This window comes from Porites lutea, chromosome 13 (genome assembly GCF_958299795.1).
Source record: "Porites lutea chromosome 13, jaPorLute2.1, whole genome shotgun sequence".
In the NCBI taxonomy this organism is placed as follows: domain Eukaryota; kingdom Metazoa; phylum Cnidaria; class Anthozoa; order Scleractinia; family Poritidae; genus Porites; species Porites lutea.
The window spans coordinates 2,106,874-2,177,943 of record NC_133213.1 but is presented as its reverse complement, the minus strand read 5'-3'; the positions used below and the strand labels follow the sequence as shown (position 1 = coordinate 2,177,943).

The 71,070-nt window shown below is 39.0% G+C and overlaps 8 protein-coding genes and 1 long non-coding RNA gene across 9 annotated transcripts; 5 read left to right on the top strand and 4 right to left on the bottom strand.

The window, feature by feature from the left end:
- Positions 1-8,798: 8,798 nt before the first annotated feature.
- On the bottom strand, positions 8,799-11,184 carry LOC140923111 (uncharacterized). The gene is made up of 2 exons (XR_012164127.1): positions 10,230-11,184; positions 8,799-9,825 (listed from the first exon to the last, which is right to left on the bottom strand). It is a non-coding gene; the product is annotated as an uncharacterized lncRNA (long non-coding RNA).
- Positions 11,185-29,361: 18,177 nt separating this feature from the next.
- Positions 29,362-32,101, top strand: LOC140923505 (neuropeptide FF receptor 2-like). The gene has a single exon (XM_073373588.1). The coding sequence runs from the start codon at positions 29,611-29,613 to the stop codon at positions 30,745-30,747; it is 1,137 nt and encodes a 378-aa protein (XP_073229689.1). The 5' UTR covers positions 29,362-29,610; the 3' UTR covers positions 30,748-32,101.
- A 4,113-nt stretch (positions 32,102-36,214) lies between these two features.
- LOC140923160 (uncharacterized) lies at positions 36,215-38,790 on the bottom strand. The gene has a single exon (XM_073373235.1). The coding sequence runs from the start codon at positions 38,407-38,409 to the stop codon at positions 36,439-36,441; it is 1,971 nt and encodes a 656-aa protein (XP_073229336.1). The 5' UTR covers positions 38,410-38,790; the 3' UTR covers positions 36,215-36,438.
- Positions 38,791-42,680: 3,890 nt separating this feature from the next.
- On the top strand, positions 42,681-45,400 carry LOC140922971 (neuropeptide FF receptor 1-like). The gene has a single exon (XM_073373018.1). The coding sequence runs from the start codon at positions 43,049-43,051 to the stop codon at positions 44,291-44,293; it is 1,245 nt and encodes a 414-aa protein (XP_073229119.1). The 5' UTR covers positions 42,681-43,048; the 3' UTR covers positions 44,294-45,400.
- Positions 45,401-47,001: 1,601 nt separating this feature from the next.
- On the top strand, positions 47,002-48,833 carry LOC140923178 (galanin receptor type 1-like). Its single transcript, XM_073373257.1, has one exon. It carries the CDS (start codon positions 47,061-47,063, stop codon positions 48,531-48,533), a length of 1,473 nt encoding a protein of 490 aa, XP_073229358.1. The 5' UTR covers positions 47,002-47,060; the 3' UTR covers positions 48,534-48,833.
- Positions 48,834-50,232: 1,399 nt separating this feature from the next.
- On the top strand, positions 50,233-53,223 carry LOC140923159 (neuropeptide Y receptor type 2-like). The gene is made up of 2 exons (XM_073373234.1): positions 50,233-51,968; positions 52,960-53,223. The coding sequence occupies exons 1-2, from the start codon at positions 50,426-50,428 to the stop codon at positions 53,040-53,042; spliced, it is 1,626 nt and encodes a 541-aa protein (XP_073229335.1). The 5' UTR covers positions 50,233-50,425; the 3' UTR covers positions 53,043-53,223.
- A 2,739-nt stretch (positions 53,224-55,962) lies between these two features.
- LOC140923208 (galanin receptor type 1-like) lies at positions 55,963-57,997 on the bottom strand. Its single transcript, XM_073373288.1, has one exon. The coding sequence runs from the start codon at positions 57,554-57,556 to the stop codon at positions 56,057-56,059; it is 1,500 nt and encodes a 499-aa protein (XP_073229389.1). The 5' UTR covers positions 57,557-57,997; the 3' UTR covers positions 55,963-56,056.
- A 1,665-nt stretch (positions 57,998-59,662) lies between these two features.
- Positions 59,663-61,912, bottom strand: LOC140923302 (galanin receptor type 1-like). The gene has a single exon (XM_073373396.1). It carries the CDS (start codon positions 61,724-61,726, stop codon positions 60,419-60,421), a length of 1,308 nt encoding a protein of 435 aa, XP_073229497.1. The 5' UTR covers positions 61,727-61,912; the 3' UTR covers positions 59,663-60,418.
- Positions 61,913-66,270: 4,358 nt separating this feature from the next.
- LOC140923168 (galanin receptor type 1-like) lies at positions 66,271-69,398 on the top strand. The gene has a single exon (XM_073373249.1). The coding sequence runs from the start codon at positions 66,395-66,397 to the stop codon at positions 67,700-67,702; it is 1,308 nt and encodes a 435-aa protein (XP_073229350.1). The 5' UTR covers positions 66,271-66,394; the 3' UTR covers positions 67,703-69,398.
- Positions 69,399-71,070: the final 1,672 nt, after the last annotated feature.

The window sequence follows — 71,070 nt, the reverse complement described above, 5'->3', positions numbered from 1 at the left end:
TACTGCGTTCTGTACTGAGTCCGCTTTTTTTGTTTGTCTAGTTTATTTTTTCTTTTCTTTCTTTTTCTTGTCCTTTTTTTACTAGCCAATGTTGTTGGTACATCTAGTTTGGAACTCCCAGAATGTGCGTATAAAATTATCAATTAGTTGCTTTTGTCGTTCAAAGTTATCGTGTAAATTCACAAGGCTAATATAAACAGGTTCATTTTGGAAAGGCTAAGAAAGAAACACAGATAGAAGATAATAAAGATATGGACTGAGATCGGAGATTGCGAAATATATGATACATTTATTTGACCATTTAAGTTTGGATATGCGGATAGCCATCTCATTTGCTCGCTAGCAATCTTTTTATTGGTTTTAAGCTCAGAAACAATAAAAAAAAATCCCAACGATTAAATGCGACAGACCTATTTAAAAATCCAAAAATAGAAATTAAAGTCAAAAATAATCTTTAATACGTTATAAATAGCTTGCTTTCGACATTGAGTGCTCTTACTACACTTGACTGACTTGAGTGTGACTTTAGTAGTAATGTTGGACGTAGAGTTTTTAGTAACATCTTTCTTGTAGCAGAATGCAACGATTAAACATGCACGTAGCTGTCACTGATGATTTTTCCTGAAAGTTCTCTACATTTTAACAAAGTAGTAGTAAACGACTTAAATGGCTTTATGATCATAGTTGATAAGTTTTATTTTCGTTTATATTTCATGTTTTCGTGATTAGTTATATCAAGCAGTTAATCATTAAATCAGTTAATGATGTCGATTGCAAAATAACACAATAAATCAGTCAATCAATCATTCAATCAGACTGTTAATTGTTTGATAGATCGATCGATCGATCAGAAGCAAAGAAAAAGGTCATTAGTCGTACTTGGCTCTAAGACATGGAAAAATGAAACATGAAGGATTATTTATTCAGCCCGCATGAATAAATGGGCCGGAACCTCGTTGCGATTTTATTATTATTATTATTATTATTATTATTATTATTATTATTATTATTATCATTATTATTATTATTATTATTATTATTATTATTATTATTATTATTATTATTATTATTATTATTATTATTATTTCTTAAAGCCTTGGAGCCAAAACAAAACAAAAACTAAAAAGCAACGAGCCAAGTATTTATTTTTCTGTGATTTTAATACATCGAACTTCAGGTTTTATTTAATTGGCAGCGACCAACGAAGTTAATTCTATCAAAAACTGACAGAATTCAAGGAAATTTCACATTTCTTTTTTGAAACACTGACAAACAAAAAGTCATTTTAGTACATGAAAGGCTGCAATTAGTCTTACTAAAGAAGGGGCGCCTTTAGAGATTCAAAAGTGAAAAGAAACCACACTGAAGTGTGCACCTAACATCCAAAGGCTTCAGAAAAAGCTTTCAACTTTTCATGGCCATTTTAGGGAAGGAAGACCAAGGGTTTTACGCAGAACGTGGTCGAAGAGATTTCCTGTCAAAACAACAGTATATCCTGACATAACAACTCCAGCTTGATGACTGGTACTTAGGACAAAATTGACATATTGGACTACGAAGCGTTTTTTGCTTTTAAAAAGGGTTCAGTGAACTGGGTCTGAATTGAATCCATTTTGTGAAAATTACAAACGCCATATATTTTCTGGTTTTGAATTAATCCTTTGGAGGAGGGAGCTTATGGAAAATGTTGGATCAGTGCGTTAGTAGTGACTGAAGAAACTTGCATCTTTTATTAAGACTTTTGTATTTTAGATCAATAGCACAACACGGAAAAAAAGACTGTGAGATGGTAACAAATCGCACGCGTTCCAATTTTGAACGGTTGTGACTTCACTTCCTCCTCGTCGTTAATAATCGATTTCGTGCATACCTCCAAGCGCGCCTGCAAAACTTCCTTCGGTTTCACGCAAATTTACGTGACGCGCTTAGCAAACTACGGTCACGCTACAGTGACAGACAAGTCTGAGCGTGTCTGTGACGCACCGATTATTTTTCGCGCCAAAACTTTTAATAGCGGAAGGTAACAAAATGGGGGGAACTATTATATCAAAGACGATATTCGAGATCCTTGGTTTGAAAATATAAATAATTGCCTCAAAATTTTAAGAAGACTGGGAATTATTCGGATATGACATTAACTTAGTAAATAGAAAAACAATGGACAGCTAATGGAAACTACGAAAAGTTAAATGTGGTTTTCAAGATTTGAAACGATTGACATAGGCCATGCCCGAAAATTTGGAATAAATTCACTGTGACTTTAAATAGCTCCTTTAAGTCACGTTCCTATCTTTTATTTGACCTTGTTGAATTTTTCTTAATTCTTGATTAAAGGAAGCAGATTACGTGAATACCTTTTTTGTTCTTTGCCTTGGTGAAAACGTTTGGTGGAACCCATGCTGGGATTATTTCATGATTTGTTTACGTAAGATTTACCTAGGGACGAAAATCGTGCGAGTTCAGGTTTTGTCTTTTTGTTTCAGTTTCCCGAGAAAATGAAATCTTAATATAAAGTAGTTCTCGATATTGTTTTATCTTAAAACCACGTTAAAGAAAACACCGTTTTATAAAACAAGAATTAATTATCATTTAATATGTTAAGGGTTCGTGTTCGGCCAAGGGCAGAATAATTGATATGCTGTGTGCGTTTGTTTGACAGTACGTGCAGGTGATAGCAGGTGAGGGCCTAAGAAAATTGAATTTGAGCAGCCGTGTTTGTTTTTCATTTTTGTATTCTTTATGAAAAAATGGCTTAGTTTCAATTTCCTGCCTTAGCCGATTCGGAGACAGTCTGGAATTCCCTAGGCATATTTCTGACCTTGGCATTTATTGGACTTGTCATAACATCACGTATTAGGCTACCCCTCTGAGGAAACGAACATCATTGTTGTGAATTTTGTTTTCTTGTTCGTAAAAATTGCTAACATTCAATTTCCTTCCTTATCCTTATCAGAACGTTAGTGTTATTACGAACCTTTAGTTTCCTTAGTTTAACTTCCCAGTAATTAGTAACGCGATTTCCCTTCTTTATATAGGATGTCCATGAGCTCCACAACGAAGCGTGCCCAGTTTGTTTTAGTGTTCTGTTAAACAAATTTTCGTCTGTTTGTTTGTGCTGTAGTTTTTTTTTTTTTTAAATCGGTATTTGGTTGAGGGAAAGCGTGCTTTTCTCGGGCGAGGTGTTTTATACTGAAGCGTACCCCCTCCTCTAGCCGAAAACTAACACTTTTATTTTCGACCATTGTTTTCTCGGTAAAAAAACAAAAACAAAAATATCAACGAAGAGTCTATCACTCTGAAGCTTTTTGTTCATTGCATTTCAGTTAGCATCTGTAAGAACATACCCCACTTTCGTAGTAGTTTTCGGAAAAGACTATAGACTTGATTAAACGCTATGTAGAGTCAAGTTCCACAGCAAATTTCTGCACCGGCAACTAAATTTAGTGGAGCACCTGTTTCCGTCATTTCCGCAATAAACACATCAGGGGCACGTACAGCCGCACCGTCACGTGACTGAAGGATTTTAGACGTGGTCGTTTTTCCCCATATCAAACTGAAAGGAAAAGAGATGAGAGGTTCTTCTAAAGAAGACGCCGGGGAAACTATACTGATTTGAATCATCAAAACTTATGGAGCATTCAAGATAAGGGTAAAACCCAACTTTTCTTCAGTGAGTCCTTTCACCTTCCTTCCTGGAGATACTAAGGTCAACTTGTTATATAATGTCAACTCATTGTTTCAGAAATTTTCAACTTTGCACCGTTAATACTATTTAATACGTGACTGTTTTTTACCACTTCCGATGACCAGTCGTTTCTGTTGATATTAACGGCTGTTATAACGGAAGTCCTTAGGCACAATGAAAATTATCATAAAGCTCAAAGTTTGCTTAATTGTTTGTCAGATTAAAACTTGCAGAGATACTAGTGATTTCTTGACATTAATAAAGAGGTTTTTTAACTACAGTTAGGTAGTGCGGTCTTTCCAATGGCCTAAGCAGTCCAAATTCGACTAATTCAGTGAAAAAATGCCGCTTGTTGGGTTTTTCAAACATAGTATCCATCTCAGGAATCGCTATGAAGGAGTTTCATTTTAATGGTAGTCAGTTAGTGTTTGGGGGGCCAGGCAGCCATCTCAAGATAAGCAATAAACAACAGTGAAAGAATGCACTGCTTTGTAGCTTTTATTTACTTGTATGGATTTCCTCTACAGACTCAACAAAGCTAGAACCACCTTCTATAATGACATGATGATCACTTCGGTCTGCGCCGGAATAAGGATGACAACAAATTATTGAATTATATACGAGACACTAAGCACTGCAGCAAATTACTGTCGGTTCATTAGCTTTCATTTGTTTTGTCTCACTGGATAGCTTTTCCTTGCCTTCTCTGGATCAAGAGTTCTAGTGGAAGGCATACTACGTACCAAAATCTCCGGCCTGATTGACTGATTCTTATACAAAGCAACGATTGTTTCAGTTCTGAAACGCCAGAAGCATTTATTAAACTTAATGGTAGACCGCTGTTGTGTAATTCAAGAAAAGAATGATTTTGTATAACTGGGAAAAGTCAATATTACCATGTGAAAGTACTGCTGAAGAGGTTTCATATGAATGGTCACACGAAAGGATTTCATACACGGACTCAAAAGTTAGAGCTTCTAGTAACACAGAAAAGTACGACTCAGGAGGTTTTCCTGATTCTGACTCCTTGCTAGACTGAAATTAAGGTTTGAACCCGGGGTTTAAAACAGTTTTCCCCTCCTATATTTCCTTCTAGTCATATTTTGTATTAAAACTCAGTCTAGACTACAAGAAAGTTTTAAGCAGTTCTGTTCTTTTCCCTATACCAAGCTCAATTTTCGTGACTGATGCCAAATGGACTATCGGTCTAAGTAAACTATATGATTTTTTACACAACCATGTGAAATGAAATCGGTGTGGCTCCATTCCAAAATTTCTCTAGTTTATAAGTCCAAGTAACTTCCGTTAGAGTGGCTGATCAAAAGATCCTTTATCCCGGCCAGTCACAGAAACAGGTATTTTTTGCTAAAAAGGAGGATTAATATTTCGGAAAAGTCTAACTGCTATTTTTAGTATTTATTCCCCCTTTTAAATGTTCTGCACGGGCAAAAAATTTATTATTTGCATTTTCTAGTTCCCTTGACCTTTAAGCTAAAACTTGCCAAATATAACGAAACTGTTGTGTTATGGGACAATTTTGTTTTTTTTTTAAAGCACGTATTGCCGAACTCAATAAGATTTTCTCACGCTCAACTTCAATGAGATATTAAGTTCAGATCAGAAGCAAAGCTAAATGAGCTCACTTTCAAGTTAAAGTCTCTAGAGAGCTTAAGTAAAAGAAAAACAAAAGCTTTTTTCCACGATAAAAATAGACATTTGTTAACTCACATGGTCAATTTAAGAAGGAATATCATTTTACGACTTGATCTTATTTATACAACGGATCAGTCTTAAACAGCAAAGTCCCTTAATACGAAGATGTGGGATGTAGTTTGGAGTCCACTGTAGGTGAAATCTTGTCAAAATTTAGTGATCATTCAAATATAGTTCTTGTCCATGGTACTTCTTGCTTGGCAGTATTTTTTAAGATGAAATTCGGAATTTTATTTCTGGCCCTAAATTGAGATTCTCTTGAGAGTTTGAAAGGATAAGTTCGGCTTTGCGTCTTATATTTAACCTTGTTACCCTTAAGAACGTGGGAAAATTCTAAGGTCCACTTTGCAAAACAGGAGGAAACGATGATCACTCCTTAAGAAAGAAAAAAAAAATCTTTTAGGCAGCTTGTAACATGCACATTTTATCTGAATTTTCACATCTGTGGGTTATTATTAATCCTTTCCTTTTTGGAGTTTATATATAAAGTTTCTTTTAACCATCTAGTGATTTAAAAGGGAACCCGGAAATACAAGAAAGCTTTGTTTAAGGGCTTTTGTTTCAATCTGTCGCACTTGAGGATTTCTTAAGTAAAACACAGAAAATTTCATCCGTGGACTGCCTTCTAGTAGAAAAGCGCATACTTATGCTATGAGTAGCTTTCGCTTGAAAGATATCTCTCTCAGCTTTTAAAAAATGGTATTACGCCGTGGGGGTTCAGTTGCGTGAAATGATGTTGTACACTGTAGTTACTGGTCAAAAGGTTTTCATGAAATAATTCTGCAAGCTAATTCTGTGTACGATGATTTTCTGGTTTAGGCAGTTCAGAGGATCATTTTCGGCCAAGCTGATTGATTTTATGCCCCCGGTTTATGAAAATCTGCGGGAAGTTTGTTGAGGCTTGTTCAAGAGCAAATCAAGTCATTCCAGCATTTAGGACAGTTTAATTTTCGATTTCGGTATTTCAACGAAAGAAGATCTCAAGTCAATGTTTAGTCGGCAGTTCAGCGTTTGCGCTGTTGCCATGAGTTTAAACGTTTGCTGCCTCTTTTACAATTCGACTACTACGCTTTTGCGTGAATACAGATGACTAGCGATTCGTTTTCCTTCTATTTCCTCACGATCAATCGACCAAAGGTTGGTTGAATGTGTCTTAAGCACTACTAAAAATGAATGTATTGAAATAAAAATACTCGATCTTCTTTTTCTTGTAGTGTATGTTTAGTATATAGTTTTAAGTTCTCTTGGCCTCAGTTTTTACCCTTGGCCGAATTGAGGGCTGGAGTCAAATCGATAACAAAACACGTTTTAATATACTCTTATTGATCTGACAATTGGCTGCCAGGTAAGCCGCAAATCCAATACTATCAAACCCAAACAACAGCGTAGCATCGCAAAGCTAAACGAATACAGAGTTATTTTAAAATCATTTTCAATTGACTTTTTTTGACTACTTCATCGATTTCGCTGGTGTAAACGCATGTTTCGTCATGTATTCATGTATCATCCTTCGCAGATACAATTGTTTTTAACGAAAAACAGGTTTTCATGCATATCGATATCGGACATTCGTGTCATTATCCACATATAGAGAACAATATAGCACCCGCTTAGGAAGGATATTATTTGATTTCACTAGGTCGTGTTCGGACAAGTTACACTAAATGCAAACGCAGTTATATCGGCCGGAAAACTAACATGTCGACAGTTCTCCGACCGGCAAGTTAGTTGTAGTTCCTGAATACTTCGCCTTTAATTGACTTCTCTTATTCCCTCATTTGTATAGAAGAAATTCTTTTCCTACAAACCTACATATGTCCAGCTATCGTTTGTTAATAAACTTGGGAAATCTTTAGTATACCTCTTTTTCTTACCGGATAGCGGCAGCCTAATACGAGCTCCTTATCTATCGACAAATGCTTTCCTTTCTGATTCTTTGTTCTTGTCACCCTTCCTTTTTCACAGTGACCGAAGAAAAAAAATTGATTTTATTTTCGTAAAATCAGAAGAAATAAATAGCACCATGTAAAAGTACTGCTGAGGAGATTTTATTTGAATGGTAACTAACACCAAAGGACTTCGTCCACAAAAACATTGGTGAAAAATAATTTGCTAAGCATAACTAGGAGTGAACGGGTTAAAACCTGTTTCTGGTTCTCCCTTCCCTTATTTTTGAAACGAACCACTACTTTTACCTATAAATAGACACTGAAACAGCAATTGGTGATAAATTGTGCCCCTGAAGGCCGAATTAAGTTGCCACTTCAGAGGCATGTCGTCTCTGTTCGAAAGTCGTGTTAAGTTACTGGGGGTAAACTCTGAAATTTAACTGAAAAGAATGAAAATGCCATTTCGTTTTGGGACTTCAAAATATTTTTTTCCCAATGTTGGATGAAACCGCGAAACCCACGGGGTCAGTTTGACCGGTTTAACTTCGCCAATGGAGCAGTTCTTGCTAACAATAACCATTGTTCTTCCCAATCCAATCGGGACAAAACGAAGGAAGTCAGGCTAAATTGCTGACAGAGCACATTGATTTCAAATTAATCAAACCGGGAACCTGATCAAAGCTTGCAAGCTTGCTTAACTATCAATTTACTTGATAACAGAACTCTAGAATATATAATCTGTGTCTCTTAACGGTTGTTTCTTTAACGGGTAGATTTAAAAATGACCTTTTATTCTTCCTTCAGTACACCTACGCTTTTGTAGAAAAAAATGTAAAAAAAATGTCAGTGTTAAAAGGTCTTACTTTTACCCGGTTTTAAAATTTTGGACACCGTTGATAGGATAACCATTGAGTGCTTCTTAATATCAATTGTTATTTTTGGATCGTGCGGAGGTTGTGTTTAAGACAAATTACATCCTGTGAAAGACAGGAGAAATCGGAAAGAAAACAATGAACAATTATCCTTCAAGAGAGCGCTGAAAAATAAAACGTGTGACTCAAAATAAACTCAGAGGGAAAACGTGAAGAGAGGTAACTTATTCCTCCCATATTTTCATAACAATGGACCACATACAGTATTATGCTTGTTTTTACAGGGCAACCAAGCTCTATAATAGAAAATTCAATGAATATCACACACAAAACATGTCAGAAATTGATTTAAGCTCTTTTATTATAAATATAAAAGACTTCTGTTCAAATGCCCGTTCGTCGAATTGATGCAATTGATACAGACGGACATGTAAATAGTGTACCCCAAGGGCAAAATTGTTACTTTACAAAACTGTCGCTACTTTAGCGAATAGAAATATAAAATAGCTATGTACACATTTACAAATGGCTCTTTGTGTCTATTTACGAGAATGATATTTACAAAGGTTTACTAAATATTGCTTCATTTCGATCACATTATAAATTAAACGGGGGCGTGATGCATTTAGGTTGCGTATGTTTTTGAGTTTTTTTTTTATGTACATGCGAATTTGTAGTTTTTCGTAGTTTCGTATAGCAGACGCGAAAACCCCCACTTGGAGTTTCGCGGTTTCGTGATCACATTCAGCTGAGTTCACATTGCGGGAACCCAACGAAGTGCTCCTAATAAAATAAGCCTCTATTTTTCTCTCTAACAATACAAGTTATTATAACCGCTGTAGAATTTGCATTTGAATGGCTACGGTCATAGAGAACGTGAGATGTTTATGTTTTGTCACGACATAGATTTATAGGTTTTGTCCGAAGAAAGCGGTGCGGAGAAGTTCGCCCGCGAATTAGGTCCGCCGCATCTTCAAGCAAACCTATTTTGGATTTTGTCCAATGATTGGAAGTCAAGGTCGTCTGATTACTCCCCACATGACAAGCTCGTGTCTTTCAAAGATTTGAAGATAGCTCAATATTAATAAAGACTTTACAATTTACAGTTCATCAATTATCTAATCAACTTCGCTGTTGCTGATAACAACGCAGCGATAGGTGGCAGGCGACAGAGTGCCTCTCTTATAGAGCTAAGCAATATAGTACAGTCAGCAAACATTTGAGCTCCAACGCCAGTATTTCAGTTTGTAAACTCGCTGTCTCCGAACGAGTGGATTCTTGTGTGACAACAGGTGATTTTGATAATAAAATCAGAGTTTGTTTTCCTCTTCTTAAACGAAGTTCTTAATCTTGGCAAGCAACGCGTGAACGGCTCTCGACGACCATTGGATGTCTTTTCAACGGTTGAGTTCAGCTTATGTCCCATTAGAAAAAACGATTTGTCGCTCCAGTGTAACTTCCTGCCAATAACACAAACGTTTTAGCCTCTTAGTGGCGTTAATCCTTGTATTTGTCAACAAAAAGCGATGAAACATGAGCCTTACAACAAATCGTGGTTTCAGCCAAGAAACACAGACCAATGACAGGTTGCGTAGTAGAATAATATATATTTTTGTCAGCATCTAGGATCCATTTGCAGCGACGGTGAGCTAATACCTCGTTAGACCTTTAAAAAAAAGCAAAACATGCGTTAATATGACAATTAACTCCGAGTAGAAATAGCGTTATGTGGTAGATATAAACCCAGCGCGCGCCGGTTCATGGTCAGACATGAAATCTTGTTCCGACTTTTTAACGTCGGTTGCTAAAATTTCAGTGGTGTGACTATTCAAATAAACTCTTTGTCAGTGCTTTCGCGTGGTGCTGTTTGTTTTTAAGTATTTTAAAACATAAAATTCGTGTTTTTTTCTTTGATTTAGTCTTCTAGAATGGTTGGACCGCGGAAAAGCGCGCCATAAGGCGCTAAACAGAGAGGTGACGATACCGATAGCAGATATGTATATATAAGGGCTGCTAATGTTATGAAATCTCTTAATGTAACGGCAGTTATCAACGCTGCACAAAGCTCACCTCTTAGCTTGTCCATCTAAACTAAACAGCTTAATTGCTTATATGCTTCCAAATGGCCCGGCCAACAAATACTACTCCAACAAGGCAACATACAGTGAAGAGAGCTCTCTTTTGTGGTTTGACAGTCCCAAGTTTTGCTACCTCGTAACTCGCCTCTAGATCGTCGGCAATTTTTCGTAGCTCCCTTCCTACGATCATGCAAGCTCTCCGTCTTGTTGGAGATTCATCTGGCGGTATTAACATCAACACAGGGGCCATGATAAATCGACAGCCTTGAAAAAAACTCATTTTTTGAAGCCGAAGCTGTTAGCAGTTTACGAACGGAAATGCGTTTGATCTTTGTTGTGCGAAGTTCTGTTTTGGTTTTAGCAGGCACGAGTCGGACACACGTCTTTTTATAACTTTATTTTTGTGCGTGACGTTTGATTGACAGTTGTCAGTGGGGCGTGATAAGCTGTGATTGGCTGGTGTCAATGGATTTTTGCCAGCCTAGAATGAAAAACCCCCGATTGCTAAATCCGTCAATTAACTCAGATGGCTGTCTTTATGGCCAGTGTGACAAAACTTTGCGTCCGACCTTGGGGGTTGCACGCCTCAACACAGAACCATAAGAACACGTCTGCTCAGAGCTAAACAAACATCTTCGAATGGTGTGATTGACAAAAATAAACTCACCAACGCCGTTTGTGACATGAAAATTAAATTTCTATGCAACACAACATTAATACGTACCATAGAGAAGAAATGGTTAAAAACGTACATGACCTTGTATATGGACAATTGGGCATGACCTAAACTAACGCACGTCGAATCCATTAGTGTTTCGTCGTCGGTGTTTGCGTTTTCTCAGACAAAAACTGATCTCGGACCGAATAGATTTTCAAGAGTTCTTTAGTAGGATTAACTTTGTCTAGGGCAATATTACGGGCAGCAACCACTTGTTTGTCTCGAAGTTTTTTTTCAAATCCAAAGACAACGGGCACTAAACAAACACAACCTTGAAGAGAAAGCGAAAGGTGAATAAAGAATCACACTGCGTGGTGTGACCATGATATTTTCACACTCTCTTGGTTCTAAAGAAAGAAGGTCATAATCTCTTAAGGGTTTTTCAATGCTTGACCACTGGTAACGTTTCTTACTTTCTATTTCAGTTTTTAACAAGCGATTCATTAACCAAAACATAATCTTTTCTTTCAAGGTGAGTTGTTTAGCCAATGTCATGGTTACATTATTTATTGCGTGCTGATAATGGTGGCATGTTTCCAATTTTTCATCGTGAATCGATTTTTCTATCCATACGATTCCTCAAAGATTGTTTTTGTTGTTACATAATCCTCGGAGAACGTGCATATGTACGTGTCTAATGGAACATAAAAGGGATTTGTGAAGCTTTCACTTAAAATAAGACATGAAAATTCCAACACCTTTTTTTTCGGCGAACACCTTGGCGCGCGCAAAAATCCTGATGCGTGACACTGTAAAACACCTGTGAGCTGGGTAATAACCGGAGTTATCACCTGTCGTGGCAAGTAATATAAAACTTTGCAGACTCAACAGCGGTGAATTATGAGACACTAGCATTTTATAGCCGAGAATAACATGCACAATAGTATACCATCTTGACCTTATTTCAGTTTATGACGCGTAAAATTGCTGAGTCGTTGTATGTCTAGGCCTTCAGGCAAAGGGGATTAAATAAGACTGGTGAAATAGTATTATCTATTTATATAATTTTTTTCCACCTGAATTCATTTCTAGAATTAACCCTTTCTTTAGCGAGTATCGAGGAAGTCCCCTTTGACTATCCATATCAACGTTTTTCCACGGCTTGGAGACTGATAATTTTTCATTGCGCTGTGGAGACCGAAGATGCTTACAATCACCTTATTGTGCAAATGAAAGTTATTATATGGTACATTTCCCCCCTCTCTAGTGTTGCTGTTGTCGTTGTATTATTATTATTGTTGTTTTTTTTTTTCCTCGTTCATATTTTTGTCATTGTACGTTTTTTACTTTTTTAGCATGGTAGAGTTTGGCTAGGAATTGATCGCTAATTGACCTGGCTGCAGCCTGGACACCGGATTAGTTCACGGTCTTGGGACGCATTGAACTTTTATTACGGAAGTGTCCCGGATTTTAAAACCTTTCCCACTTATAACCAGCGATGATGCTGTTGTTTTCGAAAAAAGACAACAGTTTAAGTCTGCATAAGGGCCGGGATTTTGTAAACGCCCCGATTGAATCGTGTTATTCAGACATTTACTTGGCCCAATATAAGCTTTCGTGGTCAAAAACGTCTGAATTATTTGACTTGTTTGAGTTTACTTAATTTTCTAGGTTTTCTTACAGAACACTAACACATGACAACTGATCTTGCCTGTAGTTAAACAGATACGCCATGTAATGTTAATTTTGTGCATGAACCAGAAGCTCAAAAATTAGAGCATAGTAATTGAATTTATATCCCGCTGCGAAGACAAAGAGTGAGAGCCATTTCGCGCAGCGTAATAAACACTACCACAGTTGAGTACTGCTCGGTAGTCATTTGAATGCGGGTCACACTTTAGGATACTCATAAAGTTAAACAGTAGCGTAGCAAATATCTGCTGGATAATTTTGCAAGGTCTGTGAAAAACGAATTAGAGCAGCGGTTATTAGCCCATATTTTTAGACTTCGCGTGGTAACTTATTTTCCTCAGCTCAAGGATAGTAGAGCGAGGGATACATGCGACCAGACGTGCACGTTCTCGTATTGCCCTCTCTCTAATATTCCACTGTGGAAAGAATAGGAGATGATTCGAAGTCTAATTTCTTGGTAACAACTTCCTCTTAACCCGGAAAAACATGGTCATAATCATTATGGTTTCTTTACATTCAGACACGCGCGTGCCTTGTGGTTTAGTTACAAGCGTTTTCAATTGCAGCTAATTGCGTCATGATTTATAAGCGATGAAGTCATCAAACTTGAGTTCGTGCTATAAAGAAACCTGAACCCAAGGGCTATAAAAGTGGGAAAACTGAAAAGGTGTGGATTTCGTGTTAACAGAAAACTTTCATTTTATTTTAACTTGTTAGGTGATTTCATCTTCCGTGTCGGCATTTTGGGCACAGGCTTGAGGTTTTTGCGTTTGAAGTATGTTTTCGTACACAAATCCCCGACGAAGTTGTTTAGTACACAGAAACCACTAAAAATCGAGTTGTTAATTGCACCCTTGATTATGTTTGCTTAGAAAGAGTCAAGGAATTTGTGCCATGAAATTGGCTATAACGTATGTACCCTAAGAATTTACAAGAAAAGAAGATAAGAAATGTTTGTATACGACTTAGGACTATGAGATCATCGAAAAATCCGTCGAAACTGTTTTATTCAAGCAGAACTGATGACAAGCTATGGAAAGGATGTTTTATGAGATCATTAAGTCAATGGACTTCAACCAACCGTACCGTTGAAGTAATTTGAAAAGCGTGCCATAGAACTTGGGTGCAATTAGATGTGACTACATAAGTAGGCCTTGTGCGGATGTTTTGTCCTTAACAATAGACGAGGGGGAGAAACGTTTAAGAACACGCATAATATCCCGTTAATCAAGCCTCACAAAGAGCCCCATTAAGAATCCAAACGGGACTACAATGATTGTAGTTTTAACTTTTGATTATTCAGTTGCCACTGTTACAATACAGCGCCTTACTAGGGTTTTGTTGTGGTTTTGATTGTTTTCTCATCAGCTATGAGAAAAAAGGGATTTGTGAGTCAGTAACAGCTAAGCTCAGTGACGTACGTAGATTTCCGTGTTAAGTGTTTTGATTTTAATCAAGCTGGCAGTGTATCCGGTGGTTAACACTGGAAGACAATATCAAACAGTCGTGGAGAAGTGTCGTGTCATCATAATCCTGAATAATCGAAATCTCGAGAAAACGTTTGTGGCACAAACAACTGATCAGACTAGTTTTACAATGTGGGTGGGTTTTTATGTTTTAATTTTCCACAAAAATCATCGATTGAAACTGAAAGAGTTTTCCTCTGCGGTGCCGTTAGGATTAAGGGTTAAGGAACATTCATAAACCATTCATAAACCTCGACTGCACGGGCAGGTATTTTTTGTTTCAACAACACCACAAAATTAATCAGTGAAACCATGATATTGGCTGAGATTTCGGCTTAAGTTTGAAAACTTGCTTTTATATACCGTAGCCTTTGTGGTTTCTTTAGCTCAAAGATGTAATCACGAGTGTGGGCAAAAACCTTTGTGTAATGATAATCTGAACGGAATTATCCCGACCCGGGCCGTTTTTTTTGTTGTTGTTGTTTTGTTTTGTTTTTTCTTTCGACCTGCGCCGTTTAGATTCTCTTATCTCGGGAGTATTTTCACACGGATTTTAAAAGGATTTTCAAAAGTGAAATAATTATGTGATTTTCTTCTTAATTTTAATGTTGCGCACAGTAGGGATTTAAGTGTTATTTTTGATAAGTAAGAGCAAAAATTCCTTATAGGATGGCAGCAAAGAAGATAAACAAGGGGGTCTAATTGATTTCAAGAGGAATCTGGATACTTAGTTATGGCTTAGATAGAGCAATTGTTAACAGGTAGACAGCTTGTCTCGAAACAAGAGGTTTCATCGGGAAATCATGGAAAATTAACGCAGCCTGCTGGAAGAGATTATCTTGTGGTGAAACCTAATGAAGAAAAAAGGCGAAGTTAAAAGAAGAGTACTTCAGTTCTTCCGCGACACCATGTTTAGCCGTACTTAACGTAAGAAAAAAAAAAATCAGAAAAAATCATTACTTTGTAAACTGTATTAAGAATAGTTTTGCATTAAAAAGTTCACAGAGACTTCTTGGGCAGTATATACAAGACTATCTCTCGTTGTTTTCTTTCGCAGAGTATTGAAGATAAGGTTAGCATGCAGTTTTACTCAGTTTGTAGTCGGCTACCTCAAGTAGAACAGGAACGTTTGTCATCGTAGTGAATCGAATCGCGCCAGAACTGTTCTTAGTGTTAAGGTCGAACTAAAAACTGCACAACTCGACAAGGCCAACTTTTATTTAGTTGAAAACGCTACGTTTTTATGTAGCTGAAAATGCCACGCTGGGGCGTGTAAAACAAATCACCCGACTATACACGTCTGACAAGCGACGCGAACGACTTCGTAAACGCTCAACAAACATGCAAAAGAGAAACCTCTGCTCGTAGGGTAAAAACGCCACCACTTTTGCCGACACCGGTGTTATCGAACCGGTGTACAGCCTACAACTGCTCCAGAGTTTGAAATTGACAAGGTCCACAATTAGAACACTGTAACTGATAGAGATAACATTAAGTGTGCTCAAATATTGTGCCTCTATAATCATCTGGCGAGTTCGTATTTTGACCGTAGGGTAAAAGCTGATATTAGGTACCTGTCATTTGTCAGAAGCTGGGGTTCATTAGTAAGCCGAATAGGTTACTACAGGCAAATGGAAATTAATGCTCCAGACTAAAATAATGCCGGTAGACGATCTAAAATCTTTGCGGAAAGTAAACGTCTAATTGGTCCCTCGTTTGCAACCTTTTGAATACGATTTCTCTGAATTTCCATTTCGGCAATGTTCAGAAATTTAGAACTGACTACTTTGGTTATACTTAAATTCCCCAGTAGATTTTATAATTGCATTTACTTAAATCTGATGAATTTGAGGTGAAGCATGATAGAATTGATTAGCTGCATGTCCTAAGGCTCCAGAACATTTTCTAGTCTGCTGCCTAAATACAAAAGTTGTTTACTCTAAATGTTGTTTTGATGTAGAAAGTGCGGAGAACTTTGCACTGCCATATCGATATGCGATTCATGAATTTTCAATGTGGCTGCTCTGCGCGAAAAAAAAAAAACCTGAGTGATAAATGAAAGAAATGACTGCACAGTAAAAAATAGTGAATGTAGATAGCTTTACTTGCCTTCTTTGGCATGACACTTCTAGGGGTTTAAGCAGTACTTAACACTAAAAACTCACCCAGTAAGCCATAAGAGCAATATACTGTTAATCATATGACTCAACTTAAATACAAAGCAACTATTGTTTTAGATCAGTTCTTTTGAAAACCGCACCGGAAGCATTTAGTAAAGTTCATATTGTTGGTCATCATTATTGTTGTCTAAAAACAAGAAAAAAATCCCTATTTCATTTTTAAAAAAATGGGAATTAAAAGTTCTGTCTACTGCTAAAGAGGTTTTATTCGAATGGTAACTCCATAGGATTTTGTCCACAGACTCCACGGCCAGAACTTTGGTGGGATCTTTAGCAAATTCAGTCATGAAAAATAATTTAATAAAGGACCTATTTTGATTCGAATGAATAAGGGCTAATAAGCTGTCTAATTTAAAAGTCCAAAAGTTTCCCTGTCGCTGTAAACAAATCGTAAACTCGGCTGAGAAAGGTCTTTTGATAAGGTTACCGATAACGAGACGATTCTTATGTAATAAAATGTCTGCACAAGGACTGAGCTGAGTCAGACTTTAAGTCACAGGGACGTGGTTTAAATTAGAGCTAATTGCATTTGAAGTAGACAGGAACGCAATCAATGTTCTCTTCAAAATCCCGTCAAAGTGCAGTCAAACAGGACCTTATGAAACCTCCCCGGAAGGGGGGTACTTGGCTTGATTTCTGCTGGGTATGTGCCGCCGGTCTCTAAGAGCCCCTACCCCGTTATAGTCTATCCTGTGGCCAATTATAGACCCTATCGTAGTCCCTTTTGGGCAAATATGTAATTCAGTTCAGGATCCCAACCTAGTCACTTTCTATTTTTATGAATTGATCAATTTTTTAGATTGAATGAAGAACACTTTACTTTTCATCTACATTACAAACATTCTGGTACGTTTGCTAACCGCCCTCCCCTCCCCCCCCGCGGGATGAAAACTTGTATAATAACATTAATAAGTGTCTTTGTAGACGAACGCTTCGTTGGGGATTTCATAACAGTGGACATGAAAGAGAAGCTTTGATGCAAGCATTTTTGCTCTTTTATAACAGTCTACCTGAGTTGCAGTGGCATTGGTGCCCAGTAATTTGGATCCATGTGATTCGAATTTTGACTTTCAGTTTCGCGAAAGCGCTGAATGCTGCTATTGTGGTCAGTCTTAATCCCCACCCACCCCTCTCGGGTAACAAAATGCTAAGTCGTGTTGTAAAGCCAAGTACAGCCAAGTCCATGCACAACTAAATTGGATGAAGAGCGAGGGAAAACAAGTATTTAGGATAAATTGCGGGATTACTGAACAATAAACGCTAGCGGCCAGCTTTGAAATCAAACTGGTCTCGCCGGTGGTTTACTTTAATAGCTTACAAGGCTCTTAAATCAGGGACGATACTGCTGAAATACTACGTAGGTCATGTGTGTGTGTTTTTTTACGATGATTCAGTCTTCAGCGCAGTTTAATTTTATCTGTACGATCATCAAATGTGGGAAAGTTTGAAAGTAAAAGAATAGCCTTAAACACTAGAAAATAGAATTAGTATAGAGGTTGGGTGTCTAGCCTGCGTGGCAGGCGTTTGAAAGGGAAGGGAAAGGGGGTTTTGGGCGCGAGGAAACGCGAGGGGCGCGCGTTCCTCTCACATCAAAAACTCCCTTTCCCTTCCCTTTCAAACGCCTGCCACGCAGGCTATTGGGTGTCAGGCCTCGTCGTGTTTTCATGGAACCAGAAGCATGTCCGTAGATCGTTCCGTTTTATTACTGAGGGAGTTTACGGAACGTTTAAGATGCAGAACGGGAACAGAAAGGCGAATTGTAAAAGAAGAAACAGCTTTTGATAAGCATGATAATAATCAGTTTTCATGTAAGTCACACTTATTGTTTCATTTCTCTGCTGCACGACTAGAACGTCAAAAATTTCCTCAGTAATGCGACATTTTATAGCACAGTTATAGAGAACGTAAACAACTATTTTTCGATATTTTTCTTTCTCTCTGTGAACTTGGATTCGGTCTTAGTGATTTAGTCCCAGGCAGATTCGGCTAATTGAAAAACTGTTTGAGTTGGAATAGATGCGACAAAGTTTAAAAGAACGCGAAAACATGTATAAGTGACGTATTAATAATTCTCTGCCATATTGCCTTCCTTTCTTAAAATCCCTGCAGGGGTAAATACTAGATCTATTAAAATGAAAGATTAGTCAGTATTGTTTTCGCTAGCCAGTCCGACAAGATGGCATTTGTGAGGGTTGATAACAGTGGATTAAAGGATAGCAGTTCAATTCGCTTCCGCGAGTAGGAAAAAAAAAAATTAAATTGTGCCGTGAACAAACCCCAAAAGTGATATTATTAGCCTTTTAATTCGCTGAATGGTTGATTAGAAAAAGTAAAGTTAAAAGTATCAGAAATCAGTCCACTATAACAGGAAAAATTAAAAGACTTGCCGCGGCAAAAAAGAAACTGACTGAAAAAGTCCCAGCGTGACCCCACTGAATTTGACTACATAATTCAATATTTAGTTAGACAAAGAAACTTAGCTTTTGGCCTGAGAAAACATGTAGTGAGGGGCGCATTCATACGCATAGAAACATTGTAATGTACCCAGCTGTGAAAGGAACTGAATATTGGCTCACCTAGAACTGAATACGGGGTTAATAGTTCCTCGCGGTTTAATCTTATGACAGCCTCGAGGTTCGCCCACTTAAAAAGGCACTTGTTATTCCACAAGAACGCATGCTGTAAGTCATGATCTTTGCGAAAAATATATGCATGTCAACACAAGATGAAAGTATCAGAAATCTCTCAAGTGGGCGTCTATAAATATGTCAAAACGGTGCAAGTTATAAGAGTCTTCTTGTCGAAGCATAAGCAAAACAAAACTTGTGTCTTGTTTAAAGCTGTGGAATACGCAGCTGCTCTGTGCGAGAGATGTCAAGAGCCTTTGACCGAGTTTTGTAATGATACAGTGAACTTGCCGCGATAAACAGGAAAGCTTAAATGGCGACAAATATCGTTTAATTACACCATTGCTAACTCAGCAAACAAAAATTGGGTGAGAGAGTGATGTCCCATAAAACCTGAAGCCTGAAATTCTTAGGTTACGTCAGATAAAATCCATTTTTATCCCAAAAATGAGAACCTCAAATCAAACCTTAGAACAATTGCAAATAAGCTTTATTTTGAAAGGTAATGAAAATGAACAATATTATGTAAAAGTACTGCCAATGGGGTCTCATTTGAATCGTCATATCATAGGATTTTTTTGAATGCACTGAAAAGTTAGAACCAGACAACATGCTGCTCGCGTGGATTTCTCTCCTAATAGCTCCGTTGTTTAAACCCAAGCAAACCGCAAGACCAGTTTTGAAACGGACAAAAACTGAATACGTCGCGTGTTTGTCCCTTAGTTTGTTTACAACAGTCATCACGCAATTTTATTGACACAGATGTTGTTAAATACAATAAACTAAAAAGAAATTAGGGGTAGTTGACAGTGCAAGAAAAAGGAACGTGTAATTATACCGCAGTAACACCCCCTATGGCCTTTCTTAATTGATAAAGAATTTGAATATCTGTCGATTTAGCCCACGTCATTTAAGTAATATTCTTCTTCATTTCTTGCCTTGATTAGTTTTATTTTTATCTTAATCCCTTGTCTGCCACTAAAGGGCTGCCCATCTACACTAGTCTCTGCGTGATTAAAAATATGCTGCTGTGTATGTGATGTTTTTTTCGGTGGCTTTAATGGAAGTTGCAAGTGTGGCATGAAACACGAATTAAAGCGGTTTTGCGGGAGACCCGTGTAAAGTGATTTCCATATATATAAAGGATGAACTGTCTTGGTCCCGTCGTCTTGTTGATATGCGTTTTGTTTTGTTTTGTTTTGTGTTTTTTTCGCTATAAGTAAGTGTCCACGGAAGGAATCAAAGTCCTGACACGCTGTTTTAGTTTCATTTCTCATGAAAAAGTAAAAAGAGAAATCCTTGGCGTTTTCAGGCCAAACACTGTCCCCTCAGGAAGTTTGAATTTGGGATGTAATGCAGAGTGACAAGCTATCTTTTTGAAAAAAAGAAACGCTTTGAAACGATCACTGCTTAACCATGGAGATAGAACTTTCTTTGCGATATTGTAATGTTTATTCAAGAAGAATAGACTAACAGAAATTTTAACAAGAGAGAGGCCACATACGTTCGCGAAACCTTTCTAGAACCTATTGGCTTAGATTTTTTCTGAGTCCAGTTAAAATATTCTGGACGTGTTTCCTTTGAGTATCAAGATGCAATCTGCTTGAAAAACCTCCCTCTTACTGGTGTTGCTGAAATGTCAGCTTTGTCAGCGTTTATAATTTTGGGTTGTTTTGTGTTTAGTTTATAAATCGGTGGTATCTATGTTTCCGATTAAATGTATTTTTTTCTTGACTAAATGTTTGTTTACTCTGTAGAATGTTGTATTGGCAACTTGGTTGGTTTGCTAAGCTTCTCCCTCCAAACGTCCAAACTCAGCCCAAAAGAGGACTTTAAGAATCTGTTAGGAATCTGCCCGATCGTGAAATGACAAAGTCTTCCGATCTCTTGTTCAAGGCTCATGGTTATGCTTCCGATGGTGGACAATATCTTTTGTTGCACTTCTGCCAAGATGACTTGAAATTACATGAATTTTTTTTTCGTTAAGTTTCCCCTATATTAGCTTATATTGGGTGTTATTAATGTGGGTTTAGTTCTAAGCTTGTCAGTACAGCCATTAAGTCTAGCAGTTTAAGGCTTTACCAGCTAGCTCCAAATATGTTTGCTTTAGTCATGATCCGTTAAAGGCTCGCAGAGTTAGTACACATTTTATTCACGCCACGCCGGATTCATGTGCTGCCGAAAACTTAAAAAATCGAAAGGAAGTCGAAAGAATGGTTAACAGTTGCTGGCAAGAAGATGTTTTTTTGTCAGATTTGGGGGAGGTCTTTCCCTTTGTTTTTGAAAAAATTCTAGTTCTGCTGCTTCAATTTTCTAAGGTCACTGTCGCCGCAAGCTTTTTTCTTTCAGTTTTTTGGTGGCTCAAAAAGTTCAGACTTCAGCGCAAAACATGACATGGCAAGCCTTGGAATTAACACGTTTCGACAAGAATGCTGCCGGTTAATTCCGTTTACAACGACTGAGCATGCAGACCAGTTTGTTATGCTAAATCCTTTTAACTGAGGGCTAGCTTTGTTTACGTAATATGCTATGCAAAATGCCCTGCTTCGCCGGATTTTTCCTGCTATGTGTACGAAGGAGAAAATCCCACCATTCAAAATGTCTCAGTTAGAAACCAGTCATTTATGTCTTTGCTGAATGAGCTCATGGCCGATGACCAGAATTGACTCATGACCAGAATTTATTTTACAATTGATGAAAAAACTATTTAAATTCTTCAAATCTTAAAGTATTACTTCAAGAGAGGGAAAACCACATCATTGATTCGATGGGGTGTTATCGGATCAGCTGAATGGATGGAATACTTTCCTTAGCAGCAAAGCGATGATGAAGTAAACAAACGGTTGAGATGGAACTTAAGTAAAACATTCACTGAACTTATCAAAATCGCTGGGCAAGTCTGTCATTTCGTTTAGCAAGGCCTCACATTTTTTTTTTCGGGAATGCATCTTGGCTTGATTGGTGATACCAACGGACTAACAAATTTTACAAGGTCGTTGAGTTTTTCTAGTAGAAGATGCCCCCAACGTTGCGATTTGCGAAGCCTGCACTAATATCAACGATAGCTCTATCAATTATGCCCTCGCTAAACTAAATTACCGACATCAAACGGCTGCGTTCAGAGTAACTATGTGTAGTCTCTAATAGTTGATCAAAAAATTTCTCTATTGTTCCTCATTCTGCTGACCATCTGTGCCAGTAGATAATATTTTTATTCACAAATACCATCTTTCCTACGCTTCGGCGCTTTTGTTTTGTTATACCGTGCAACGTGGTTTTAACCTTTGATTACGTGGGTTGAAATGTCAAATCTAGTTTTTGCAGTGTGCTACATTTATAAATAAGAAACTATCTATTGAGCATAAGATTACTTTATGCGTGAAGTAATATATCAAACATGAGATGCAGTGTTTCATCACCAGATGAAACACCGAGAAGAGAGTTGAAAATACGACGCGCAGCGGAGTATTTTTGACGAACTTCGAGGTGTTTCATCTGGTGATGAAACACTGTGTCGAATGTTTGATATTTCTTCTCAAACAAAATCATTTTTGAAGGAGAAATTAAGGATGCAAATACTAAGCAGTGTTTCATCCGATTTCCAAACACTCATTAAACATTAATTTCCTTTGTATTTTCTTAATGAATTATTAATGAGTTTGAGAAGAAATAATCAAATCTGACCAGACCAGTTTTTAGTAACCTCGTATCGTTACTTCTCTGTTTGTTTTGTTTGTACTTGAGGGGGTCATACAACACTTTAACACCTTAGCATATTATCCTCTGTGAAACTTCCGTTTTTATCATTGTGCGGAAGAAAACAGATCGTGAATTCTAGCATGTTTTTTTGCGCCTCGGAGCGCAAACAGTTAAATAGACCCTGGTCAGGTCTTCCCTAAATAGCAAAGGGCAAGAGGTTAAGTGCAACCTTTTCCAATAATAAGAATGTTTCACGTAGATGCTGGTAGATGATGTTATTTTTTCTTTTTAGTCCAAACGACGAAATCTCTAAAAACAGGTGTGACAAGCCGTTCTATAGAGCTAAAAGGGTTGTCCTTTCCAAACTGAAGTTGACTTAGTTTCAAGCCTCTCCCATAAGCTATCGCTTTTTGTGCGTCGTCATTGTGTGTCATGCAACGCTACCCTCCCCAGATCGCCTGCGTGGCACGCAGGTGACTATTGAATTGAAAACGTCATAGTTAAAACCTCAGTATAAAACGCATCTTAACAGTTTACATAATTGCCAATGAACTTCGTCTCGAGTTGCCGTTATACAATTAAACAGGTGACTTGAATTCATCATTTTAAATTCCCACATGACTACACGTGCCCTTAGGCTACGCCTTTTCGCTCATCATTTTTTTGCGCGAAAATGGCGCTTACGTCACTATCCTATATTGTGCGCTCGTTAAAGAGCGCATACACTCGAGCTTCTGTAAAATAACAGCATTTGTAAAAAAACACACAGCTTACATGAGCTCATGCAGGTATAGCGTATATAGCTTAGCAGCTATAGCACGTAGTGCGTTTACCATGTTTACGAATATATTTTTTAACCTTATGACCTAGGGTGGCGCATGAGGGAAAGTTGGTAATTATGACATCTCTCTTTGTAGCTTGCGAGAAAAAAAAGTGATGATGCAAAATTTTAAAATTTAATTAAAAATGATGGTGCAAAATTTGGCCTGAAAAGATTAAAACTGATCACCATTGAAAAGGGGATTCAACAGCTCGCGGGCCTGGAATCCGAAAACATGGCCAAATATAGTCCTTCCTCGGGCTACTTGTTTAGTTGAGGGCCGGGGAAGACAAAGGCCTTTCTCCTATCTGTTCTCAATCAGGTTACAAGTATAGGAATTGTTATAATTATTATTTTCTTTGTAGGTATTTTAGGTTCGAAAATATAATGCCTTCGCCACGGCTTCTCTTTTAGAAGCAAACAATTGTCCACTACTTTCTTCGTTTTTTGTGTCAGCTACTGAGGCGTATATATCCTTTTTTAGTCGCGAGGGTGACCAACATCAATTTTCTCCCAACAAAATTAATACATCGTAGAGGGAAGAGTCATGAGAACTAATAAAATGATCACCAAAGAGAAAATGCTTGATCTTTTATCAAATTCTTTCAACTGATTCTTTAGGAAAATGTATGGAGATCAGTTTGAAGAATTTGTATGGGGATATTGGTGCTAAAAGGTTCAATGATTTGTACCAGTTTGCCGACAGTACAAAGAACGTGAGTCGTGCTACTGCAAACAGCACGTGCCAAGTCCCCCTGCACGTGCCATGTGCAATTGAAGCGGGCTTGTTAAAAAGGAGGAGGAGCGATTTTTATTCCACGCCCACCGTTTTCCAGATATTTTTTATCTCGAACCAAATTACTGCATGCTTGCTATCATCACCCGGGTGGGGGTTGGTATCAAAAAATGTCATTTCTCGCACCCTTTTGTAGACCTGGCCTCAAAGAAATTATGTCATCATTACTTAGATTAGAACAGCAACAAAAAGGATTTTTTAGTCCATTTTAAATTCGCATATTTCTCTTTCTTTTTTACTCATTTGGAATTGAAACGATAAATACCTTCATACACTCCCGTAGTTCCCTCGAAAACCATGTCCGACCCCAGACCAAAATGGGTAAAGTCTATACCTGTTTTCAGAGCAAAACGGCGCAAAAACCATACCGTTTGGGGCAATACATACCTATATGGCTTATTAAGGGAGTACCCCCCGCCCCCCCACTGAGGATATTATCAGTCCAAGATAGAGCCTCCAGTGCGGCCCACTCCATAGCTTCAACCTTTTCGGCTTTGTATACACTTTACCGACATGCCAGACGTAGTTACTCGATAAAAATCAATATCATCGATATTAATCGATCATTCAATTCGCCGACTAATATCGATTGATATGGGAAATCGATAGAAATCGAAGCCACAGAAAAAATAATTTATCGGTTATTATAACAATCGATAGGAATCGAAGGTAATCGATAACAATAGTTAAAAAATCATCATCGATTTCAGGGTCGATTTCTATCGGAAAATCATCGATATTAATCGAAGTCAGAACATTTTTTCTTTATCACTTTTTATCGATCGATATCGGAAATCGATATTCATCGATGATTGATTCAATTAATATCGATTATCGGTTTATCGATTAACTACGTCTGGCGACATGAAAAGCTATAGTATGAAGACCTGTTCACGCTGCGCCAAAAAGTGGCACAGTAACCTTTCAATACGTGACGATCCATTTTCAAGATCCGCGCGGCGCGGCTTGGCTCCGTTACAGTAATCGCGCCGATATCACCGTTCCTATGTGTGAACAGAAACCCTATCCAGTATGGTTTTCGTGTCGGCAAGGGAAGCTCCCCGGAGGGGGGGGGGGGGGTACTGTCATATATGGGCTATATGGGTATGTGCCGCTGTGAAGGGTATGGTTTTCAAGCAGTTTACTCTAGGATAGGGTATATAAATCAGAGCGTTTGGGTCTAGAATAGGGTGTCATTTTTCAGGAAACTGATCAGTTGGTTGAAGATTTTATCTAGACTAGGGAAACAGCTACTCTAGGATAGGGGGGATTTGGGGAGTTTACTCTAGTATAGGGTAGCAAAATTCAGCTGAACTAGCTCTGGTATAGGTTAAGGGTTCCAGGGTCCCAGCGGCACATCCCCACCCAGAAATTCCTAAATTACCCCCCCCCCCCGGGGGGGAAGCTATCCTGTGTACAGTGAACATAGCCGTAGAAACTGGGGAGCGGCCCAAAATAGACAGCGAAGAGGAACATTGATTACTTTAACAACATTGGCTAGCAGCAAGAAGCCTAAGAAAATCCCCGGTTGGTCTTAAATTTAGACATTTTCAAATGGTCATTTTCTTTTTCCGAAAACCTTTCGTAAGCTACCTTAAACCAGCCTAAACCAGGATATGGGTAACACGTGTGACGTAAACATGAGTATTAGCATCCCAAGATGGTGTTTTTCTAAGTCGATATGTGTGAACTACCATGAGACAGAAGCCTAAGCGCAATTAAGCTCCCGTTCACACGTGGGAAATGGAAATGTGAAACGCAAGGTTGAGATTTTCCCGTGATGTTGCCGAAATTGACGCTATGGCAAGGTATTTTAGACCAGAATGTCTTAAACTCTCGTTATTAATTTGGAGTTGAATCTCATCAACCCTTACTTTGCCTCAGGTAGGAATCTTTAACCGAAAATAACAAACAGAACTGCTGTATTCATTTATGGCTTAGCGGATTCTGAGATTCTGTTGACAAACACAACATTTAAGAGATGTCGGCGCTTTTGTGGCGATTGAATAGACTAAATTTGTTTAAAATAGCAAACCAAGCCACTTATGTTTTTTTTACAGTATTTACAAACATTTGATCAAAAAAACGTTTGACGTCGCCGCTTTTTAGATCTCCTGTTCGAGCTTGTTAGTTTAATTAGCTATAGGTAAAGTCACGAACGGAAGCAACACCGTTGGCTGTATAGAATTAGTTACCTTAAGAGAGGTCCGCAAGGAAAATTCCTCGCACACTCCAAATGAAAAGGCATCTTTTTTCCTCTTTTTTCTATGCTGTTGAGGGATTAATTGTCGCGGTAGCAGTAAGGAAGTCTAAGACTAAATTTATCGCTTAGTCGTCTGAAAGTTGAACAGAAAACGATAAAATCTCAAAGGCCTCTAAATCCTCTTCAGCGCAGCGGATGTGGATTTAAAATCCCGGGGGACTTCCTTTAAAAAAATGGGGGGTGCTTGCCCTTCCCTTTTTTTAAAGAGGGTGCCAAAATCTGCTCCCTCTATAGTTACTGCACTGCCATCTAGAGACGTATATTTGGACCTAAAATGACACTAGCTACTTTTGTCAGTTAATTAGAAGTGGTACGTCTGTACTGGTTAGGGGTGAGAAGACATTTTTTAGCCACGCCCAAAAATCGCGACCCTGGTACCTTGTGTGTGTGTGGATGGGTGTTATTCGCACTAGCCTCTCCGTCACTTTATAACAAGGGAATTCACATATCCGATGATTAACACTGTCAATCTTTGTAACTTCTCTATAAAATTTCGTTTGTGATCATTCGTTTCACAAGAAAACTTAGCATATCTTGACTTTTCCCCAGTATATTCATATCTAGTTCTATGCGTAAGATTTTCTAATACTTGAAACAGTAGGCGTTTGAATTGATAAGACCGACTAAATTTTAATTACTTTATACAAGATAAAGGGTGGCATTAAATGATAAACCAATCAAAGGAACGGAAATTCGGTGGCTTGTTCTAATTTTTTGGTTTTGTTTATATTGTATATTATATCGATCTTAAACAAGTCGGTTAGCTATGATCTGTCAAGAAAACTTATCACAGTTTTAAGCTGGCTCATCGTTTTACGTAACGTTTTCATTACTTACGTAATCTGTTCCTTTGGTACCTGCAGACGAACCTAAAAGTTTTCTAAAAATACGGCGCTAAAAAGTAGCGCCAGTTGAAACAAGGGAAATTACATATGGGTGACCGAAGGGAATAGATTGCGCCATATCGAAAATGGACCACGTAACTTTGTCAATGTCTCTGAAGAAAGGGAGTTATAACTGCTCTCGCTCGATAGTCAAACAGTTGACTCTATCAAATTCATCAGTGCCAAGAGTTCGGAACTTTGAAGGCATTCATGTATTTCTAACTTTGAATCCGTGACGAAATCCTGTAGTATGTCCATTTGAATGAAGTCTTAACATAAATAAACTATGGAGGGCTTTCAGTTTTTGCGATATTTTATAAAATGAAATTTGACGTTTTGAATTCATTCGGATTCCGTTCTTGGTAGTTAACGTCATAAGTAAGTCAGTTGTCTAAGTGTTACGCACGCGTACATGCTGCCTTGCCTCCTCCAGGAGGGGGTCGGGAGAGGTTATTCAACAAATGTTTGTACGGGGAGGCTCCGCTCCGCGGTCCGACCCCTTACCCTTTTATACACCATTTTTCACGAAAAAGGTACCCCTTTCGGGTACCTTCTATTGAGAAATGGTACTTCTTTCACTAGCTTGTTTAGAACTTTGCATCCCTTTTAACCGCTGTAAATGCACCGTCTTTTAAATAGGAATCAATCACAAAAATAGAACGTTTTCTCGACTTTATCAAGCCTTAAAATTCGTCTGTAAGCCCTTTTGGCCCTTTTACAGACGCAAATGACAGATTTCTCTACCCTTTTATATACTTCAACTAGTGAAATCCCTACCCTTTCATAAACCTGAAGACTGAAAAAGATGCCCCTTTCGGGCGGAGCCTTCCCGTATAGGCCATCATAGGGAGTACCCCCCCCCCCCCCCCCTTCCCCGGGGCCTTGCCATGACATTTCACTTCAATAAATCTTAAGAAGTAACACCATTCAAATGGAAGCTCCTGAACGGTTCTTTCTTCTATGGAACCGTTTGTTATGCTGTGTAAAGTAGTCCAAACTTGTATGTGCTGGCGTGAAATCCTAAATTTGCGACCATTTACATGAAAGCTACAGAGCAGTACAGTATTCCCTGCGGTACTCTTTACTATTTTGTATACGGTGGTTCTACCTTTCGGGGTGATCTTTGAATCTGTGGATCAAATCCTAAAGTGTAACCAGTCAAATCAATGCAACTGAGAAGTACTTTCCAGTCATACCCTTAAAAATACTGCACACGAAAGTATATTTAACCGTTTCAAAGTTGTTCATAAGTTTCTTAATTTCACTGACCTTTCAAATCAAAGCTCAGTGGTAAGCCGCACTTAAGCGCGTGTGGTTTACGCACCTTTCTCAGCATGGGGCACAACAAAATCCCAAGTGTTCCTTTTTATCTTTTTTTCTTTATATGTTTAGATAGCTGGAGAAAATTATGATTAACTTGTAAAAAATTGCGTGCGATATATATAGTTATTTCGACTAATATCGTTAAGGTCTTATAGCTAAATCCACCCGCTCCTCAGTAAACACGTTATGGCGAGATTACTTTTCAGTCAAATTTTTGAATCTGTAGACAAAATCCTGTGATGTTACCATTCAAATAAAACCTGTTTTGCAGAACTTTTGCGTGGTACTATTTATTTCGTAGGATTTTACAAAAAGGAACTTTGGTTTTATTGGTGAATACTATTCTGACTATTCTGACTATTAGCAATGAATGACGAAAGACTCTACATGAGTCCAACAATTAACCATGTACTATTCCATCCATTGTTGAGGGGCGGTGAACGTAACTAAAGAGGTTTTCAGTCAATAAACGTAAGAAAGTTTATTTAAACCTGAAACAGTTAGAGGAAAATAAAGCAGAACTTTTCTGAAGAGAAAAAAGTCAGAATAAAATGATTTTTTTACACCAGTTACACCCATAATTAATAAAGGAAGCTGAAGGCCAAATTGTTTCCTGTCGGTTAAATGGAATCCACAACATTCTTTTGTACCGTAATAAATTACGCAAGTCATTTATAATCACGCGATGTGAGACTTTCATTGAAGTTTGTTGAAAGCCTTGGCACGCATGGGTGAATCTCGATATTGACTTGATAGCGAAGATTAGATCATCTTGAAAGTTCGAGGATAACATTGTTTTGCTATTGATACGGGATGTACCAGTTGTCCATCATTCAGAGGTGATCTCCTCGCCGATAAATAGAGGAAACATTATTTTATTCCTGGTTGTTCAGCGCCAAGCTGCGATAATCTCCAAACTCAGCTAAGAATCTGCACTCTTGTTAGACCTCTGTTACAATATCGGCATGGAGAGTAATGACACTGGAAATGAATCTAGCAATGAAACTTTTCCAAGTTCACTGGCAGACGCGGTCCAAGGAGAAGCAGCGACCTTCAAGATCGCAAAGATCTTCTTCTACTTTCTTATCCTGTCCGCAAGCACTTTTGGCAATAGCATGGTTGCCCATGTTATAAGCACCACAAGAAAAATGCATTCTCCCTCCAACTTTCTGATACTCAACTTGGCCATTTGTGATCTTTTAACGCCGATTATCAGTATTGTGTTTGATTTCGTTTGGGAGGAAAACAGCTATGTGTGGATCTACGGCGGGGTGATGTGCAAACTGTTATGGCCGGCGCAGACTTACTTTACCTGTGCCTCTTCACTGACACTCGCCGCGATTTCTTTGGATCGTTATCGACTTATTATGCATCCTTTTAAGACGCGTTTGTCGCTGAAGCAGGTCTGCATTTTAATTTGCGGAGTCCACGTTTTCTCTCTAGCGGCTGTGGGTCCTTACGTTTATGTCCTTAACCTCAAAGATGGCTCTTGCGACGAAAACTGGCCAGACTTTGCTTACAGACAAGCTTACACGTTTTTCTTATTCCTCGTTCAGTATGGTCTGCCGCTGTGTTTTATGGCGACGATGTATGGTTTAGCTGTCCGCGCGCTTTGCCGCACTTCGGCGAAAATGCGTGATAATTCTATAATCGAAAAAGTTTCGGTAAGACGTGAGAGTGTAGAAACGCAAGTCAAACTAACGCGCAAGATTTCCCGAACTCAATCTGTAAAGAGAAAGATAAGCATGTTGAGCGCGCGAATCGACATCTGGAGTACCGCGAATGCAAAAGCCACAAAAATGTTTATTGTGGTAGTGGTGGTTTTCGCCATTTTTATGTTTCCAAATCAAGTGGTGTGGTTGTGGGCAGACTTTGGCGGTGGGATAAACAGTCCAAATTTTACAAACATTTCCATCATTTGCTGGCTATTCACTTACACCAACTCCGTTGTTAATCCGATTATTTTTGGAGTTTTCAGCAAAGATTTTCGCCAAGGTTTCAGAAGAGTTTTTTATCGCTTTGTTCGCTGTGGTTGTAAATCATCACCAGAAAGGAGTGGAGAAAAGGAAACTTTAAGATTACAGACAGTGTCGGAATCTTAACTTTCTCACGTCTGTCTCCCACAATATATAAAAAAATCTACATTTTATTATCCAGATGGACTTCTGGCTCTCAGCTCTTAGATCCGGTTAAATTTAAGGCGTAGGCCAGATGTAGTGTGCTACGTAGTGGTTACAGAGTCAATTCCAGTGAAAAAGAACACGTATTTACTACACTGTGCTTCATTCCGCATGGTCTTTTTCCTGTTGATTAGTAAAAGGAATTTGTATTTTATTTCTTGCTTTGACTTGGTCGTTAATGAGATCGATAAGCTTAATTGCTGTAGGTGCATCGCCGACCGCGTTAGAGTAAGACTGACAACGTAGTTCTGTTCGTGTTTGTCAATGAACACCCGCGCTAACTGCAAGAGATGAGAGAGAGAGTTAATCCTGTCAACACTAAAAGGCTTTGACAACCATGACTTCAATAATCAGACGACTGGAAACAGTTGCAAGTGTGGAGGCATTTAGTATTGACGCATTAGGGTAGATTTCATGATGTGTCGCGTACCTGTGGTTATTCCAGTGGAACATATGCAGTTGTTTGCATAATCTTCGTTTAAAACTGACTAAAAATGAAAGACACAGAAATAAATAGTTCTTTGCCAATTATTAGGAAAATAAGAGTCAGGTGAAATCTGTGCTGGGCTGTTATCAGCACACATCTTCTCCTTCCCTTTTCCTTAAACTTCCTTTTGTACTTGTATGGAGAATTTGTTAAAGAACCAACACATGTTTTGATCAAAGCTTCATTTCTTACGATCGTTATGATAAATGAGAGGAAATGTTGTACAGGAAGACTTAAGATGCGGGTCGAAAGGGCATACTTTGAAATCAGCCGTTAACTTTATACAGTGTTGATGAAGGCGCTGTTGGACTTAACACTCAAGCTGTGCAATTTTGAAAAGAAAGCGTTCCATTAACGTGTGTCTTTTGTGATGTTTGTCTAAACAGCATGACATAGAACATTTTTTAGTATTAATAGACTCTGATAAAGGATATTGTCGGTGTTTTCAAGCGTGTCCTTGTGATGTCTGTCATTGAAAAGAATCGCATTCTTATACTTATTCTTGACATACCCCTTCTTGGGGCAAAAAATAACATTAACCACTCAAAAAGGAACATGCCTTCTGACATTGAAAAATAAACACTGAAGTTTCACCCAGACTCAACAATTGAACAACAATGTACTATCAGCTTGACTGTGAATTTGATTGTAATGAGGTTAATATAACTAAAGAAATGCCATGAATAACTTGCTTTGCTTACGTACATGATTCATTTTTCAATAGTATGTTTTTAACTACAAGAAATACAAACTTGTAAATAAATGATAGATTGAAGTTGTGCAAGTAAACGCGTTTTGGCGTACTTTTTGTGAAGTTTTAAATAGATATACATCCGTAATTGATCTGCTTCCAGAATGTTTGATTGGAAACAGTGATATGCTTTGTCAACTTGAGCACACACTTCTAAGACTTGTAATTGTGACCATACATCTCCCAAATTCTGTGCCGTAAACTGACAGAAAAAACTTGGTAAGATGTACATGTATGCACAAGAATTATATTATTTGAGAGTTTTTATTTGAATTGTCACGTAAATGTAGGAGTTCGTCCACAGACTCTGAAGTTCCTGTCTTCGTAATCATCATGGAGATGTCAAGTGAAAGAGCTTACAAAACATGTAATGCAGAGAGATCGAAAGAAATAATGGAAGATTTAATCAACAGGAAGCCGAAATGGCGGCGGGGGGCACCCGATGAGAAAATTGAGGCACTTGTGATATTTTTCCTAGAGTTACCAATGTTGCTACGGCCTGTGGGGAAAGTGAAGAAAGGTGTTAGGAAAGATCCATTTCGATGATATTAATTTGATTAATCATACAGTGGACCCCAAATTAGAAAAAAAGTGTCAAAACTAAGCAAGGTAGCTAGTTAAAAAGGAGTAATTGTCACTGGAAGCTAAATAATTTGTTTTTTTACGCCTTTCGTTGATTCAGGCACTGATTACTTTGAAATATTTCATCGTGGTATTCATGATTATTGCATTTCAGCTATTCATTTCACGTTTGTAACAATGAGAGAGGCCTTTAATGCTCTATTTCTTTTAAAGTTAATTAAGTCCTTCCTGTGGTTAAGTGTCAATGCTGTAGGGTTCAAAATGCCTGAAGGCTTGACCACGCCCTTAATCTACCACCCCTGCGTTTGTCGGAGGAAAGCTTACAAGGTTTTTAGAGAACGAAGAAGCCTTGCGAATACGAATTGAAACATGTACGTTTACTTGTTATCCTGTCACAAAAAAAGGGCGCAAGTTGAAAAAAACATTAACTTAATGATCAAAAGGAAACAGAAAATGAAGCACTAGGTTGGTCTTATGAAAACAATCTTTAAAAGAGATGTGAAAAGTAGCCCAGATATCTTAGTATTTAGTTGTGGGTTCTTGTAAATTTCCTCAGTTGACTCTCGCTTGATTTGAAGATTGACTCAATGAGACCAATCAATAAAACATTTAAACAAGAGTTTGGCTTATCGGCAATCGATGAGCGAAATTCAGCTAACGGAATATTTGATTGAATTTGCATTTACGCAACTCTGAAGCTTAAGCTGAGAAATCTTTGTATTAACTAGCTGAGCTGACAGGACATGTCTAAACCATCCAACTTCTATCAAGCTCGAACCGCGTTTTTGTCTTCATCGATTTTCATCAACCATTTCTCAACGTGTAAGGTAGTCCGGATTCCGAAATCCCTGAAATGTTTTCTTGTGGAATCCTAAATCCCTGACTTTGGACTCCGGAATCGACCTTAAGGAATTCAGAATCCCACTAACGATTGGATTCCGGAATCCAATCTCCACTGACATGGGATCGGGAATCCAGTTCCTGGAATCCGGGATCCACAGCGTGAAATCCAGAATTCAAGACTGTCTTGGATCAGGGTCTGGAAGGGATCTCTCGTGATCCGTGAATTGACCGGTAAACATAGCGTGAATCGGGAAAACTCATGAACTACAATCGCGATTAGTGAATTAATAACAATTATTGACCGAAGTGGAGGTGGCTAGTATAAATTATTCACTGTAACGCGTAATCCTCTAACATTGCAGTCCGTGAATCAAGATTTCTACCGATAAAAGAGATGTAAGTGTCGTTACGAGGGTTCAAACTTAAGCCATGTAAGAGTGAGGAATTGTAGAGCTTCGATTTTATGGCAGTAAGATTCATTGGCAGACAACTTTGTAGTCGTCAAACAAAACGCAGACAATCGCCAGTTTGATCAACATACTTTTTGTTTCCTTGCCGTCACGGGGTCATTCAAGACCAACTGTTGCCTATAGTAGTCCAGCAACAACTGAGAATCACTCATGGGCTTGATCAGCTCGTTACCTAATCACGTGATTCGTGAAATGACTCCAAAAGGTTACGTGATTCGTGATCCAGACACCGCCTCCCAGACCCTACTGGATTGCTTTGCTTTACATAGAATGGCAATGGATTGCATTTGACGTCTCTTATGACGTTATCTATTGAAACCTGTATTAAGCGGACACTACAGCATTCCCCGAGGGTGTCCGCTTAATACAGGTTTCACTGTTTTGGCGCCAGTCATTTTCGGTGAATCAAGTGACTATACCCCCTGGAGATCGATGTACCAACGTATAGTGGCCACAGCCATGAATATTTACTTACTAATTGGATTACGTTATATCAGGATCGAGGGTTATATTCCTCTTAAGTTAGAAACAGTTTTTTTTTACCATTTGAAAAATTGGATTATTTTGAAGCGTGTTTCAACAATGAGAGAGCCTGCTTGCTAGCTACATAAAGCAGACAGAATATTCAAATACACTGCAGAGTTTTGAACAATGAACAATTCCGTCAACGGAAACGTTTTTATCCGCTCAATAGATAAATGCATTTTATCCCTTCAGAAACCACTTGAAGTAGGTCAACTAATTTAGACACAAAATGGCAGACCGCGAATGTTGTAATCGCTCAAAAAATCTCCTGCAGATCACTGCACCCTACCATTAGACCTTACAGTGAAGTCCCGATTTTTTAAACTTATTGGCTCTAGAACGGTGAATATTCAAGGCATGCTAATATGTCCCATATTGATTATAAAATTGTAACCGTAATTACCTTGATGAAAGAACAAATACTGTACAGTACGTGCAACGATGAAAATAGAACAGTAAAATGATAATTTTAAATTGTATACCCTCACAGCAGCGCTCAATGCCATCACGTTCGCAGAAAAGATTGTTTTTGTGGCGATGTGTGAATATGTTTTTTTATATTTTTGGCAAGTTGATCTCGATTTTTCTTCAACAAGCATCGTGTTCGAACATTTTTTCTTTATGCTCCTCAGTATCCTCGTTTTCCTCGTATTGTCATTATTGCTACCATTATCGTTTAAATAATTGTTATAAATTACGATTGCTGTATTGCTAGCAAACCAACTCACGCTAAACATTATTATCCTGGAAATATCCAATACCCTGCCATTATCTTGAAAGTATCGCTTGGGATGTGTGTATGTTGGGGAGGAGGGGGTGGGGGAATGGAAAGAGACGGGGTCCTTCGTCGAACAATTTGAATGGGTGTAGTTGAGGCTTTGAACTTGAACCCTGAGGAGGAGCATACCCCAACATTTTTACAGATATTTCTTCACTCACAAACCTAAGCGACACTGTGACTTCTATGAGTGAAAATGTTGGCTTTTCGTCTTGAATACACTCTAGGAGAGACCGAAATCTGCAAACCCCTAAACGAGGCGACGAGCGTCCCCGTCAAGTCCCCGGGTCCCCTGGGGGAGTATTCCAATTATTTAAACAGTGCACCCGAAAGAAAGGCCATTACGAGCTTGTGTTTATCTGCAAAACAGCTGTTAATCATAACAATTACCCCCAGGATAAAGCTAACTGTTAATGTTACTAAAAGAAAATTAAAACCATGGGTTGATTCATTTCCATTCCTTTAAAGCTTCAAGCCGAACTTAATTGCTAAAAAGACCGATTATAGTTCTCTTTCGAGATTTGTATCATCTTGATAACACCAGAAATCTTCCCCATAAATTGCACAAACATATTCAAAATTGTTTTACTTTTTTAACTCAAAAATGTGATGTGATCATATAATCTGATAGTTCTACTGACTCGTCGTGTATTCTGACAATGTATTTTTGATCGAAATAGCATTTGCAACCTATTGAAAAGGTCAGTTACCTTAAAGTACTGTAGCACTTGAAAGTTATACACTAGATTCGGCGCTTCGCCAGTCGTCAACAGCGACGCACACGAGTCTTAATTCAGGAACAACAATTTATTCATATTTTCATGAATATACGAAATTGCAAAAAAGAAAAAAGAAAGAGGCTGGAGATATAGGCGTCAACGAAACTCGAAATAAAGGTAAAAACCGTCTAAAACTGCTCGACAAGACGGATAGTACTGTGTGCAATTTCTCACTTAGTGTTCCAAGATTTTCGACAAATATAAACATTTGTAAAATTTGCGGTCAACACGGTTACCAGGCGTTTCGCCAAGGGCATCTTTTCACCAACTCTTTTGCCACTCTTTTGCCCACAAGTCCTCCTGCTTTTAAGAGTGCGTATGAACTCTGCATTTTGAATTTTAAATATTCACACCGTAGGAAAAGAATGGTTTAATAAATAAACAAAATGGCGTACAGATTAACAGCTGGTTTCCTTGATGCCATTTAAATTCATATTTAGACTAAATAATTGTTCAAGAAACAACACCGACTCTTTTTCTCCTTCCAATGTGTTTTTGGAGGTCTCCGAGTTGCTGATGATATTAGTGTACTCGTTTTCTGCAAGAGGCTTATCAGAGTTTTGTACTGAAGAAAGCATGCCATCGGAGAGAGGCTGTTCGTGATAATTTCCATTGATTTCCACTAAAGAGGATATTGACTGTTTATCACCGCTTTCCGTATTATCAGAAACATCGGCTAAAATCATAAACATCCCCTTGCCATCAAAACTCTCTTTTCTGCCTGGGGATAACATATCTTCTTGAAGATTTTCCACGATCGTACTGTCGAGTTCCTTTCCTGAATAGAAAGATGGGTCTAGCTCGTCAGACAATGGCCTTGTGATTTTGCTAATTGTTTGACAGTCCTCTTTTGTATCGCAGCTCCCTGGCGGAAGCACGGTCCCCAACCGCCGTGTTTTAGTTTTCGCAACCTCTTGTTGATTTCCAGCATCGATGATGGACTCTTCACTCAGTTTTGCCAGCTTTGACTGTGATGGCAGAAATAAACTGCCATTTGGCAGCACGTCAAACTGATTTGCTTTTAATGAGTTTCTCTTTCTTTTAAGGTCTGCCCCATCTCCATATTGTGCAAGAACGTTTTCTTTGGCACAAAATGATACATGGTCATTGCAATTCGAAGGTCTTCTGTTGGTATACGCCTGGCGTAACAAACCATGATTATTTTCTCTAATTTCATAGTGGTTTGAACTTTCACTTCTCGATCGGCTTATTTTTCTCCATACAGTGGAAATCGAATCGCTCAAGGTGCTGAATTTTTTATACCAATTCTCATCATCTAATTCATCATCCCATATTCCATGCCTTTTTCTTGTAAATATTTCCTTAAATCCCTTTTTAAAATCTTTACTGAATGCCCAATAAATAATTGGATTAAAAATACTATTCGTGTATGTGAACATTCGGCATATAATGCCTGCAGTGTTGGAGTATTCACTTTGATGCCCGTCACCAAAATCTGACCAGAGCCAAAATATCTCATTTGGCAACCTACAAGTGGCAAAAACAATGACCACCGTGACGAACATTTTTGTTGCTCGGATATTTTGATCTCTGGCGAGGACATCGTGCCTTTGCCCAATGGTTTCACGGCTTGCTTTTCGATGATCACGAGATATGTCCAAACGACCACTGTTGACGTTGCTATTGGTAGCAGTAGCTTCAATTTGAAGGCTTATTTTTCTTGGGTGGCCCGTGTATTTGCCCTTGTCACAAGTGGGGTTGTCAAATCTATTGGAACTTCCATACAAGTTAAGTAAAGTAAGAGAATAAATAACGCTCATGAAAGCTAATGGGATCCCATACTGAACAATGAAAAGGAATAACGTGTAAGCTTGCCTATAGGAAAATGCTGGCCATGTTTCCTCGCATTTTTGGCCTTGGATCGATGGTGTCAAGTCTAAGTGGTACACGTAGGGGATAACAACTAAGAGGCCCATCAGATGAGTTAATGCAATGGAAAATTTCACCTGTCGCGAGGTGAGACGTTGCTTGAATGGGTGCATAATCACTCTGTAGCGATCAAAAGAAATCATTGCCAAGGTAAGCGATGCTGCTGTAGCAGAGAGCGTCGCGAGAGGGAACAACGTCTTACAAAGAGCGCGTCCAAATGGCCATATGTACTCGTTTTCTTCTAACGCAAGATCAAATGGGATGCTTGTTATAGGAACGATGAGGTCGCAAATCGCCAGGTTGAGAATAAGTAGATATGACGACATCCGCATACGCCTTGTCCTACAGACAATGAGCACAACCATGAAGTTTCCAATGAGACACAGCAGAAGTATTATCGAGTAAAAGGTGATCTTGAAGATCTTAAAAGAGAGGGATTCCTTGAAACTTGGCTCCGTTGAACTTGTATTGCCTTCCATTTAGAAAACTTTCTTTTTCGTCAAACTCCTTGAGTTGTCGCGCCAGCCGTGCAGGGACAATGCAAAATGTTCCGAGTAGTGGTGATATCACGTGTAGTGGGTGCAAAAATGTCAGCGTTGATCGTTTCTTTAGTATATGCTTACAGGCGAAGAAAGCGTGGAATGTTTTGTGTTGTTGATTATAGATCTTCCCAGAGCGGGGGCCGTAAAACTCTTCATTTTGTTGAGTGGACAATCCCCACCAAAGCAAATCCGTTTCACAGGAACTGAGATACTTCAACGCAAAGCCGAGGAAATGACTTTCTATGACTAAGTATAACGTACGTATACCTCAGAGTAAGAATTAGTCTGATAATAGATTTTATCTTGACAGTGATACTCATTTATATAATACGGCTGTATCGTATCAGTTACGCGTAGATTCCATGATCCAGATGTGATCGAACTGTTGTGATTTGTCCTCTAAAGATATGTTTAGATATTTGTCCACAGCTTGACTCCTACGGTAATAGACGAAAAAAATGTGTATGAAGCGGTACTTTATTGTTAGCGCCTACATACAACTGAGAACTGCTTTCGGTAGAAACCATTTCGACGAATTTGCTATAAGTTACAGTTTGTAGGAACTAATACGACCGGTAAATATCATAGTGCATGTAGAGCTTTGTGAATAAGAGGTTAAAGGGGGTGATGTTTTGATAGGTGCAAGGCATATTTTCGTTAGCTGTCCACATACATAAGTGCTTCTTGAGTTTTCGCCCTAAAATAAGCTAAGTGGCTTGTCTAATAAAGTATTGTTCACGCGAACTGTTGTATTTTTTATTTGACGCATGTAAATCGCACCGTTTAAAGCTGTCATATATGTTTGGTCTACGGATGTGGGTGCTACAAAAGGGGTGCTCGTGATACGGTTCTTTTAAAGTTTTGCATACATTCAAAACTTCAATTTGTTTTGGCGGCTTTAAAAGAAGTTAAGAGGTAATTGCATAAAGAAAAACAAATAACACACTATCCAAATCGGATTTAAATTGATAACAGAACAGGTTATTTTCTCGTTTTGTAGTCACGTCTCATGAGGACAATCACACGAAAAATTTCTATAAATAATAAACTAAATACAAATTTGCAGTTTGGTCTCTCAATAAGTACTGTACTCTATTTATATATCTGTACCTTTTCCTGTCACCAAAATAATCCGTTACAAGCATTTACTGAAGTGAAGCCCACGGTTATCCGAGTTCTACTATTTCAATATTGATATTTTCAGTTGGTATGCTAACAGCATTTTTTTTATGCAAAGGAAGCTTTTTACTTTTTCGTTTTGAAACGTGGAAAAATAAAGGAGGATCCCAGTTTGAACTTTCAAAAGAAAAATGGCACCGGTCAGGATGATCAATCTTGATCTGTTTTTAGTTGCCCCTTGCAAAGTGGATTTCTTGTGTTAAAATCAAAGTGAGTTCAAGCATGTGGTGAAAATGAACCAGAATTTTTTACGAGTACGAGTAACACAGGGGACGCAAGGTTTTGCCAGGGACCGAGATACCTTTCTAGAAAGTCATCCTTTAAAATAGCAGTTTTTTAATTTTATAATATTATATGAGAAAATGATAACACACCAATTCAACTAGAAACCTATCGTGATATATCAAAACTCAGCAGCTCGCATGATCCAACAGCACACTCATTTTGCGTTTCTCTAGTGAAACAGTAGGCACATTCTGATCTTTCATTTGCGCACTTGGAGAAATATAATACCAAACTTAAGCAACTGGAGAAATATTTAGATACTTGATCGCTGCTAAGTACTGCTGCGGCACTGGCATCACCTCCGCCACCATACCCAACACCCACACTGACACTTCAGCAATACTACTGCCAATAATGTCACCATCATTAGGCAACATGCCATGACCACCACTGTTAACATCAACAAAACCGGCTCCAAAGTGTCAATTGACTCCCTCATGTCTTGAAAGTCTGATTCATAGACACGATCACTTCAATACTACTGTCAGTAATGTCACCATCAGTTAGTCAACATGCCATCACCACCACTGTTAACATCAACAACACCAGCCCCAAAGTGTCAATTTACTCCCTCAACAACCACACTGACACGATCACTTCAGCAATTCTACTACCAATAATGTCACCATCATTAGGCAACATGCCATGACCACCACTGTTAACATCAACAACACCAGCCCCAAAGTGTCAATTTGCTCTCTCAACAACCACACTGACACGATCACTTCAGCAATTCTACTACCAATAATGTCACCATCATTAGGCAACATGCCATGACCACCACTGTTAACATCAACAACACCAGCCCCAAAGTGTCAATTTACTCTCTCAACAACCACACTGACACGATCACTTCAGCAATTCTACTACCAATAATGTCACCATCATTAGTCAACATGCCATCACCACCACTGTTAACATCAACAACACCAGCCCCAAAGTGTCAATTTACTCTCTCAACAACCACACTGACACGATCACTTCAGCAATTCTACTACCAATAATGTCACCATCATTAGGCAACATGCCATGACCACCACTGTTTTAAACATCAACAACACCAGCCCCAAAGTGTCAGTTTACTCCCTCATGCCTTGAAAAACAACCCCATCAAAGTACCAGGAGCCCTCAACAGGGAGCGAGCATCTCCCATACTATGTCACGGCGTTTTCACGGTCAGGTATTTTTTTTAGATACATTTTTGAGCCCTTTTTTCTCCCGAAAATGGAAACGTAAGATATGAAAAAGGAAAGCCAAAAGTTATTCAAAGGTCAAAAATACATTTTTTAGGTCTCTTTTGTAGGTTTTGCTAACTGTTTTGTAGAGCTTAAAAGTTATTCTAAATGACCTTGCCGCCTAGTTACATGATCTTGTAAACTGAGGAAAGGTTACGTAATCACTACCAGCATGATCATCCGCCAGATGGTGGTCCGGCCCGGCCAGGGTCTGGATCTAGCCATGATCACCTCCACCTCCACACCGCTGCACAAACTTCGTGATCACCACCATTACTCTCACACTATCCGAAATCATCATAATCATAATCATACTCGTCATCATCATCATCATCATCATTTGGGGACAAGCCGGTCAATTTAATGGGTCGAATTTTTTCCCTGTTCTAAGTATAACAATATCCTTCGTGTAATCTTAAGTGGCGAATGTGGTGCATTTTCCTAGTTTTCGTGATTAATGGTCACACTGCCTGTTTTTGCTTCTGTTATAAAACCATGACGTAAATTACGTTCCAGATCTATAATGTGAAGTTACTTTAACTCTGAAAGTAAAAATTTTAGGTACAGGAAAACTCCTTTTTGGGGGTTATTTTAACTCCTCAATATCTGGGGTGATTTTTGCACCTGAAAAATTACTCTCCTTTTTGGAGTTAAAATAACTCCACTGTAAGGAGTAAATTAGCCCCTCTAAAGGAGTTATTATAAGTCCTTGAAAATTACTGTAGGTTAACTATTCCAGCTTGACGAGTTTGCTCGTCACAAAAACCGTTGACCAAGACAGTGGTAAATATACCTTTTTTGCCAATTTCCCGGTTCAGTGAAAGCAAAAGAGAATAATCGTAAGGCTGTGGCTAAGCTCGTTGAAGACTGAAGATAAGCCTCTCAAGTTTGTCCAATCAAATGAGAGAGCTATCGAGTAGTCATTTCCTTTGGACAAGAAGATTTAGAAGCTTGATTGGTGTGATATCAAACAACTGTATTGAAAAACCGTCCAAGTCGATGTAGAAAATCTGTTAAAAACATCAAATTTCTCTTTGTTTATTTCTAAGACAAACTGCACCGTGTAAAGGTATTCAGATAGAGACTTTTTGTGTATTAAGTCAGAGGGTAGGACTAACAAGTCTTAAGAGATCTTTGAGATTCAGGAATGACATGGTAAAATGTCTTGTCATTGCATCTCTTGTCACTACCACCCACACACTCCATACCGGTCTTTCTGCGATTTTTTGTGATGGGTACATTGAATGGCTGAAACATCATTGCGTGTCGATGTCCTTTCCGATATTTTTATATATTCATATTTTTTAATTTTATCGATGATACTTCATGTTCCTGTCAGACTATTAAGCAGTAGAAGCATTTGGTTTATGCAGTGCTCGTTTTCTTGGAGAGCTAGGGCGTTTAAATGCTTCTGACGTTTAGTATAAATTTCTTGCCTATTTTTTAATCTATAACTCTACATCTGGTACAGGCGTAGGTGCGATAACATGTTTCTAACAGATACTAAACTTCAAAGTAGAAACAGAACCTCTCCACATACAAATTGTTGTATGTCTTAGACAAGAATTTAGTTTCTGACAGCTTGAATGATCAGATGACTGACTCGGAATTCGAAGATTTCGTCACAGACACCACTGAATCAGCATCTTCAAATGAGAGCAAATCACTGCATCGACCTTAAATACTTTGATGATATAACAAGCCCGGAATTCGATCTGAAAATGTTTTGTATGGCAGCTAGGAAAAAGAAATAGACCGGCATATGGAAGTTTGTTCTCTGATAACCAAAAACCAGGGCTTTTACCCGATTGGTGTTATCGCCAGTAAAAAGCTGACGAGCATCAAATTGGATATCCTGTTTTCAGGCACGCTCGATAATGGATTTGAATGCCTCACCATTTTCCTCGAATTCTTGCAGTAACGAATATGGAACCAATGTGACGGAAAATCTCAATAATTTTTCTCTGCAAGCCACAAATGGGCTGTCGGAGGACTTCAGATTATTGAAAATTGTCTGTGACTGCATTATTTTGTTGGGCAGTTCTTTCGGGAACAGTCTCGTCATTTACATCATTGCAAGCAACGTTCGTATGCGAACACCGTCGAACATTTTAATTCTGAACCTCGCTGTGTGTGATTTCATGACACCTGTGGTCAGCCTTCCCTTTGACTTTATTCTTCAAGAGTATAATTACGTCTGGACGTTTGGTACAGCAACATGCAAAATTCTTTGGCCCTTAACGTCCATGACTTCCACTTCAGCTGCTTTGACATTGGCGGCGATCTCCTTGGATCGTTATCGTACGATAATGCACCCGTTCAAGTCTCGACTTACAATGGTTAAAATCAAATTCATCATTGCGGGAATCTATACATTTTCTCTGCTAATGGTCACGCCGTATTCGTATATGCTAGATGTAGATTGTCACAAGTGCCACGAAAAGTGGCCTGACATCTTTTACAAGAAATATTACACATTGGCCCTTTGCATGGTACGATATTTTCTTCCTCTGTTTTTCATGATGGTGATGTACGCTTTGGCTCTAAAAAATCTGTACACGAGTACAGATAAAACGAGGTCTGGTAAAACGCAGAAAGAAAAGGCAGCCGTCAATAACAGCCAAATGGTGAAGGAGGCGACTTCTCCAGAACCTTTGAGAAAGGTTTCGTCTACTGTTCGTCTAGTACGAAAGTTATCATCGACTGTGAGACGAGGAACGAACGAAGCAAACAAACAGGCGACCAAAATGTTCATCGTGGTAGTGGTGGTTTTTATTATTTGCATGTTCCCTAATCAAGCTCTATGGTTATGGGCGGATTTTAGTTCCAGTGCAGGAGAGATCAAATGGTTTTCACAGGCTATTGTTATTTGTTGGCTTTTTACCTACTCGAACAGCGTGTGTAATCCTGTTATCTACGTAGCGTTCAGCCGCGATTTCAGGAGAGGCTTCAAACGGGTTCTGAGGAGATTGTTCTGCTTCCGTCGCCACAAGCTAAGAAGTGGTTCAAACGCGCATTTAGTGGCTAAACTAACCTCAGAGTTGAAAGGAGCTGCCTTGAACACGGAAGGAAGAAAGAGGAAGAAACCAGAGGTCAAGCAACCACAGGTTTACCTTTTATAAATAGCCTTTAAAAGGCGTCTTAATGAAATTTCGAAAAACTATGACCAAGCTTCCATTTGGAGGTGCTTGTCGTTATCCTCACCTTGAAGAAATGCGTGTGCAAACATTGCGGTCTCAGTAGTTAAGTTCACTTTACCCTGATACAACTACAACCCCGGACAGGTTTTCATTTTAATGTTCAAAAAGGATGGTTTTCCCTTTTTCATAATACCCCCATCCCCCCAAACAGTTTCGAGCACTAACACTTTAACTAGCTTTGTTCAATATTGGGCCAGGGGCGTGGAGAAGGAGGAAAAAAAGAGGTACTAAATAGTAACAGTCTTCCCAACACTTTTACGATGATTGTAGTTTCCTGGAGATTTGAGAAGCTAACTATGATTAGTACCCAGTTAGGGTATGATCCAGCATGCCAGAGAGGGGAATTTAGGATCAATCGTTTTTGTGAACTGTATTTTACTTGTTCATTCTTTACTTCCGCATTTTCAAAATCTTTGAGATTTGAACAGATACGGGAATGATAGAAGGGATTTAGTCCTTTAGCGTACTTGTTATAGAGCCTTCCCAGTTGTAGATCTGGTAAAAAGAGTTTCCTCATTCTGAAAATAATTGGCAAGGATTTGTTGCCCGAGGCCTTTCCATTTTCAGACAACGATTACAATAACCCTGCAATCTTCAGTCGGCAATACTGTAATTATCTTAGGCTATAAGCATGCAGAGAAATAAAATGTCCTATTTTAATGGTCATATGTCTCTGCGGAATCGTTGCATTGATATCAAAGATAACAGCTGTGAATTTCAAAGTCTCTTGAAAAAGTAATTCTTTTCTTTCACGTGTGTCGTCCGTTAAATGACTGAAGCTGAACCGGTGTCGGGGTTTTCTATTCCCTGTGCTTGGGTATTAGAGAATATTGCGTCGTCATACAGTAAATCCTGTATTAAGCGGAAGGTGTCCGCTAAATAGCAGCTTGTTACACTAAATATTTGACTGCCAGCAGATCTTCTTCACTCAGTCGAGCCGAGTCGACGCTCGGCTGGACTGGACAGAAGGAAAAGGCCCAGAAGGGAACTGGAGAGACGTGGTCTTCTTCCCAGTTTCCCCTCGGCTGGTCAATAAAATATTATGAGATGTGGTCCTGCTTGTGACCAGTGATTTCATTAACTATTTTAGCCCTAATATCCACTCACAAATTCTCCAAACTGATTTCCATGCATTACCTTAAAAAAAATTAGTTGAGAGAATTTGATAAAAGATCAATTGTCAAAGCTTTTTCCCCTGGGTGATGATTTTATTAACTCCCATAAGCTTTTCTCTTGATTATGTAGTGATATCGTTGTGAGAACATTGATGTTTTTACTATACCATTGGGACTTGACGGGTTAAGCGTTATGAAATTGCTGAAAATGAACGGTACAAAGCATCTTCTTGGATCAAAATTAAAATACAGAAGAATCCCGATTTCTCGAATACTCAAGTTTTTCGACACTCCGAATAATTCGAAACCTAAACTAACTTCCCTTTACCAACCAACACTGTAATTTTACCCCCGAACTTTCGATTTCCTCGATAATTCGAACTAGTTCGCACTTCCAAAAAAGGCTTGAAAAATCGGGTCCTACTGTACTACGAAGGGCTCGGCCAATGCCAATATTCTCCACCTCCGCCTCCCCCGACCCCTCCCCCCCCCCCCACGTCGGGGCCCTCCCTTCGTATTCCTCTCACAAACACACGATTTTGCGCTCGAGTGGGACAAAGGTGATAGGCGATTAGAGAAGGATAAATCGCGACAATGGCGGAATATCATAAAGCTAAGATGTAACTGCCGCAATTGAACCCAGAACTGATCAGTCAAGTTGAATATTGATATAGAGCTTTGGAAGTAGTATTGCGTGCAATGGGTAGTTGGGCAGATGCTCTAATCTGTTTGCTTTTCTTCAGATTAGTATTAAGTGGGTAATCCCATACCGCTTTTGAAAAATATTGCTAACAATGCATCTATGGCAAATTCATTCCCCTTTATTTTGTTGCGTAACTTACAGAAAGCGGAAAGCAATCTCTTAGATGTAAGGAATACTTTTGAGGAAGTAAAATATTGTTAGCCTGACAGTCTATATTAGTACCAGGCTTTAGACCAGGAAGTTTAATCGCGAAGTCTTTGAAAACTGGGTTGGGAGGTCCGGTTGCTGCAAAAAAATCGTCAGCTAGTTAGCTGCCAATAATCTCTAACATCCTGTTTGAGTGAACTGTTTTTATAGAGTAAATTAATATGGCACTAAAAGGATTAGAAAGCAATATTGACCACTAATTTGTTTACATTACGAGATGACATTTCAAGAAAGAACTGTGGAGTTTATGCGTAAATTTACAAATAAATTTCTTTATTATAATAATAATGTTGTATTATTGTTATTGTTATTATTATTTCTATCCATGCTAACCAAACCTCATTTAATACGGGATATCTAATTAAACTGTTAGACAAATTTTGCGCAAATCTGCATTGGATGATCCCTTATTCTTGTTCACTCTTGGGGGGTTAGAATAACAATGAGACCACGCGACAGGTACGTTTAATTAGATGCCAAACCGGTTATATATCAATAGGAGGTTTCGTCCAAAAGAGAGTGTAAAGAAAAGATCCAGCGACGAATCGCTGACTGCAATTGTAATTAGTATGGGCTCACCAAATCAGCCAGTTGCGGGCTTCTCTCAGTGTGAAATGCGCTGAACGTGATCCCTCACGGCTTTGCTGAAAGTGCTATTAAAAGCATGACGAAGAGAAACGGTACTGTTATTGGAGTCAGTAATGAAAGTTTTGCGTTGGAAGGAATTGTTCAAGACGAAGCATTGGGCGATTTTAGAACCACAAAAATATTTTTCTATTTTGCCATCTTATCTGCCAGTACCTTAGGCAACGGAATGGTTGCGGCTATTATCATTAGGAAAATGCGCACGGCTTCACACTTTCTAATCCTCAACTTGGCCATTTGTGATCTGTTAACACCGCTGATAAGTATTGTGTTTGATTTTGTCCTTGAGGAGAACAATTACGTATGGCTGTATGGCCACGTCATGTGCAAACTATTGTGGCCAACACAGACATACTTTAATGGTGCCTCTTCGCTTACGCTCGCGGCGATTTCCTTGGACCGTTATCGACTCATTATGCATCCATTTAAGACACGCTTATCGAGGAAACAAGTTGGCTTGATGATTTGTATCGTTCATGTTTTTTCTTTCGTGGCCGTGAGCCCTTATGTATATGTCCTGACTCTCCAAGGAGGTTCTTGCACAGAACTTTGGCCCGGTTTCACTTACAGACAAGCTTACAGCCTCTTCCTGTGTCTCTCACAATACGTTCTCCCTTTAACATTTATGGGTATTGTGTACGGGCTTGCAATTCGTGCCCTCTACAACGCCTCAGCAAGAGTGCGTGGCAGTTCAATCAAAGAAAAGGCTCATCAGCAAGAAGTGACTTCGAAAAAGCCTCAATGCAAACATTCATGCAAGATCTCTAAAACAGGAACCATTGCAAGAAGAATCAGTCATATACCAAGCATATGGAGTAGTCCAAATGCAAAAGCCATGAAAATGTTTATCATTATAGTAATTGTGTTTGCAATTTTCATGTTTCCTAATCAAGTTGTTTGGCTATGGGCGGACTTTGGTGGCAGAAACAAAACGTCGACTTTTCGGAAAATTTCCATCGTGTGCTGGTTGTTTACCTACACTAACTGTGTAGTTAATCCTGTTATTCTAGGTGTCCTCAGTAAAGATTTTCGAGAGGGATTTAAGGTGATTTTTAAGAGTATCTTGATCTGTTTCGATACATCATCCAAGGCAAAAGAAACCAAAAAGGAGTTCAGAAAACAAAGTAATAGCTGTACCAAAACTGCATCGATGCTACTGTCAGACGGCGAATGTCATGCAATGAAGCTCAAAGAATACAACCCATATCCCGATGGTCATCAACAACAGACCAGTTTACCTTATGGCGCAAACCAACCCTTAATATCCTCATATACTGCGATCGAATCTCAATCCAGGGGCTTTGATTTGCATCGATCTGCAGGAACATTTAAGAGCTTAACTCCAGAAAACAATTTGCAGGTAAAAAGACGGGATTTCGATTACGCGCATGTTTCAGCGATTCCTGACGAGAATTTGGCAATTTTACCTTACACACTTTCCTATGAACATTTGGAAGCAGCCTTCAACAGTTCGCCCGAGACCGACTGTTAACCAATATGCAAGAAACCTTAGAACATAGTATTCACCAAAATCGGAATTTCTCAGAAAAGGTCCTCTAAAGCCCAGTAAGCTGTGCACAGTAATTTTATATATATATTGACTTTCAATACATTATTTTAAATTAAGGAATGTAATTTTCGTTTTCCACGCTATTAACCGCGCCGTTTGACATAAGACTCCATGCTGGCTTAAAAAAGGAATGCCATTGTCTTATAAAGTTTTCTTTTCTATGCTTGCTTGGGTGAACGCTTTTTAGAAGAAATTTGTACTACCAAGAGTCGTTTGATCTAAAAAATGGGAGGTGTCAGTGTTCCAGTCAAAGTTGAACACAAAGTTTGAGTCCATTCTCTCTTGAGAAAGGCTTGCGCCTGAAATCTCATGTTAGCTTTTGAAGTTTTTTTTTACAGCCATGCATAGTGACCTTATCAAATTAATTGAAAAAACCAAATGTGTTTCTCATCCCCCACTGTTGCTGCTCTGCAGCACAGTTCCCCCAAACTGACCCCATCATTTATTTGACATAAGACCCACACTGCGGAGAAAAATGGCCATACTCAACTTTCTTTTTCGAAAGAGACATAACCAATCTTTGATTGTTAATTATGAAATGCGCTACTTGGAGTGCAGTGGTTGATTTATGCAATAGTTGACTGTTAAGTGCGAGCAGTCTCTTGCGCCCGCGCGCGCATTCGCAAGAACCTTTGAGAAGTGTCTGAGTCAGACGCCTAACGCCCTGTTCGCACTACCACAAGAAATAGAGTTTGGAGTTTGCAAAACAAGAGAAAAATTTGTAATCACCAATTTTTTGTTTTTGTAACCTTGTTCGCATCTGAGACACGAGAAATTTTTCATTTTACCAGAAACGTCAATTACAGGCACTTTAATTGGCCATGTTGTCAACATAAAGGAGTTCACGCTCATAGTTGCATCATGGGTAATCAGGGCAAGATGGCGGGAAATTAGAAGATTTGTATTAGAATTCAAAGCCAGCTAATTTTTCCTGAATTCATATATTTGATGCTTTCTGTTTGAAAAGAGTAATTTACGAGTTCAAAGAAACAATACACTAAATCTGGAGTGCAAAGAAGTCCGTGATCAATTTTTATAAAACCTTGATTCTCCCATACTTTTTCTGTAATTCGACAGAATCAAAATTTATTTTAAACTTAATCATCTTTCGAGGAACCGGGCGTAAAATTGTATTCCACGAATATGCTGCAAAGCTAATCAATCCAGTAAATCCGTGACGTGGAATCCAGCATCTAAGACTGTCTTGGATTCCTTTACATGGAGCGAATCCAGAATTGAATCCGTTTAACATTTTGTTTTAAAATCCCGAATCCTGGCCTTCGATCAAATAAGGCAAATCCCGAATCCTCTTGTAAAACCTTGCGGGGACTGGCCCTCTTTCATGTCTGAATAGGATAAATCTGGAAAATTGCAGCACAGGTTTGACGGGATGTCATGAATATCCGCCAATCCGGCGAAGAAGGGAATTTTTGAGGCAAACCTACGCTGACGTCTGTCTCGTCTCGCGGAACGTGACAGTGGCGGAGGAACAGAATGATCTGAGAGGCGGCTTGTTTCCCAAGCCATGCTTTCTTAGTGTTGTTGTATCCGTTACAGCGAGTCCAAAATTTTTCTATGACTTGGTGCTTCACACACCTTTAAAATTGCTATAATTATTTTACAAATTTTGCTTTTTTAATGGCGGGATTCCGGAAATAAAATACATCCTATCAAGAGTTTAAGTTAATTAGCCAAGAAAATTGATCCGCAAACCCAGTGTTGAATTTATAGGGTGGCAAGGTCACTTTAGACAGACTTTGATCAAACGGCTTGGGAAAAGTCCGTGATTCGTGCTTAGTAGATATCACACAAAAATGGTTGTCAACAACTCTACAATTCAAGACGAAACAACAATGAGCTTGGAGACAACGGAGTTTAGAATCATAAGAATGACATTGTACGTGTTAATTTTATTTCTAAGCTGTATCGGGAACAGTTTAGTTGCAGTTGTTATTATCAAAGCTAGAGGAATGCGGACATCGTCAAACGTGCTAATCCTGAGTCTTGCTGTATGTGATTTCTTGACTCCAGTTCTCAGTATTCCGTTTGATATGGCTTATGAGGAACAAAACTACACTTGGCCCTTTGGAAAGGCAATGTGTAAAGCTCTTTGGCCTTTGCAAACGGCCTCTTCGACGTCTTCCAGTCTTATTCTGGCGGCAATCAGTTTGGACAGATTCAGGACTCTTGTAAAACCCTTAGGCTGGTACATCTCCATGGGCAAATTGGTTGTTTGTGTGCTGTCAATTAACGCCGTTTCTATCTTTATATCCATCCCTTATTTTATCGTTTTGAAATACAGTGCCTCTGAGAGATCGTGCCACGAGAGCTGGCCAGGTGAAGACTACAAACATGCTTACACCATATTTCTATTTTTGTGTCAGTATGCTCTACCTTTGCTAACCATGTCTACAGTGTACATACTTGTTTACATCAACTTACGTTCCAATCTGGTTAGGCTGTTTTCTATGGATGCCGAACGTGGAAGACGCGCTTTTAGCAGAGAATCGACTAGAAGCACAGATAGCAGGGATTTTCGACGAAGGGAACAGAACATTCGTTTGGCAAAAATGTTTGTTATTGTTGTCGTGGTGTTTGCAATCAGCATGTTTCCAAATCAAGTTCTTTGGTTTTGGATCGACTTTGGAAATGGTCGAGACCATCATCTTTTTCATTACATATCTGTTGTATGTCGTCTTTGCACCTACGCAAACAGTGTTTTGAACCCGTTTATTTACGCCTTAAAGAGCAAAGAGTTTAGATCTGGGTTTGCAAAGATTGGCCGCGCAACGGTAATGAAGCCACTGAGGAAAATCAGCACCGATGGCAGAAAATTTGTGCGAAAATTAAGTGGAAATGTTTTGGAAAGACAACGCCCTATTCCAGTTGAGATGAAATCTTCAGCTGCCGCAATCGCTTTCAATGAAAACTTTGGAGAATTCCAGCACAATTCACATGCAGAAGAGTGCGGTGATATAAAGCCGAGACAGCTTGAGGAAAAGAATGACCGGACTAATGTGACGCAGCCGCTCAGAAAATTGAGCAACGAAACTAGAAAATATGTGCGCAAATTTAGTGGTACTGTCTCTCCGGATAGTCAAATACCCATGTCTGTTCAGAGGAAATCTTCAGCTGGCTTATTTAAATCCAGTGAGAATGAAAACGCTGGAGCATTTCAATTCAGTTGCCAAGCGGAAGTGTCTGACAAAACGAAGGGCAATGATGACGGGTCGATTTTGGCTCCCCGTCGTCGAAAATTTTCATGTTACGGAGTCAGTTACGGTAAGGAGCAAAAAGACTTGTCTATGAAGCGACGGCCAGATGACCCGAGCCAAGAAATGACTGAAAACAAAGCAAGTAAGAGTAGCAATGAGGTTAAATTTATGAAGAACAAAGCAACCGAAAAGATTAATATTACCGTTGACATGTATACAGACAGAGTGGAAAAATGACCTGTTGATATTGACGACGGATTTTAGAAGTTTTAATGCGAATTTTGCCCATAAAAGTTAAGAAGCTTAACATGCAAAATAATTACACTTTACTGTTTTAAGTTGGGTTCTCTTTCAGAGCTCTTGGCACAAAGCTGCTTATAGTCTATTTGTACAAAGATTCTTTCCCACTTAAATTTCCAGTGGTCGCGTGATCGCGTGATGTTTAGGGCGATCGCATACTATCGCAAAGAAAAATCAATCTTCTAAATCGCAAAAACTGTTATCTTTAAAATTGTAAAAAAGAACAGTTATCGTTTTTCACTGTTTCACAAATACTTTTTGATAACGTCCACAGAAGACGGTCAAAGGTGCCTCTTGCTTTTCGGCTTAGAGTTTTGACAGACAGACATTTATGAAACTTAATCATAACTGCATTATATGATAAAGCAGAGTTCTCTTGAGAAGTTTTTGTAAACAAGTTGTTATGGTTGATATATACAGATATACCTGTATTCTGTGAAGACATACAAACCCCTAGTTTAAGTCTGATAGAACTACAGCAACGTTTCCAAGGGGGCCGCGGACAAAAATATTTCCTCGAAAGATAATTAACACCATTTTTTCTAAGGACATATGCAACAGCGATTTAAGAAGGTTATTTTGTGTAAGAACGAAGAACACAAGAGTCTAGCCTAAAAAGTTAATCTGATAGTCTTAGTTTAAGTACGACGTATTCAGATCACGAATTGATGCTTCAAGTAACTCTACAAACATTTATGATCATGATGTTGAAGACTTCGTTAAACAGGTTTTTTTTTCTTTGAAGGAACTTTGTTTTCATTTTCAGTTTTAGCTAGTTTTCGTTCAACAAGAACAGCAACTTCATTGTAACGATGTTACCTCATGTCTTCCAGAAGGAATTTGGATTAAACCCACATATCTTATAAAACGGGGTACAATGATGTGCGAAGTGCTGCACGCAGTTGACGATGGATAATCAAATGGCAGAACATAGACTAAATTGGGTACTTTTTCAAGGTAACAAAATGGTAATTATCTCTTTTTCATCATCATCCATCACCATCTTCATGTTTTGGCGAGCGTCGAACGGGACGATTCTTTACACGAGAGACGGAATGAAATGCCTGGTACTCTTTTCTTTTTAGCCTCTGGATGTGATGGGTAAATTAAAATGATTCTCTGCATTACTTTTTCGCAATGTATCATTTCATTTGTTTTGTTTTGTTTCGTTTCGTGTTGTGCTTCTTGTTCTTGTTTTTTTTTTTGTTGTTGTTGTTGTTTTTGAAAAAAGAACAACGTTTGACTCTGAAAACGTTTGAGGTAATCGTTGCGGTACTGCCCGAGGAACTATAACTCGACGTTAGCACACGGAGCTCGAGGAGTTTGAAACCCCATTCGGTGCGAAAACTTGATTTTTCGAACACTTTTAAATTCGGCAGTGTCTGTCGAGCTGAGCTCGAATTTATACGGATCATCCGTATTATAAACACACGCGCCTGCCCTTTGCGCATGAAGATCAGGGTGGTAGCCAGCCCTTTTTTGCCTTTTACGCCGAAATTGTACAGAGGGCATTTTAGGAGCCACTTAACTACCTTGCTACTTAGTATTTGTATAATGGGGACCAATTCCATAAAAAGAAATCAAACAAGGAGAAAACTGTTTACTAGATATTATTTGAGAGCGAATACTCCAAAATTACGAGTTTTTAACCTATATGACTCCAGCAGGTAATCACAGTAAACAGAGGGGACGGCTTAGACGTATCAACTAGGAAAAAAAACATAATCGCGTTCAGCGACAGATTTTCTTAGTGAACTACGCGCCAATTATGCATGCCCTTTACCTCGAGAGACATTGGTTCTTGTATAGTAGGTGCAACTTCACACCCTGTTAAAATTCCCTTACATAAGCTCACTTTGAACCAAAGTTTTGTTAAGAGCTTTAAGGCAGCTACAGCTGTATACCCCTGAAGACGGCTACTTAAATTAATTTCCTGCTCTTTATAGCTCCAATTCATGGATCAACAAAGTTGACAAGTCAGGTTTTGCGAGCGAACGACTTGTTTTATTTTTCCATCTAGGCTACGAGGAAGGCAATCGCTGCAACGAAATAAAATGATTGTTTTGGGAAGGCATGCAAAAGAAGAAGTTCAAAGCGCATTACGTCTTCAATGTAGCCATTTTCAGCAGGAAACCATGACAAATACTTTCTATACCGAAAACTACGTTATAAGTCGTTTGTGGTCAACTAATAAAAGTAATATTGCTACTTCAGATGCGTTTGCGCTCTTAAGAAGCCAGAAAAATTTTAATTATTTGTCCGATTTTAAGCCGTTTCAACTTATGATTACTTAGTCATTTAAATTTTTTCACGTCTCTGAAATTTGTATATCGGCTATATGACTGGGCTTATCCCCGTCTTTTAAGTAGCTTATTTCATGTGATGTCTTCCTCTGACTCGTCATTAAATCCCGTAGAGGCACAGCTGAAAAGGTATTTTTGTCACGAGCGCCAGTTCACCTTGGAATTTCCCGCGGAAGAACAAGTACGAAATGTTAAAATAGGTTTGTATCAAACACAGCTTTCTCGCAGCATGAATGTTCCAGCTTAAACCTTGTACAGCAAAATGGACGGTCGTTTGAATGAATTGTCATAGGGTTTTATTGACAGACTCAACGTAATGTAAGAAACCCGTTTTGAATATAAGGGGGAAAAAACGAACATTTGAGTGGTCACACCGCAGATATGTTTTTAATACTTTATTTAAAGCTAAGTCTGTAGAGTTTTTTTATTATTGTTTGCTTCTCTGTGTTGTTTTGTTTTTTGTTTGTTTGTTCATTTTTTTTTTTTAAGTTTGGAAGATTTAGATAAAATTGTCACTACACTAAACGTCACAATCATTCAAACTCAGTGCATAGGGTGGTGGTGATAGAGTCGCTTGCGCTGGTCATGAATAACAGTGTCTCACTGTCAAAAAGAACTTGTGAACTTTAATTTGTTTTTGTCGGTCGGCGTTTCTTCCGTTTAAGCAAGTTTATGTGAGTATTAAAAATGTTCTCACCCAATCAATTTTTATGATTTTATGCCGCGTGGTTTGTTTTTCACCATAAGTTCGGTTGGTCATCAAACATCAACATCCCCGTTGACCGCGGCCAGAACCCGCCTACAGAGTGCGAAGGTGGATTTATGACAAAATGAGCAGGCTTCCATTTCATGTTTGTTTTTATGTCAAAGATTTAATCACAAAAAGTATACATTAGCTTAAATGGCACGACCCATTCAGAGATTTAACCGGAACGAGCGGAAATGTTTCGAAAACATTAACAGATCAGTTTGCCAAATTTGTTTAAAAAAATGCATTGTTTTTTCTGAGTTGGTCCCACCCATAAGAAGTTCTGAGAAGCTCTAAACCGATGAAAAATAAGTCGACAAACTCGCTTATTTTTTGACCAGAAACAAATTTCACGTTAATAGGGCCTTATCTAATTCCAGATCCTCCCCTCCCAACCATCAGTTTTCTGAAGGGGTTACATGTTGGGTTTGCTAATGGCATCAATTACCAGGAAAGAGGTTTTTCTGAAGGGTGTTGTTATCCGAAATAACAATGCCACAATTCCGGAAGGTTGCAGACTTTTCGGAAGGTTGAAACTTCTGGCTTTTAAAAGAGCTGATCATTAAGGGGGAGGGGTGAATACTTAAAGGAACATATTCTCACTGAAAAACGGCTACAGAACAATTTAAGTTTTTAATTACTGTGCCAAGCTTAGACCGGGAAATGAATAAAGCTTGCCTTTTCCACACTTATACAGCATAAAATTAAAACCAAAGCTTGCTACTCAACAAAAATATAATTTTATATATTTTAAAAAAATTAAATTACAGAAGCAACCTGCAGAAACTAATGACATCAACTGTTCGCTTTCATTTATTTAAACTTTTTTAAACAGATCGAGCCAATGGCCCTTGTTCTGAAACTCAATTTCATTTGTAGTCAGCAGTCAGTTTCTCGAAGTTCTTTAATAAACCAAGACGACCTGTCTCTCAAAATGGCCTTTAACTCTGGAAATGATATATCGTTAAAAGGTTTCACCTTTTCAAGGTTTGTACATGACGTATGTAGATTGATAACGGCTTCCCTACCTTTTGGTGCCTCAGAGTCCATAAGAAGACAAGTATCGCTCTGACAGGGAGTAGATCCTTTATTGGATTTTACGTGCAAGCCCTTAAAGTCACCTATTTCATAACATGAAAATTTCCGACGTGGAACGTAATTAAAAGGTTTTTGACGCTCAAATTCAAGCGTTATCTCTCTACTGTCTGTATCTCTGATCCTTTCCGCCGATTGCCAACTGAGTTTGAATGTTTCCGAGTAATCGCCAGACATGGGAGATATGTCTTCAGTAGCGAGCGATGTCGTATGAACCAGGGATCGTTGATTATCCAAGACATTAACGTTAGCGCTCACCTTGCGCACAAATCTTCTAGTCTCGGCGCTTATTTTTCTCAGCGGTTTCACTACAGTAGAATGACCAATCTTCGCAAATCCAGATCTGAATTCTCGGCTTTTTAACGCATATATAAACGGATTTAGGACGCTGTTGGCATAAGTGCAAAGCCGACAAACTACAGAGATGTAGTGGAAATATGTACTCTCCCCTCCCTTACCAAAGTCATGCCAGAACCACAAAACTTGATTCGGAAACATGCTTATTGCGAAGACTACCACGACGATAACAAACATCTTTGCCAAGCGAATGTTCTGCTCTTTTCTTTTAAATTCCACGCTATCCTTGCTCAAATGCGTCCGTCTTCTAGACTTTTGACATCTCCTAGAATTCATAGAGAAGAGTCTAGCCAGATTGGAACGTAAACTCCTATGAATAAGCACATATGCTATAGACATTGTGATCAGTGGCAATGCATACTGACACAAAAAAAGGAAAACGGTATAAACTTGTCTGTAACGTACAGCTGGCCAGCTTTCATTGCAGGATTTTTTCGCTGGATTGTACTCTAGAGCGATAAAATAAGGAATGCATAAGCATATTGAAAAAGCGTGAACTGTTAATACGAGCAAAACATTAGTTCCCAAGGAAGACTGAGGGAGGAAAGGTTTCACAAGGGTTCTGTATCTGTCCAAGCTGATAGCTGCAAGAATAAGGCTCGATGAAGTCGAGAATACTGTTTGTAAGGGCCACAGAAGTTTGCATACTGTTCTTCCAAACGGCCAAATGTTTCTGAGTTCTTCGAGAGCTAAATCAAATGGTATACTTATAATTGGTGTGAGGAAGTCACATGCCGCTAAATTCAGGATCAGTAGATTAGATGAAGTCCGCAAATTTCTTGCTCTTATAATAACAACGGCGACTAAAATGTTTCCAACACAACTAAGGACCAAGATAAGGAGGTATAATATTATCTTTGAGATTCTGAACTCCATATTTTCCAAACTCGCTTTTTCTTCTTGGTAAGAGCCATTATTCGGCATCATTCAGTACTGCTCCCCGACTGCTCTTGCTGTGTGGTAACTATATCTATCCCAGCCGTGTTTAATTTGAAAAGCAGTCGTGAGCTGCCTACTGACGCCCGCAGTAAAACGACGATGTAAATGTCCACATTTCTTATCTGTTCAAACAATGGCCTGGTTAGTCACTCACAATTTTTTTCGACGGCGCTGTTTCATAAAGCAACGCCAGTTACATATATCTCCCAGCTTTCGCAATGAAACTGAAGTCGACAACACTGAATTCAATGACTGGTAGTTAAAATATGATAAGTCAGATTCGCCTCGCGCTATCAAGATCATCTAAATCCTATCTGATCTCCGAGAGCTCTTCCTTCGTTGAATGCCATTGAACTCCCTGCCCAATGGCATCATTATTAACGAACGCAGAACCTGCGGTTTCTATTGTGAAACATAACATGGACAGTGATTTCATATAATAATAAATAAACAATGCTTTTAATAACTTTTGAAAACAAATATCTGATAAACCCGGGGGCTACACAGCAAAGTTTAATACGGGGAGGCTCCGCGGTGAGGTCAAACCCTTTATTCTTTTATATACCATCATAATATTGTGTACCATTTTTGACAAAAAGGTATTCCTTTCGTATACGTTTCATTGACAAACGGTACCCCTTTCATATACTTGGTTTAGAACATTGCATCCCTTTTAACTGCTGTAAATGAGCTTTCTTTCAAATATGAAAAAATCCGCTAAACTAAAAAAATTTTCTCCCGTCTTTTACAGCCATAAGGTTCTGCTGTAGCCCTTTTTGGGTCATTTAACAGACCGAAATCAAAGAGTTCCCTACTCTTTCGTATGCTTCAACAAATGAGATCCCAGCCCTTTCATATAACTGAAGCATGAAGAAGGTACCTCTTCCGATTTCGGGCGGAGTCTTCTGGTAGATCCCATTGTAGAGAGTATACCCCCCGGATCTTAAAAAGCGTTCCTAAAGTTTACATTTTAGAAAAACTCGACATTGACAGCAACACAGGAAGCATCCGTCTCTCAACGAACGGTTTTTCTTGCTTAATGGTACTGTAGGCTGCCAAGCTTAATGTTCTTGACCTTTGCAGTTAGCACAGTGGGGTAAACGTTTACCCTTTTTGTTTATTTAGCAATCAAGTAATGAGTATATCTTTTGATTGCAAAATCATCAGGTTAACGCCACCGCAAGATGAAAGAATTCCGCCCCCGATGGTATAGATTACTTAATAGATGACGGGATTCCATTGGCAGTTTTTCGTAGAGAAAATTATAGGGCGTGTACTATTTGATCGCATTCCGGAATAAGAATAGAATATTGGAATAAACTCTAAAAATCACTCATATGATCGGCGTTTGGTGCATTGCAAATATCTAATCTAGAAATCCGCTTTAAGTGGCCCAAAAAGCAAGTTACATAAGATTTGAAACAAATTAAAAATTTGGGGTCTTTTTATTCCGGAATGCGATCAATCGAATGCGCCTTATAGCGCTATAACGCAAAAAAAAATTAAAATCTAGTTTTCTCGAACATCAAAGCGCAGGAGCACCTGACTTTGACAAATACGCCAAACACCTAGCAAGCATAACGTGACTTGTGGTTTGATTGCGTGGAGGGGATTAATTTTTTTGAGGAGCTCATTCCAATTCATTATAATTTTAAGTGTCTTGGAACTGTTCACGTAATGAATCAATCACTGCCGTAACTTTTTACCATTTTGAGTGGGATCCCTGTACTGTGAGAGTTTCCTAGGCGAAGGTGTTCCTCTTCGAACACAGCAAAGATCATGAGAGGCCCTGTTTCTGACCACGCCAAGTCATACAGACAGATGTAGGCGCTGGTGGCCTTTCCAAACTCAAAAGTTTATCATGTACGTACTTTTATTACAGCCCACCATTACGCTGAAAAGATCCTTTAACTTCAATGACCTGTCATTAACCTGCGTCATTTTCCCTCTTAGAAAATACCCCCCCAATTAAACCTTGCCTGACACTGCCCATTCCTTCTCCCCGGCTTTGACCCTTTATAAGGCTGAGTGGCTAACTGCCCAAGACGCGAACACTTAGAGCCAGTCCGGGCAATGTTAGTTTTAGAAAGAGACCGACTGTGTAGTGCCTGTTCTGAAGTAGGATGTCAGTTGGTTGCATTGGGGCAGAATTTTTTATGCGGTGCTACTATGTCGGAAAAGATTGGCCGGGTGAGGTAAGATGAAGTAAAACTAAAACACCTCTTTGTAAACATTTTTTCTTTCCCAGTTACTTCATGAAAAAGAAAACATGAATAATTAAAGATCAAATGGAAATGTTTGTTTTATACGGTGCAAATAATGTAGGCTTCAATCGATAAGCATCAAAGGATAATGTATGCTACAGATGTAAATCATTAGCGGGAGACTTAAAAACCTCAGTGACGATATATAAATAGGCAGTCTTATGATAATAAACAAGTAACTAAAGGTAAACTACAGGTCATGATCTAAAAAAAATGGACATTAGAGGTCTATAAATCAATTCGTGGACACATGTGAATCAGTTCATGAGGAACTCTAACACTTGTATACTGAAGACATAACACAGCTGCCATAGGTGGCGACCATAACCTTATCCTTCTTCATGTGCAGACGGAATTATACCGCCGCTAATAACGGATGGGTTTTTTTGTTTTGTTTTGGATCGGTATACAGGAGGAAAATTTCGTTTGCGACAAAAAGTTATTGACTGCCTTATAGTTTCCTTAAAGTCATCATTACTTAGTGCAGTCAGTTTCAAATTGGGCTCCGCTTAACTGATTTTCCCAATCACCATGTACGTTTTCAAAATTGCATATGTATGTCAGGTCTATCTACACGGCGTTATACTCAGCAACTCGTTTCTGCAAGTTCCTCGAGTTTTTCGTACAAACTGGGAGTAACTGAGATTGATAGATCGATAGAAAAGTCATTAATTGTACAAATTAGTTCTGACGTTTTGTAATGCATGTTATAATTGCTAAGAGGTGGTTCAAGAGTTTCTTTACCATTAGTGAAAGTGTCTGAGCACCTCTGAGCAGGTGCAGTTACGCCAGAAGACTGCTGAGGCAGAACAGCGGGACGTTGACCGGCATCTGAAATGCTCCTGCTTATTTTGCGCACAATTTTTCTTGTTTCCGAGCTTATCTTTCGCAAGGGATGCATACTTGCTCGGCCAATCCTCGCAAAGCCGGATCTAAACTCTTTGCTTTTTAAGGCGTAGATAAAAGGGTTTAAGACACTGTTTGCGTAAGTGCAAAGACGGCACACAACAGAGACGTAATGGAAAAGCTCGTTGCTTTTGCCATGGCCGAAGTCGATCCAAATCCAAAGAACTTGATTTGGAAACATGCTTATAGCGAATACCACCACGACAATAGTAAACATTTTTGCCAAGCGAATGTTCTGTTCTTTTCTTTGATTTTCCACACTGTCCCTTATTAAAGTCGATTCTTCAGACGATCTACAAACATTGCGAGGTCTTTGAGGATCAGTTTCCATTGATAGAAGGCCCATAAGGTTTGAGCGTAAGCTGCGATAAATAAGCCTGTACGCTATGGCCATGGTTATTAAAGGTAAAACGTACCCGCATAGACACAATATCACCGTATATGCTTGTCCATTGTGCATATTCGACCAATTCTCGTCGCAAGAACGTTTTGATTTGTCATAGTCCAGGGCAATACTATAAGGAACACACAAGCCGATAGAAAACACGTGCATAGCAAATAAGCAGAGAAGAACTTGACGAAAAGTGGTGCGCCTTGCAAATGGGGTCACTAGGGTCCTGAACCTATCCACACTGACGGCTGCAAGAGTAAGAGATGACGACGTAGAACTCGCCGTTTGGAACGGCCACAGAACCTTGCACATCGCATGACCAAACGGCCAGACGTAATTTTTCTCCTCCAGGGCAAAATCGAACGGAATAGCCAAAGCTGGAGGGATGAAATCACACAAAGCAAGGTTCAAGATTAGTAACTTTGAGGGAGTCCGCATGTCTCGAGCTCCAATGATGACGATTATAACCAAGCTGTTACCAATGCAGCTTAGTATCCAGATTAAACAGTACAGAGTAATCTTGGCTGTTCGGAATTCTGACCGTTCCAGATTGGTTGATTCGGGCGAAAAGTACGTATCATTCGCTGCCATTTTCATCAATCGATGACACGTTAACGCTAGCGCAGTGAAGCGTTTGATTAGCCAAAATTAAAAAACAAATGATGAGAAAAACAACTGGCGGTAAAAGGGCAAGATATTGCTCTTCACCATCAAACTATTTTTATCACACTTCAGCTGTGGGATTCCATCATATACCGCCCCTATTCAGATATGGACTATAAAACTTCGAGTTTTCCTTAAGAACAGCAAAATTCATCAGTTATCAGGTTCTCGTCTGCGCATCAGTGGGCAAAGGTATTCAAAGTCATTCAGGGTTTCCCCACGGCTGCGAGTGCCGCCATAGTTCCTTCAGTAGCAAGAGAGGCTGGAATTTTTTTTCCACAACCCAGAACGAAAAAGAAACTGCCAGCATTCATCTGAGGATCGTTTTCAAAAATCACACAGCTCATTTGTCAAATTGTTACTGAGTTTATAATGAAACACCACAGGTAGCCATAGAAGAAAACAATGCTGAGAAAACAACGATTAATTACATCAGTAAGCTGTTTTATTGAAAAAACTGTGATTATATTGTCAAGAGGCTCGGGAAAAACGCACACAAATTTCAACACTGAGTCCTGCTTTCTCCAACACAACGTTTACGACAGGGGAAAAATAGCTTAATGAAAGGGTAGAGGGTTCGTGACTTTTCAAGTGGGCCCTTGGGGGGTGCGTTATTGCTGCGCGCGCTTCCTTTAGAAGAAGTCACATTAACCGGATAATCCTTTGAGCTACTCTTGTCTTCTCAGTCACGATATAGAGTAAAATCAGGAATGGGACCTGGACTATTGAACTGGTGGACAGTGTTGGTGGTGCAAGTCTACATATTAAATTCAAGCTCAGTGTCACGTTCTGTTACACAGGGTTGCGTGAATTATTCCACATACAGTTGTAGTAACTGCTTAGGCTTGTATACAACTGTCTCGCGAAGGATTCAAAGTAGACAGACTGCAAATTATAGTAGTTGCTAAAAAAATATATCTACGTGTCCCAACTGTTCATCAGTAGGATGCCTAAAATGCGTGCAATTCCTCATAGTTGCCCACCGTTTTATCTACGTATCCAAACCCATTTCTTGGCTTTTCGATATAAAATGACACACCCCGCCGCACATCAAATTTACATAATACCTCTTGCACAGGTAGAGGGTCTTTTGTATGTTGCTTGTGTATGCACCCTATACCATCATGATGGGTTATCTGTAATGTGCTATCACCACTTCACTCAAATACGTAATTCTTAAGATCAAGGCCTTGTCTATGGCTATAATCCCGCTCTGTTTTGAGTTCTGATGTCTTGCACAGTTAATTTTCACGTTGTACGATCAGCATTGCAGTATTCTGCTTGCAGAATTTAACATGTCTACTTTTCATTTTTGCTGATCAGGTCTTCATTGATCCTACGTTCTTCGGCATATTCGTTTGCGGTCCTTTGCAGTCCTTTGTGGTTAATGTTTGTACCTTGTTTAACACCCATTTAAGTCAAGGTCGATAGTGTTGCTTGTCTTCGTTGCTGTAGAGTCGAGCCCCTTTCCCGCCAAAATATTTTAGGAAGGCGAAATATAAGAAAAATGTATCTCAAAATATTTTAGGAAGGCGAAATATAAGAAAAATGTATCTACTGAAGATGTTGCTCAGCATTACTTATCGTAAATTCTACCCACTAATTCTGATAAAGAGATTACGATTCGATATTAGTCTCTATTTAGAATCCGAAACGCTAATTTAGTGGACAATAAATCATGTTTCAAATATCATCATTTCGTGATGCTTGATGCACAGAGCTCCTTATCTGCTGGTTGCAGGCTACAAAGTCTCTTCACATTTCCCCTTTGGCCTAAGTTATTCTTAGTTCTGGCTGAGGTTCGCGTCCTTATTCACGTTCCAACGCTGATACGTGTTTCTGTATCAATGGTATAAATCAGGCTCCTGTATAAATTCAAACTAGTGGCCCAGTCTTGATAGAAATAACAAAAACTAGCAGTTAAGGGTGTTGTTCGTACACTGAACAAAGTAAAGTCGAGGCTGACTTGTTTAAGTTCTATTTGAAAAAATCGATTTAAACATCGATCATGGCTTCTTATTAGCACTTGGAAGAATAGATCCATGTCTTTATGTTGTAATTCAGGGGGCCATTTTGCCCATCAGTAGAGAAATAATTTCTTAATGCTGGCGTATAGCTCAAACAAGCTCTAAGGGAACGTTCTGTCGATACTGCCCCTAGAGAACAATATACAAGGGCTTTCGGTGCAACCTCTGCTATTTATCAATACTGCCAATAAAAGTCTAATTCAAAATGGAAGTTGTTTAATTGGATAACGATAAGCAACAACCAAACACTTGAACGCTGATTTATCTTTTGGTTAAGGTTTCAAGGCTACACTACAAGACCGCAAGATCAGGTGGGTAGCACTGTAAATCAATTGTTATTCGGTCAAAACTTCTCGGTTCCCAGTGCCACGTACCATGGTATTAAAACGAAGCTAACGTATACCATTGTTCTTTTATGACAGAAAGTTGTTGCTTTGAGGCTGAATTTGCTTTTTTTTATTTCTTTTTTCTAATGAAATTAACCACATTGCTACGCCGTCTTCGCGGTCTCATGTCCTAGGCTTTCCGACAACTTAATTGAAATACCTGCCCTGTAGATCATCTATCTTAATCTTCGGAAATCGAAGACATCCAATTCGATAATCGCTAAAAGGCCATGGACCACGCCTTGACCGCCATTGCCTGTCCATGTCCAAAGGGCTGCGTCGAGTAAAAGATAAAAAATATCAGTAACCATTAAGTTGCAGTTAGAGACAAGCTAAGCAAGCTTAGTGAAAAACAACAACAACCAAAAGCAAAACCTTTAAATAGAAAACAAAGAAGCGAAGAATGCGAAATCAGTGTCTCATCCAAAGGCTCAAAACAACCTATTGATAGAAAAAAGTCACTATTTAAAGGCCAGTTTGTGTATCGATAGGCAAAGCCTTTCAGTCATTTGAATACCTAGTAAGAGATCTTATGGAAGGCTTAGTAGTGACTCAGGTATATTTACCTAGAAACTATAAAAGTTTTTTTGAAAACGTAGCTCGTGAAGAAAAGAAAGCAATAGACTGCCTACCACTTCTCCTCCTCCCATCAATTCCAGCTCAGTGTTTCCTTTCCTCGTTGTAGCCATCAGCGTAGCTGAAGCGCTCCCGCACGAAGGAAGGGCGAAAGCGTGAGCTTTGCTCGCGTGAATGAAACGCTTGCCTCGCCGACTATTGTCCTCATTCTGATTAATTCCTCATTAAATGGTTATACAATTAAGTCGTATAAATTAAGTGTTTTTTAATCGCAGCTTATCCTATAATTAGTTTAATGGAAATACACGTAAATCAGAACCACGGAATTATGTAAGCTTCAGTTAAAAGATTATAAAGTTTGTCCCAGTACAAACACCTGACTTGCGGTAAAAGCCTCATTTTTTGCTTGTCTGAAGTGACTCCTGTATATAAACTAGAACAGATACGTGCTCAAGTACATATGTATTTTTGCTGACTTAACTGTAGTTCGGACTATGCTATACCACAACATATACTGTACAATCTTCCAGTGAAACCGCCCCACGGAAAAGGAACCCCCAGTTGCGAAAGAAGGGATCCTTGAGTTCAGCGCGCAATTTTTTCCTATTTCAGACACATATACGCTGCCCAGTTGCAAAGCAGATGGTGGCTCGTGCCTTCCATCATCATGTTGCCATGTTTAATAATAAAGTGGTTTTAATTTTTCTCATATTTTAGTGAATGTATGGTGAATTAAACTAATGCTGCCTAACATATTGGAATGACTGAGCAAAGTAAGTAGAACATTGAATGCTAATTAGTTTCATTTCCAATGATTTGTCATTTAAGGACATCTTGAACAACTTGGATTCTTTAGATATTTTCGGGGCTCCAATTCTCATGTTATGATCTTCATTATAACAAAAGAATTTACTCTGACTTGAATTTTTAGCCGATGGGCTGGTAGTTATCCGTTGTTTAAGCATGAAATTAGCGGAAGTGGGTCACTAGTAACTTGCTCTCAAAAGTGTAGTAGATACGTAGGATTGATACGAAAAATAACAGAAGAAGATTCCTTTTTGTGGTTTCTTGCTTGACTGATCATCTGCACATTCGGGTACCGAAAAGGCAACATTGAGATTAAGATTGCCTTGCGATTCCTGATGGAGATGAAAGAAAACAGTTCTTTCTAATTAAACGTCATGTACACCGCCGTTTAGTTAAAGATTTCTTGCACGACAACCGGGACCCGTTAACGAAAGTAATTATGATCTGTATGATGAAGGAAGTTTTAAACTTGTATTTTAACAGCTTGCTCTAATATATTAGCAGGTAATGATAATAGATATCATCAGTTTACACTGGTGATAACCTTAAATACCACAAGCGGACGATTCCGTGAGCAACGCAGATGTTTTTAAGAAGAAAATTGATCGTGACCGCCCATCAAGTCGTAACACGCTGTTATATTCACTCACGAACGACCTTTAAAACGGACGGCTTCGGGTGTGTTTGTGCAAGGAATGTGTACTGGAAGCAGATTAAATCCTATTAAGAGTGACGAAGATTAAAAGGGCAACTAACAGGTACAACCTGCTTACTTTTGTATTAAGCGCAAACAATCTGTTTTTAAGATGGAAGCAAATAATACCAGCACCACCCAAGAGGGAACAACGAGTGCAAGCGTGGAGGAAATGGAATTCCGAATTGTGAAGATCTCGCTGTACGTTTTGATTTTGGTTCTAAGCTGCGTTGGAAATAGCTTAGTAGCTATTGTGATTATAGGAGCTAGAGACATGCGAACTCCTCCAAACTTTCTCATCTTGCACCTTGCGTTGTGCGATTTTATCACCCCAGCTTTGAGCATTCCGTTTGATTTAGCGCTTGAAGAAAGAGACTACGTTTGGCAATTTGGGGAGACAATGTGTAAACTTCTGTGGCCACTTCAGACAGCTTTTTCGATTTCATCTTCAGTAACTCTCGCGGTGATTAGTTTAGAAAGATTCAGAACACTTTCAAAGCCTTTTGTAAGACGTATGACGAGTTACCATGTTCTTATGGCCGTGTTGTCAATCCACGCTATTTCAATCGGCATCTGTGTACCTTATTTTCTAGTTTTGAATTACACGGACGAGCCTAAAAGGTCGTGCGACGAAATATGGCCGAATGTGGACTACAGAAAAGGATATACAGTTGCACTGTTTCTTTTCGGATATGCTTTTCCTCTGATGACAATGTCCGTTGCGTATTTGCTCATTTATAGAAGCTTGCGCTTAAACCTGTTGAGGCTCACCTTCATAGACGAAAGAAGGCATCAAAGCTATAGCAAGGCATCTCAGTTATCAAACGTGAGCAAAGACAGCATGGAACATAGAAGAAAAGAACAGAACATACACCTAGCGAAGATGTTCATCATTGTAGTCGTGGTATTTGCAATCAGCATGTTTCCAAATCAAGTCATTTGGTTTTGGAACGACTTTGAAAATGGAGGCAAGAGCGATTATTTTAATTACGTTTCCGCCGTGGGTCGGATCTGTACTTACGCGAACAGCGTTTTAAATCCATTTATTTACGCCCTGAAAAGCAAAGAATTCAGATCTGGCTTTGCAAGGATTGGTCACACCACTGTGGTTAAGCCTTTAAGAAAGATAAGCAGCGAAACTCGAAAATTTGCCCGCAAAGTAAGTAGAAGTGTCTCTGACAATCAGCGTCCCTCACCTCCGCCGGAGGAAACTAATTCGCGCGGAAATTTGAAGTCTGTTCGAATTTGTTCTGACCAAACATGGAATGGAAAAATAACAAATTTATATGACTCGGATTTCGCAGATGGGAAACGTATGGATGAGCAAAATTTTATTATGGATTTATCTCTTCAAGAGGGGATGATAAACAGCTCAAACTTAAGGAAACTTCTCGAAGAACTAAAAGAAACTGATTGTTAATTCAAAATTACTGGAACAAATAAGTCAAAGGAATTGATAATGTTGTCGTTTCGTGGAAAGTATGCGGTCACTGTGTAGAAAATATCTGTGCGGAAAGAACTACAATCCCATGCTAGCAAGATGGATAACGTTAATATTATATGCCTCGAAATATAAACAAATCTAGTTAAGGTATGAAGGTATCTGCTTGCTCTATCTCCATGATAGGAGTGGTATACTTGACCCGTGTTTTTGGTATGGGTGTAAGCATATGGGCGCCACTAAGGGTTAGCAGAAAACGCTGCATGCAGATACAAACGTACGAACTCCATACGAAGGTATCATAAGCACGCGACGCAATTTCCACAAGCTGAACCGTAACATTATTTAGGCCTCTACATACCTTACAAAGCAGAAGACACTTTAAAGCATGTTGCCCTGCAGGCGTTTCTAAACTCGAAAATGTTTCCATATGGAACTTAGTCAACAAGCATAGTAATAAGAGAAATCTACATGGTCTAAAATAGTTTCAAGGGGGGACGAGTGGGAGACGCAGGGCTGCCGTTGAATGCAAAATGTCGCTTAATCTGCTGAAGTGATTTTAAAATAATTCATTGGAATCTTGCGATCAATTTTTACAATTTTACTGTTACTCCTTGTCATGAACTTACCTTCGTGGAACGTTACTCTAGCTCCTCTGAAAATATCATGAAAATCTTGCGGAGATAGGCGGCGCGCATGTGTTCGAAAACCTTACCCTTGTCATGAACTTACCTTCGTGGAGGTGGACCACTTTTCCCGGTCTGACCGGTCGGAATTTTGGTTGAATGGATCTCGACCCTTGTAACCCTTGCCATACCTTTCAGATTTGCTAGCGCAAAACTTTGTCCTGAATCGAGTGATTGCATTGCCAGAAAAACTTGTTATGAGAGCTGCTGAAAACGCCAAACTGGCAAATTTGTGCCAGTGAGCAAAACGAAATTGGTGCGTGTGTATGGGCGAGGGTCACAATAAAAAACAGCTGTTTTCTAGCGATAACTGTGACTAGAAGGCAGTTTATTCAACGCTCAGATGAACTGATACAGTTTAAGTTTTGGCAAAACGTGTTTAAACATTGTTTATCACCGAGTCTCGCTATCCTCGACTATCCACTTGTAGTTTAAAATGCATGAACGGAAATTTCAATGAGAGGGCCTTTGCTTCGTATATTTCGAACTTTTTCAGCAATAATTGAAACCGGAAAGGTTTGTTTTTGCTTTCTTCTAGGTCAAAGAGGCCTTGACCCTTAGAATATGAACCAACAACTGATAGCCGTCTTAAATTATGTCCCTTCAGGCAAAGGTTTCAAAGATGTAACTGAAGCCTGCAATCAAAACCGCTATATCAACTTTCGGGTTTAACAAACCAGTTCCTCAGAGTTCCTTGGAAATGAAGGCGACTAAATAACTACTCATTTTTCCTCAAGTTGCTCTTCAAGTTGTTGCAGTTGTTTATCAGTCTTGATTGTTGAGAATATTCTCAATCTTGTAGTGATTGATGGCTGTTAGAAATGTCAATTGGTAACGAGTATTTACAAGAGAGAATTGATGTCTCTTGGTATTTACTGATCAAATTGAAACCACACGCATATTGCGATGATCATACCTGCAGAACAAGCCCACTGAGAAGTATTTCTGAAACAGTAAACTGATCCTCAGCTTACGGCAGGAGGAGTGGTAGGAAAAGCAAATAAAGAAAACAAATCCGTGCTCTACCAAAGATCCGGTCGACCCTCACTGGTTTGTCGTTGTGCTTTTGCCATCCCAAGTGTTTCTGATACAACTATTTCAGCAGTGCAGCTAAATTCGATCGATGTAACGTAAACGGCTTAGACAAATCCCATCTTCAAAACCACTATATCCTATTATCTAATAAGGTTATTGGATCTTAGTATATTTGTGTGCTCTGCAAAGTACACCCACGGTTATCACGCAATACTACTTGACAACACAATACAATGTGAGCAATTCTCGAGAAAACGTTTACTGGCTGAATGTGCGGGAAATTTATTCAATTTAACTCTGGCTATTCTCAGTATATTTAAGTCAAGAGAGGCTGTAATTGATCGATTACGAGGATTAATTAAAAGGGTCCTTCAGAGAATTAAAGTTTAAAAGAGACCGATAGTTTGGGTGGTGATCAAAAGTGGTTTTTCCAGTACACTTCATCCGGGATAATCCCACCTGAACATCGTACTTTTGTTTCACTACTATCTGCTAAGGGTCTTTATAGCCAGGGTATCGAATGGAATACTCCAGGTCGAGGGAGAGGAGAAGAGAGAGCTAAGGACAAGATAATCGCGTTGTGAACGCCCTTTCTGATCCCTAAAAAATGAAAATGGTCTATAAAAAAGGTGGTGATGCTCTAACAAAATCATGGGGAAAGGTTATGGCTATTTGAGGAACAGGAGCGGACAAGCTGAGTTTCCCGAGTGGGGGGTGGGGGTGGGGGGTTGCAATGTGCCCCAGTATAGTGCCCAGATTATCCAAGATGGCGGCTTGACGTTCGAACGTATTTCTTATTGTGACATAAATTCTCACAAACATACTATTCCTGTCTAGCTGATTGCTTATAATAGCTTTAAACCAAATTGTTCGCACGATGAAAGACGTGATTCGTTGGTTTCTTCACCCATCTTCGAGCTTCGGGCTTTCAACACTTGATGGAACAATCTCGTTCAACGGGAAATTGCTATCATTAATAGAACAAGGGTGGACGAAATAACCGAAGTATCACTGAAGCGAAGACAGTCTTACTACTTATAGAAACTTGGAATTAAGGACCAAGAAGCATCTATTTAGAAATCAACTTCCACATTAAATTGTGTAGACGTTTGAGAACACAGCAACAATTCTAAAGTCCCGTGCCCAGGTCTCCATCCAGCTCGTCCCCGAAAGAGAGAGTCCTTGGAATGAGGTTGTGACCCTGGACGCACAGGGCTAAATGGTCTATTGTGGCTGCCAAAAATAGTTTCGATAGAAACGTCAAGCCGAGAGCTGGAGACATTAAAATCTATCATGTAGCTGGATATTAATCACTGGTCACAAAGTTTGGTCAACTTTGTTCTAAATTTGTTATATTATGTCTTTAATGCGATCAAAATGATGGTGATCTTGCTGTCTTACCTCCCTAACTATAACATATATTTATCTTACCACCTGCAGACTCATTAGAACTTAAAACAACATAATAAAAATTCATTCTATTTGATTATAAGTTCAATCAACAAAACAACCACAAGCCGCTTTATTAGATTTTTGAAAGCTGCGCACTTGCTAAAGCCTGGAGCAATTTGTTTTGTTTCGTATAGTTTGTTCTCGATAGTTACGCCAATAGTCACGGTGGGGGTT

Excerpts from the sequence above, each read along its gene's own strand:
- LOC140923505 (XM_073373588.1), top strand. The coding sequence starts at position 29,611 with ATGGAGAGTAATGACACTGGAAATGAATCTAGCAATGAAACTTTTCCA.
- LOC140923160 (XM_073373235.1), bottom strand. The coding sequence starts at position 38,409 with ATGGAAGGCAATACAAGTTCAACGGAGCCAAGTTTCAAGGAATCCCTC.
- LOC140922971 (XM_073373018.1), top strand. The coding sequence starts at position 43,049 with ATGGATTTGAATGCCTCACCATTTTCCTCGAATTCTTGCAGTAACGAA.
- LOC140923178 (XM_073373257.1), top strand. The coding sequence starts at position 47,061 with ATGACGAAGAGAAACGGTACTGTTATTGGAGTCAGTAATGAAAGTTTT.
- LOC140923159 (XM_073373234.1), top strand. The coding sequence starts at position 50,426 with ATGGTTGTCAACAACTCTACAATTCAAGACGAAACAACAATGAGCTTG. Across the intron at positions 51,969-52,959 it reads AATGACTGAAAACAAAGCAA|AAGGAATTTGGATTAAACCC; the intron begins GTAAGAGTAGCA and ends CATGTCTTCCAG.
- LOC140923208 (XM_073373288.1), bottom strand. The coding sequence starts at position 57,556 with ATGATGCCGAATAATGGCTCTTACCAAGAAGAAAAAGCGAGTTTGGAA.
- LOC140923302 (XM_073373396.1), bottom strand. The coding sequence starts at position 61,726 with ATGAAAATGGCAGCGAATGATACGTACTTTTCGCCCGAATCAACCAAT.
- LOC140923168 (XM_073373249.1), top strand. The coding sequence starts at position 66,395 with ATGGAAGCAAATAATACCAGCACCACCCAAGAGGGAACAACGAGTGCA.